Source organism: Camellia sinensis, chromosome 11 (genome assembly GCF_055761805.1).
Source record: "Camellia sinensis isolate YWXY chromosome 11, ASM5576180v1, whole genome shotgun sequence".
NCBI classification, from domain to species: Eukaryota; Viridiplantae; Streptophyta; class Magnoliopsida; order Ericales; family Theaceae; genus Camellia; species Camellia sinensis.
Window position 1 is genome coordinate 150,455,142 of NC_138971.1, and position 72,089 is coordinate 150,527,230.

The window sequence follows — 72,089 nt, forward strand, 5'->3', positions numbered from 1 at the left end:
CTAGAAACCCACCAGCTATTGGACGAGGATTCTCACATCAGAAGGAGCAATCTGACGAAGAAGCACTAGATGACAATTCCTTGGAAGCAGCTGTAATGCAGAGGATGTGTCCCAGGTGCAGACTGAGTCATAAATGGTTGAGGGGGCTTCCAATTGATGGAAAGCAATACTACAGAGATGTTCAAAGACATTCTAAGCCAACCAATGCTTACAACAAAAGGCCGTATCCAGGTAGTGATAGGCAGCGACCATCAATGGTTGAACCTGCAGTGGACAGAATGCATGCTAAAGGCAAGAGGTCCTTGTATGAGTCTAGACCACCTAACTATTACAAAGTAGAAAGCAACCATTCTGAAAAAAGGTTGGGGAAGAGTTCAGGTTACGGGATTAAAGCCAGGGATTGGCCTCCTAGACTAACCTCACGCAGAACTGAAAGTGGCCACTTTCATCAAAGGCCAGAAACAGACTCGAGACATGAAGTCAGGAACAAGCATTTACCTTCACAGCCAGTTTCGAAGGCGGTTTCGAAGGTAGAAAGAAACAGTTCCACATCTGGATCAGTAGGTTCGTGGGTGCCTGGAGTCCCGGATTGGTTTGTAATGCAAAACAAACCTAGGGAGGTGCTTGCTTATGGAGATACTGTAAACCAAGGCAGGATGATCAAGCCTCCTATGGTGGCTCCGAATAACTGGGTGCTGCTTAAACACCCAAAGACGAGGGAATCAGACATGGTCCCAGTCATCTCAAGATCACAGAGGAGAAAAATTCAACGCAGGTACACCCAGTACCAAAAAGATCTGAAGGAAGGTGGAGAAAATTCTTCACCAGTCAAAACGGAAGGAAGGAAGAACCCAAAGTCAGACCATGCTCCAAAGCCGGTTCCACAGAGCAAAGTGGTCTGCAGCCGAGAACAATTGGCTAAGGTTCATGCTGAACTAACAGCCAGAGAGAAGGCTAGTTTAGCTGGATTGGAGAAGACTCTGATGAAGAGTGATAGTGAGACAGAAGAAGAAAAGAAAGAAATGATGGAAGAAGAGATGTTCGAAGCCTTCATGGCTGAACAAACGTTTCTGACTGAAGAGCCAGTTGAGAAAGATCCTTCGAAGGGATCAGTTAGCAATGAAATACCAGAATGCATCATGCAGGATGTTTCTGAGGAAGTCAACCAAAGTGACCAAGAGGGGAAACAGGTACAGCCAGCCATCCAATTTGGCTCGTTTCCCCCAGTATCAGTGAACATGGTACACATACTACCACAGGAATTTCAAGCTGGAGATGAGAATCAAGAGGGGCAGGAAGCTGATCCAGTTCAGATCTCTAGTGAAGACTCACAAGCAAGTATGGTGCAAGATAATCTCGAAATGGTTACCCCGATGGAAGATGAATATGAGAGCGAAGAAGTGGTAAGCATCAACCTATCGTATCCATTCGAGTATCCCTCGAATTCCATGACACAACATGTTAAGCCTTTGTACATCAAGGCTTTCTTCGATGGGATACAACTGAATCGAGTCCTGATAGACAATGGAGCAGCAGTAAACTTGTTGCCAAAATCTTCTTTGAAGAAAATAGGGAAAAGGAATCCCAGGTTGATCCCAACCAGTACAACCATCGCTGGTTTTGCTGGAGATAAGCAAATGGCTCAGGGGATTCTACCCATTAATTTAAGTGTGGGAACCAGGGATTGCATGACAGCATTCTTCGTAATCGACAGTAATGCTAAATACAATGGTTTACTTGGAAGGGACTGGATCCACACTAACAAATGTGTGCCTTCTTCCTTGCGTCAGAAAATCATGATGGCTTTAGGCAATGGAGAGACAGAGGAAATCGATGCAGATCCTCAACCCTTCATAGCCTGTGCAGACTTTGCGGAGGCTAAATTGTATATTGAGGGAGTGACACCGCTCAGTATACTGATGAAAGATGACGATTCAGCCGAAGTGACGGCTGATGAGGAAGTGGCATACTTGAAGCACTTAGTCCAAGAAAGTGCTGATGAAGAGGTCGTTCTAAAGGATGACAATGATGCCTGGTTATAGGCAAAGAAGTGAAAAGCAAGAAGCCACATCCTTGGCTCTGATTAAATTCTCAACATTGGATGTAGAAACTATAGTCCAGAGAGTACAGGAGCAAGAAAGAGAGGCCATGATACTCGGCTGCAAGCAGAAACAGCAACAGGTCAGAATTTTGACCCTTGGGAAATATTGTGCATTGGACATTGAGACAAAAGTCCAGGAAATACAGGAGGAGGACGCCTTATGGACAGATTTTGTCTATGAGGAGGAGGGCAAGGATGTTGAACTAAAGAACCTAGGAGCAGAACAAAGCAAGAGGGCTACTTCGAAGGTTGAAGGAATCAAGGAAGAAGCTTTGGTAAGTCCTCAGGCACAAGACCCTTTAGAAGAAGTAAATCTAGGGGAAGGTTCTGTACAACGGCCCACTTATATAAGTGCTTGTTTGAATGCTCTGGACAGAAACCAGCTATTGGTTGTTCTGAAGAAATACAAAGATTGCTTTGCATGGTCTTATAATGAACTACCAGGATTGGATAGGTCATTAGTGAAACATAGGCTCCCCATGAAGCCTGATTTCAAGCCTTACAAGCAGAAACCAAGGAGGATGAGTCCAGAAGTAATTCAGAAGGTCAAGGAAGAGATCCTTAGACTCCTCAAGGCAGGTTTTATTAGAACAGCCAGGTATGTCGAGTGGCTATCTAATATTGTGCCTGTAGTCAAGAAGAATGGCAAAATGAGGGTATGTATCGATTTCAGAAATTTAAATCTGGCAACTCCCAAAGATGAGTACCCTATGCCTATAGTGGACTTGCTGGTAGACAGTTCAGCAGGTCACCAAGTCTTGTCAATGATGGATGGGCATTCTGGCTATAACCAAATCTGCATTGCAGAGGAAGATATCCACAAGACAGCATTCAGATGTCCTGGGAATATTGGCACCTTTGAATGGGTTAAAATGCCATTTGGTCTAAAGAATGCTGGAGCTACATATCAAAGAGCCATGAACACTATCTTTCATGATCTTATTGGAGGATATTTGGAATGTTATATTGATGACATTGTGGTTAAATCCCAATCCATGGAAGAGCACCTGTTTCACTTAGAATCAGCTTTTGAAAGGATGAGGAAGTTCAAGTTAAAGCTCAATCCTCTTAAATGTGCTTTTGGTGTATCATCTGGAAATTTCTTGGGCTATGTTGTTCACAAGAAAGGAATACAGATTGATCAGAATAAAGCCAAAGCAATCATTGAAGCCAAACCCCCATCAAGTAAGAAAGAATTACAAAGGTTCCTTGGGCAGGTTAACTTTCTTCGAAGGTTCATTTCTAACACTGCAGGGAAAACTAAAGTATTTTCTTCCTTGTTAAGGCTGAAAGATGAAGAGGAATTTGTGTGGACAGCAGAGCATCAAATTGCTTTCGAAGGTATCAAGGCCTACTTGGCTAACCCTCCAGTGCTGATGCCACCAAAGGGGAACAAGCCCTTGAAGTTGTACATAGCTGCAGCAGAGGATTCATTGGGAGCTTTCTTAGCCCAAACAATGAAGAAGGCAAGGAGCAAGCTATTTATTACCTTAGTAGGTTTTTAAATTCTTGTGAATGTAAATATTCAGCTGTTGAAAAGCTGTGTCTTGCTTTGTATTTTGCTGCAATAAAATTAAGATATTATCTTTTGCCTACAACTGTCTTGGTAATTGCAACCACAGATTTGGTTAAATATATGTTATCTAGACCAATGTTGAGGGGAAGAATTGGCAAATGGATACTTGCCTTATCAGAATTTCATCTAGAATATGTCCCTCAAAGGGCAGTAAAAGGGCAGGTTTTAGCCAATTTCTTGGCAGATCATCCATCTCAAACAGAGAGCCAGGAGATAATGGAACTTGGTATGGCCAGTGTTGAGCCATGGCAAATGTGGTTCGATGGGTCGAAAGCAAATGGGTTAATTGGAATTGGTATTGTAATCAAGTCTCCACAGGGGACAGAAACTACCCATGGTTTTAGAGTGGATGAAGCTACCTGTTCCAATAACTAGGCTGAATATGAAGCCTTAATTGTGGGACTAGAGATTCTTATTGGATTACAAGTACATGCAGTTGACATATTCGGAGATTCTCAATTGGTGGTTAACCAAGTGAAAGGAATTTTCAAGTGTCAAAGCATAAGTATCTTGCCATATTATGTTGTTGCATTACATTTGCTTTCTCAGTTTCAAATAGCAAATGTAACCCATGTTCCAAGATTCTTGAACAATAGAGCCAATGATGTGGCTCAGAGAGCTTCGAACTTCAAGAGAAGGGATAATACCCAAAGGGACATAAGCCAAACAACATATCAGAGATTAATACAACCTTTGAATAAAAGAAATATGATCTTGGAAGTCAATCATAATGACTTACAAGAACAAGATTGGAGGCATCCAATAATGCAGTACTTGGCTGGTCCATCTTCGAAGGCCAGTAGAAAAGTCAAATTGCAGTCCATGCAATATATGATATATGGTAATGCTCTCTACAAAAGGGGGGGAGATGGCTTATTGTTAGAATGTCTAGGCCCGAAAGAAGCATTAACAGCCATGGCTGAGGTTCATGAAGGCATCTGTGGTGCTCATCAACCTGGTGTAAAAATGAGGTGGTTGCTTCGAAGGCATTCCTATTATTGGCCAACCATCCTTAAAGACTGCATAGAATATGCAAAGGGGTGTCAGGCATGTCAAAAGCATGGCATAATAAGGCACGCGCCCATAACTGACCTACATGCAGTAGTGAAGCCTTGGCCATTCAGAGGGTGGGCCATGGATATGATGGGAAAAATACACCCACCTTCTTCGAAACATTATTGTTTCATTCTAGTGGCCACTGACTACTTCACTAAATGGGTCGAAGCTAAGCCATACAAGGCTGTAGACCAAACAGAGGTTATTGGTTTTATTAAAGATTTGATCCATAGATTTGGCATCCCGCAAACCATAACAGTTGATAATGGAACTGTGTTTGATGGGAAGATGGTGAAGGCTTTTGTGGCAGAATTTGGAATTAGTCTTGTTAATTCCACACCCTATTATGCACAAGCTAATGGTCAAGCTGAGTCATCCAATAAGTCCTTGAAAAAAGGAATACAAAAGGTTGTGGATGACAATCCCAGGGATTGGCATAACCTATTATTGGATGTTCTGTGGGCATATAGAACCTCACCGAGGTCAAGCACAAGAGTCACTCCCTATGCCTTGGTGTATGGACATGATGCAGTCTTACCAGTAGAGATTAATGTTAAATCTTTGAGAATAAGATGTCAAGATCAATTGAATCCTGAACAATACCATCAAAGTATGTGCTTAGAATTAGAAGGCATAGATGAAGTCAGAATTTTGGCATTAAATAGCATTCTTTTCCAAAAGAAGAAAGCAGCCAAGAATTATAATAAGAAAGTCAAACACATTGGCTTTGATGAAGGTGATTTGGTATGGAAGACAATACTCCCAATTGGGATTAAAAGCCATAAGTTTGGCAAATGGTCACCTAACTGGGAAGGACCATATCAAATTCATAGGGTTCTGCCTTTTGGAGCATACCATTTAAGAAATTTGAATGGTTATGTACATCCCAAAAAGATTAATGGTAGATATTTAAAACCTTATTTTCCAACCATTTGGGAAACACAAGGGATAGAGTAAACACCATATGCAAAAACACAAGCTTGCTCAAATGATATACAAAATATTGTGCTTTCATAAAGAATCAAGTACATTGTGCCACAAATTGGCCCAAAAATCATTACAATGCTTTAATTGTTTTTGTACAATAGCTTTCCTATTGCTAAGGGAAGGAAATAATTAGATAGCCACAGCCATGTCTTCTTTTCGATTAGCCAGCCCTTGATTGGTGATGTGCAGTTTCTTATCAGTTCGAACCAAGGCTTGGTTTACTGCGGCTAACTCCTCTTCAAGCTGAGCTTTCTTCTCCAGAAGTTGGACTTGAAAGTGGGAGGCAAAAGAGTGTTGTTCTTTCAGAGTTGATACTTCAGTATGCACTTGAGAAACAAAACTCTGGTCCTTAGCCAGCTTCTCATCCGCAGTCTTAGCAGCATGGCAAATGCTGAGATAAAAATCAATAGTAGCTGCAGCCTGAGATAGATGACTTGAGACACTCATGGCAGACTGCTCAGCGATGTTACAGCATTGAAGGAACCCATTCCTGATGATAGGCCTTTGTAAAGCCTCGAAGGGGATCCTTGAAAAAGAAGTCAACAGTTGCAAGCATGTGTCCAAATCTACTGAAGGTGCAAAAGGCTTGTTGCTGGAGGAAGGAGAACTCTTGAAGATTTCCAGTAGGGAGTCAGCCAAGGCTAATGGCTCAGCTTCAGCAGTAGAGGTGGGAGAGGTAGAAGGTATGTCAACGAGACTAGCTAGTCTTCCTTCAAAGATGTCTACCTCGTCCCTTGACATGAAGGGCATAGAGAGTGTTGTGGTGGAAGACGCAAAGGGCTGCATGGGGATAGGAGAAACGGATGGAGCATCTTTGGCAGCCTCTATGGTCTTGGCCACCAGCAAATCAAGTGAAGAGGGGCTGGAAGTGGGCATTGGTGATGAGCCATAAATTGAAGAGCTACCATTGTCCTCTATGGAAGAATCAACTGCCACTGGGAATGGAGCAGCAGTTGAAGTTTCTGTAAAGGACGGAAAAAGAGCAAGGCTCGAAGGAAAAGTAGACTGAGGTAGGTCACGAGCCAAAAAAGGGAGGTATGGCTTTAATCCAAGAAAAGGAGATGCAGGAATACTGGGACTTAAGGAAGGTACGTCAAATATAGGCTTTGGAAGTGGAAGTACGATTCGAACAACCCTGACATTCTGCATTTGATCAACCTCAACCGAAATTGAGGAAGGCCTTATTGGAAAGGTGAGTGCAGTAGTTGTCGCTGCAAAAGGAAGAAATGCAGAACAATGTTAAACTTCAATACCACAAGCTGACAAAGTAAAAACAGCAGAGGTATGAAAGAAATTACTTGTTCCAGAGGCACTGGTACTGATGGGAGAACTGCGGAGAGAATAGTGTCCAGCAGTCCGTTGTTTTCTGGCTAGTTCCCTTTGCAATGCATCAGCAGCAGCAGCTCTCTCTCTTAAAATTTGTTGTTGCCGTCTTTTCTCAGCCCTTTCAAAGACGACTATGGCTTTGGAATGTTCTTGTTCCACGGCCTTGGCGGCTGCCTCATGAAGAGGATCTTCAATCAAGGCAGTAGTTGAAGCAGTCATTTTCCTTCTCTTTCCTATGGCTTGGGCAATTGTCTCAGAATCAGAATCCTCATCAAAGTGGGAAGGGAAGATATCAAACTCAGAAGAAGTGACAGTAATCTTTCTTCTCTTTTTTCTTTGAATTGGCATTGTCTGCTCCGCAATTGTTTCCTCAGCTCCTTCAGCCTGAGGTTCGGATTCCTTAAAAATAACCTCCTCCTCTACTTCCCTAGTGGTTGTCTCTTCTTGGGGCAAATCCATCGCCCTTTTTCTCCTCATCAAGGGTGACTCATGCTCTTGATCTTTTGCATCTTCTTTTTCTTCTTCTTGCACCTTAATTGTTTTCTTCTCAGGCTCAAGCAGTCTCTGCTTCTTTTGTTTCTGATCACCTTCAACTAAATAAACTTCCATATTACTCACCCACCAACTCTGATATCTCTTCAAAAAGGTGCCTTGAGGTATGAAAGGGATGTACTCAAAAGTGGCCAGGTCATCCATAAACTTGAAGGTTGCCTCTTCTAGCCTTGACTTTCGAACCTTCAAATCTCTCTTGGTCAGAGTTAGATTGGTGTTGCTGCAGAGAGGTATTGGAACTCCTTGTGTGAGGCCAAATTGTCTAGCAAATTGAGCAGGACAATAAGGCTCAGCTATGCATTTATAGGCTCTGGGGTTGGTGGTCCCAATAAACAATTCTCTAGGGATCAGTAGGGAAGCCCACATATCTTTGTGAATAGGCAAGGCACAGAGCCTGTCACTGAGGAAGTGGCTCAACCAGGCTGGACCTATGCTAGCTTCGAAGGGACGGAAACGGTGATCAGGTAGAGCAGCTGGTAGTTGATGAAAGAAGGAGAAATAAAAGGCAAAAGTAGCTGGATAAAGTGAAGCATTGGCTAGTTTTATGCCATGAGTAAGAGAGTGTAACCCAGAAAATTTAAGACATTTGGATTGAAGTTCAGTAAAATAGGCAAAGAGCCAAAGCTGAAGGATCCAAAATGGTCCCCCTTGATTAACATCTAAGGGTTTCTCACAAAAGAGGGAACAAACTCTATATACATGACCCAGAATGTATGGGGCTAAGGCTACTCTTTTCTGCAAAACCAAGGCTTTGGCAAGAGGGGCAAATTCAGGCATGATTCTTTGGGAGGAGGTGCAGAAAAGAAATTTGCAAAGCCAATATAATAAAAAGGAAAAGAATTCCCTATCAGTTACTGGACCCACTCTTTTGTTCTCGGCTCTAACAAAATCACTGTAAGATGAATTAAGAGAGGGGAGGGAGAAAGGGACTGCTAAGTCAGGAAAATCTGGTGTGATGGGGGTACCAATGGGGGATACTCCTAATAGATGGAAAATATCAAGAACAGTGGGGGCCATCATCCCACATCTGAATTGAAAGAAATTGAAGACGGGGTTCCAAAAGCACAAAGCAGTAGGAACTAGGAAAGGGTCCTCTGAGATAGTTACCCTAGATAGTCGAAGGGCATCGAGGAGGCAGAGCTCTTGGAGATCCAGTGTCTTAGCAGGAATGATCCGATCATACCATTCTTGCCATTCCGGTCTTATCGTGGGCCAGCATCGATGAGGACGATTGCTTTTCCAGTTCTTCCAGTCAAGGCCACCTTCATAAAGGAGACGTTGGTCCACCAGACGCGGATAAAAGGTTGGGAGCTCAGTAAGGACTTCCTTGAAAATTGGTCCGAGCACGTAGTCCTGCTGCTCATGATGGCGAGGGACGAAGATACGCCCATCGATAACACTTTTCTCTCCAGCCTTGTACTTCTCACATTCTGCGTCAATAAGCCTCTTCAAAGCTAAAGATGAGCCTACGCGCTCTGGGGCTGGCACTTTTTGCGAAGAAGAAGCCATTGATGATACACTCTTCAGAAGATGAAGACCGAAGCAAAGAGGAACCAGTAGAGAGAAGGGTTTGTAAAAGGCAAGAGATTTCGGAACACGAAACGAGAGGGTTTTAAAATCTTTGTGTCCGAAATTATACCCCGTGAGTCGTTAAGTACTAAAAGTATGAATGCGAGGAATCTCTTCCAATATTGATAGTTTTGGAGGGAAGAGTTTATTCCGGGATTGGGGCCAGCTTCGAAATGAAATATATGGCTTCAAAGACAAGATGTTGGCGCCAAAAAATCAAATAACAACGGCTTCGAAATACATAAGCCGGCTTCGAAGCCCATTATATGTGTAAAGGTGCTAAATTGCTTGATTATTGGTCTATTTCAAAGGGTTTAAAGACCTGTTTAGGGATTATGAATCAAAGTAACGACCTTCGGAGCAAACCCTAGTATTCTCTAAGTATGAGAAACACTGTTCAAAGCATCAAAACCAATTGTTGGTTTTTTATACATATTACTCTTCGAAAGAAAAAAATGGTCAATTTGAAATTGATTGATTATATTAACCATGACCATATGTTGGTCGTAATTGGCTTTGAGGGGTAATATTGTTAAAATTTAAAGCATTAATTCCAGACGATATCGGCCAGAATTGTCAATTTTACTCCACAAATTGGAATAAGACATGTTGGTTCTTTTAGTATTTCATTAAACAATTGACTCGAAGGATGAGATTGTTCAATTCGAAGTTATGAGTTAGCTTTTAGAGATGAAAGGAAACAGAGTCAAACAGTGTTAAGTACAGAAAGACTTTGTTTATATTAAAGCCAAGATGATTACATTAAGTAACCCTATCTGGGTACAAATTCAAGCTCATAAAAATAAGGAATAGAATAAATAACAAGGTCATGAAATTTTGTCCAGCAATGGTCAATAAATTTCTGTTCTTTCTTTATCATTTCTTCTATCTCTTCTAAAGTTGATTGCATAAGGTGATGAGCTCTCACTTCATAATAGAGTTCTTCAGCCTTTGTTTCGAAAGCCTCTTCCCTCGATTTTTGTTCCAATTCATCTATAACCAAATCATCCCAGTACGCAGAATCTTTATTCTTGAAGTCATCGAACTTTTCGATAAAATTCTCTGCTTCATACTGGGCATGAATTCGGAGAGATAAAAGTTGATCCAGATTTTGGATGGTGATCTTAGAATTCCGATGCCAGTAGAGGAGCACTGGGAGTTGGTCCAAAAACAAATGAAGCTCTGCTTGGGCAAGAGGGTTGAGGACATGACCCCTAGTCAGGACATCACAAGCCCATTGAAAGTTCTTAAGAGGAATGTCATCCTCAAGAACATTGAAAGGCAGGTGGGAGAAAGCCGCGAGCAAAAGTTGAGCTTGCTTTCGCTCGGCTGGAGAAGGGGGTGACGGAGGTTGGTAAGGTGGAAAAACTTTGTCCATTGGAAGGGCAAGTCTTAGTTTCTCTGTCCAGGAAAGAATGGGAGAAGGAGAAGGAGAAGATGATCCTGCTTCGGAAGATGGGAAGAGAGTAGATGGCTCTGCTTCAGAAGACAAAGGGAAGGGAGTAGATGTCTCTATCTCAGAAGATGCAGAAGAGGGTGTGGATGCCTCTATCATGGGAGATGGCACGGGAGCAGAAGGAACAAAGGCATTAATGTAATCAAGCCAATCAGAAGAACAAATCTTCGCCTTCTTGGCTAAGAATGAAGGGGTGTACCCTTGTGCTTCTTCTGGACGCTGGGCAGGGTGCATTATCTTTGTAGGCATGGAAGAAGTATACCAAGCCACAAGCAGAGTCTCTTCCAAGCTACGTCGAAGGTCAATGGGCACATAAGGGTAGACCACTGAGCTTCGAGCGTAGGAGGGAAACTCCAAGGGGTCAGTGAACTCAACAAAATGGTGATTGATTCGCTCCCTTAAATCATAAGTCTCAGGAGTTGACTAGCTTGTCCAGCCAGAAGCCCCAGAGGGTGAAGAGGTTACAGCTTCATCCCATGCAGAGGTCTGTGAAGAAGAGTTTCCTAAGTCCATATTTGCAACTTGTCGAAGCAAAGGCTTGAGAGTAGTTCGGTCAAAATACAAAGGGAGCTTAGGGGAAGAACTCCTTGTATCTGTAAGTTTGTAAACCGAGGGATTAAAGGCAATGTGTTCGTAGTCCAAAGGTTTATAATCTGCAAAAGCCTCCATTACCTGAATAGAGAAGGGCGGGTAAAGGTGGCTAATGAATGCGTGGAGGTTCTTTCGAGGGGGAACAACATCACTCAAAGGCTCTTCATATGCTTGATCAGAAGAAAGGGAAGTTGATGCAGCCATAGCCTGTTCGAATACTAAGGTATTGGGATGTTCGACGAGTTAATGCAAATGATCACCAAATGGATGACGGTTGTGTTTCCAGAATTTGGACTCCATACACGTTCTAGAGGCGCGGGAAAACTGTAATCCACTAATATCGCCAAGTATTGGGTATATTAGTGCGGGGGGTAATGTTGGCTACATATTTTGTAAAAGCCAGTTACAGTTCGACACGTGGCAGAGTAAGGGTAATAAAGGAAGGTTATTCAAGCCTTCAATCCTGATCGTACACGTGGCAATAAATATTGGTTCTCACATGATCTGAGTAACACTAGATCAATAACGGGATGCAAGATGACATAGCTTCAACAGTTACTCATATTCAAATTCAAGTACAAGAGGGAAGTTCAACTGCCAGTAATGGCCTAATGGAGCTACTTGTAAGGAAGCATGATCAGCAATCATGGAGGAGCAGTTCGACGGTTCGAAGTGCAGTTCGAAGGTCATCACTGACGAGTATAAATAGCAGGGCAGCCCCCAGAAAGAAAAGGACTCAGATCATACAAATTAGTCATTTACTTCATATATTTTCTTTTCCAGTCTTTTACATTTCCAGTCTTTAAATACCTGTTCTTTAAATACCTGCACTTTAAATACCCGCATTGCACTTCGATTCATAGGAGTAGCTTCAAGTAGATTCAAGTAGATTGCTGTTGTAAACCTCTCCGAGGCTGAGTTCGGACCATTGTAAGTGTTCATTTTTATGAAATACTTCAATTGTTCTTCATATTACTGTTATTTCTCTTAATTTCTCCTAAGTCAAGCCACCAGTAAAAGTCCTCTTCATTGAGGCTGAAAAAAACTAAAACACAATCGTCTGATAATTGGTTGGCAATCACAATTTCTGTAAGGACTGATTGATCCTTGCTGGCACGCTCACATTTACAAAAATACCCTTCGAAAAGCCAAAAAGCCAACAATATCATAGGAATAAATAAATATATAGAAATATGGAAACCTAACAAATATAGAAAGTAATATATTCTAAATATACTTTAATAGTCTCCTCAACTTAAGTAGGTAAACTAACTTGAGTTTAGAAGAACAAAACAAAATAAAATAAATGAGAGCTTGTTGCTAGGGCAAACGATAAGGGTCTGCTATGGGCAATTAAGAAGAGTTTGCCGCTAGGGTAAATAATAAAAGCCTGCTATGGCCGATTAAGAAGAGTTTGTTGCTAGGGCAAACAAAAAGGGCTTACTAGGGGCGATATTAAACGGCATATTGTCACAACCCAACCCACATCCCATGGGATTAGAGAAGTGACCGGCCAGTAATCTGAGATTACCAAAGGCTTGCTTAACAGTAATGCAATAATTAGGGCTGGCGAAAGTGTATAATTAATAAAGTATAATATCCAATGAGCTGTGAAAACTTAAATGAACAAACGAGCCCTTATATATGTATATATACACATAAGTCCAAACATTAAACTTATGTTCACGTAGATCCACGTCAAGCTTGTGTATAACACATTAACAAAACTTAGGGATTAATCCCAATAACAAAACCAGTCTTAAAATAAAAACATTCATACACTTGATCAAAATTCAAAAGGGTGTATTCAAAACCACCCATGAAACCTTGAAGCTTGACCATTTGGAACCTTGCAATGAGACACGAAAGTTGGCTTGACAAAAAGTAGAATTCAGGTCGACGCCACTAAGGCCAAGTTTGGCATATTGCAAAAAAGTCAAAAAGTTACTTAAAAAGTTAAAAAGTTAACACTATTAACCAAAAGTCAACAATTACGGCTGCACAACTCCCAATCCTAATTTTTCCCTACAAATCAATTTTTACAATTTTTTATTACACATTTTTCTATAAAAAGTTAAAAAGTTAACCCAAACATCCATATTTTCTTCCTCAATTTTTTAGTCCAAAAAGACAAAAAGTGCACTCATTTAGGACACCCCAAACAACCCCTAAGTCCGATCTTGCACTTGATCACCTATATACATATATAAATGGTGAGTTAGAGCCTAGTGAATAACAACTTTGTAAAGGGGTTATAATATAACTTTGAGAGCTTCAACTCAAACTTAAATGTAGAAATTCCTTTGAAATCATGAGAGGCCATGCAAGAAAACAAGTTTGTGATTATGATTTTCATGAACTTATGCCATACATGTTCAAATCTTGAACTAATTTCTTTAATTCCTCTCTTTTATGTTCTTATAGGTTCTCACTCTAAACTTGACCTTAAAACCCTTAAACAATCATGAATCCATTCAATTTAAGCTTCAATCTTTCAAGATGATGAGTGTCTAAGCCTTAATTTCATGAGATTAGTAAGAAATTCTTACCTTAAAGGATTGATCTATGAAGATTTGCTTGTTTCATCTTTTCCCCTTCTTCTTCTAGAGCTCTCTAGAGTTTCCTCTCTCTCTCTCTCTCTCTCTCTCTCTCTCTCTCTCTCTACAAGGTCCACTAAGTCTCTTTCTTCTCATACTTCATTTGATGAGTAGTTTAAGAAAGGTAATTCATCTCTAAGTCCCTAAGCTTGACTAATTACAAGGTTAAATTATATCCAATTCACTTAATCATAACCTAAATGAATATAAACTAAACTAAACTTAATTATACCAATATGGATTAGGCTCTAATTACCTATCCAAACATTTAATTTTATCCAATATAAATTTTCTGATACAGATAGGTTCAATTCATATCCTAACCATATCTGTTCACAATACTACATTTCGTTTCATACATGGCACATAATAGCACATAAACACATAATTAATGTAAATCAAAGAATTAGCATGACTAATTAAGGAGGTTGTTGTTATACATATTCACTGTGAGAGGAGGCTACTAGGGGCAATTGATGTGATGGGCTTTGGGAGGCGCTTGAACATTAACAGATGTTGAACTAGCAGATGTGGCACACATGTAACTTATAACGTGGTTGTAGACACCCCATTTTTGACCGACCTTAAGACTCAGACATCACCGATTGAGCGCTCGGTGACGTTGCATATCGTGCTCGTTCAGAAGTTTCAGAGTCGCGGCCGTGAGCCCTGCCTCCGGACTTCCGAACCCTCTTCTGTGCCTTGCCTCGGTTTGCGAACCAGACTCGGTTTTCTCTGTTTCTTTTCCCGAGGGAAGGGAGAGGTCCCGTAGACTATCTCTCAGTGGCCGTGGGCTACATTTTGCGGCCGCAGGCCGTTTTGCCCACTTCGGAGTCCGGTTTCCGGCTTTTCGGGACCGTTGGCCGTGTGCCTCGGTTCGGGACCGCCTAACCATCTCCGTTTGCTCTAAATTTTGGCACACATCTTATTTTCTCCCTTTTGAGGGACACTGGGGTCAGAGAAACCCACTTCGTGGCCGAACGCCACTTTTGGTGCTTGGCAGCCCATTTTCGGGACCCCGAACTGCGTGTTTTGGCCCCCGAGCATTCGTTTTACATCGATTTTCGTTCATTTTTGGCAGGTACCTCTGTTTTACCATCAGGAAGGTCACTGGAGGGTGGGAGGCCAGCAATTATCTTGGCAACCAGTTATATTCCATTTTCGCCCTCCGACACCCGTTTTCCTCACTTCCGAGCCAATGTTGAACACCTTGGAGCCACTTTCTTCAACCCCAAACCACATATTTGTGATGCACACACATGGAGGACCCTAAAAGTTCATGGCCGGCCACTATTTCCATTTGACCCTTTTGAACCCTTCATAGAAATGGCTTGTTCTCTCTCCTGTTTTAGAGTTTCCAAATTTGAACCACAGGGTTGAGATGAGAGGACCTGGGAGGCCACCTTTTTGTGGTGGCCGGCCACTATTCCAACTTGGCCTTTTTGACCCCTAGCCGGCCGGCTAGGGTAGGTGGCCGGCCGGCCACCTGAAGTCCCAAAACTTGGCCGGTCATGTTCCTCACACAGCACACTTTACAGCTGTATAGCTGTTTCCCCCAGAAAATATCCCAATCCGGGGGATATTTTGTGGGGGAAAACTTGCCTACTTTTCCTCCACCTTTTGCCTCCCTTTGCTCCCTCTTTTTTGTCCATATAACCAGCAAGTGGCATTGGTGATAGAGGTTAGAAAAATTGGTCTTCAAGCTTGGTAGACAAAATCACCCTCCATCTCTCTTATTTCCTTGAAGAACCTCCAAGTCCTACACCACCACTTCTTCTACACCACCAACCCCCACACTTCCATCTTCCATTCCAGAAGTTTGAAGGTGTTCTCCAAGGCCTAAGGAGCCACAAAATCAAGCCAAGAAGCAACAAAAGACTTGTCTTCAAGGGTGAGTACCATTTCCCCCTTTTTGAGCTTATTTTTGCAACATTTCTTAGCCATATATGCTTATTGTTTTGAGCTCCGGCCCTAACTGAAAGTGGCCTTATTTTGAGCTCATTTTCTTGTTTCATTAAGGGCTCAACCCTGTTTGAGCCCCCCATCTTGCACTTGCTTCAATATCTTCCTTGAATGCTATTTTCTTGCATGCTTTGGAAACCCATTATGCTTCCATTTTTGGGCATTTTACAGAACTAAAAATAGTCTTATTTTGAGCCCCTCTTCAACATTGAAGAAGGGCTCATCAGTGTTTGGGACTTCCATGTGCCACTTCATGTTATATCCCCTCTTTGATCCCCATTTTTGCATGCTTTGGCAGCCTATCATGCTTCTGTTTTTGGTCATTTTACAGTACTGAAAATAATCTTATTTTGGCCCATTCTACATGTTTTATTAAGGGTCTTTGCTTGTTTGGTGAATTTTTTATATACCTCATGTTATAGCCTCTTTTGAGCCTCATTTTGCATTGCATTTCTAGCATGTTTGTATACTGTTTTGGGTTTTTTACAGTTCTTTAAATATGCATATTTTTGGTCCCTCTTCAATGTTGTAGAAGGGAATTTTTCAGTTTGGGCTTTGCATATATCACTTGCCTCTTTGGCCACCTTTTGGCCCTTTTTCTTGCATAAGAGCTTAGGCATATCTATGTTTGTTTTTGGGGTTTTTACAGTTCTGAAAAAGATCATGTTTTGGGGCCCTCTTCAACTTTGTTGAAGGGCCCTAACCTGTTTGGGATCAGCAACTGTGGGTTGCTTCTTTACCTCATGTTTAGGGCCATTTTTGCATGCCATTGTTGCCCTATCTTTGCTTGCTGTTTGGCCATGATTTGTACTGTAAAAATGCTTATTTTGAGGCTGCCTTGCTTCTGTATTTTCATTCCATGTACCAATTATGCATGCTTTGTATAGCTGTAGTTCATTCTATGCGCCTAATTTGCATTTCGGGAGAGATTCCATGCATCGGGTGTGTTTTCGCCTCATTTCGGGGCTGTTTTCCCCCACTTTTCATTGCTGAAAATCCATTAGCATGTTTGCATATGCCATTTCCATGCCATTGCATTGCATATACCATTGTCTCGGTTTGCGTACTCGTGTGCACGCATTTCGAGGCACTTCATTTTCATCTATCGGCCTCTTATGTGAGTGTGGCTGAGGCTCTCTCATGTTAGTATAAGTCCATGTTGCATTCTATATGCCATTTCCATGCCATTGCATTGCATTGCATATACCATTGCCTCGGTTTGCGTGCCCGTGTGCACGCATTTCGAGGCACTTCATTTTCATCTATCGGCCTCTTATGTGAGTGTGGCTGAGGCTCTCTCATGTTATTATAAGTCCATGTTGCATTCTATATGCCATTTCCATGCCATTGCATTGCATATACCATTGCCTCGGTTTGCGTGCCCGTGTGCACGCATTTCGAGGCACTTCATTTTCATCTATCGGCCTCTTATGTGAGTGTGGCTGAGGCTCTCTCATGTTAGTATAAGTCCATGTTGCATTCTATATGCCATTTCCATGCCATTGCATTGCGTATGCCATTGCCTCGGTTTGCGTGCCCGTGTGCACGCATTTCGAGGCACTTCATTTTCATCTATCGGCCTCTTATGTGAGTGTGGCTGAGGCTCTCTCATGTTAGTATAAGTCCATGTTGCATTCTATATGCCATTTCCATGCCATTGCCTCGGTTTGCGTGCCCGTGTGCACGCATTTCGAGGCACTTCATTTTCATCTATCGACCTCTTATGTGAGTGTGGCTGAGGCTCTCTCATGTTAGTATAAGTCCATGTTGCATTCTATATGCCATTTCCATGCCATTGCATTGCATATACCATTGCCTCGGTTTGCGTGCCCGTGTGCACGCATTTCGAGGCACTTCATTTTCATCTATCGACCTCTTATGTGAGTGTGGCTGAGGCTCTCTCATGTTAGTGTAAGCCCATATCACATTTCCATGTCATTTACATTGCGTATGTCATTGTCTCGATTTGCGTGCCCGTGTGCACGCATTTCGAGGCACCTCTTTTTTACAGCATAGCGCATACTAGGCTGTATCTTATTTGCATTCATGCATATCATGCATATTGCATCGTGTTCGGGATAGGAGTTAGCCCGGGCGCGGGAAACGAGGTGCATTTCGTACTCCGAGTGACGGAATGTGTCTCAATTCTCCAGTCACCGACACTCCGGATCATCCATGATGGAGTTAGGTCTTGTTGTGTTTTCATGTGCATTCATCCCATATTAAATTGTGCAATTCGACTCCTCGGCCATCATGCATCGATATGCGTGATTAGTGGCACGAGGATCGAGGCATGCATATATTTGTGAAAATACATTGCCATGTCTCTTTCCTGCTCTCTGTTGCAGCAAAATCAGGAATCAGCAGTCTTCCGGGGCTCGGCGCGCTTTCCAAGAATAAACTGCTAAACAGAGGCTAATTGGGGCATCCCGGTAGATTTCCGCGCAAGACAACTCGGACATGCATCATCCATCAGAAGCAAGGCAGTCCTTGGCTTGCATGCCAGTTTTATTTATTTTCTTAGTTGATTTGTTAATTAATTAGGAATTTGTATATTATTTGGACTGTAATATTTGGACTGTAATATTCTTTTATTCGGAACTGTATTATTTATTCGGACCCTCTGCACGAGGGCACAACTGTAATAAGTGTGCGTGTGTGTGTTGTATGCCTTCCAACCCCACGTCTTTCTCCCTTTTATTTACCTGCTTATGATGGTTAGATTAGGGCATATTTCAATTAGCATACAGTATGATAGCATGTTTGCATTCATTCATCTGTTTTGCATGCACCGGGCTCGGCGCATCATACTAACTGCATTTGTATGTCAATTCCAAGTTGAATACATGTTAGCTGTAGCATTCCATATGCCATGTTTAGAATAGCCGAGCCTGCTATAGTTGCATTTTTGCATGTGTTGCATTAGGCATTTTTGTATACTTAGGATCATGCATGATTTCTAATGTAGTTTCTATTTTGGCTTGGAGTACTCGGTAAGTTCTATGCTTTAGCATCCTTGCATGCGTGTGAGTGACTGCCATGAATAGCATGCTTACCATGAGGCTAATTGCTTATGTGATATAACTGCCTGAGTGCCTGTGGGTGAAGGTTGGGTTATCTGGATTGGAACAATTCATTCACTGTGTGTTTTAAGCCCACTAGATAGTGGCAAAACCATCTTTTCTAAGCCCACCTGAGGGTGGCAAAATCTGCATTTTAAGCGTACCTGCGGGTAGCACCATCAAACCATTTTCAAATAAACAAGCATGAAATGTTTTGTTCCAATTCGGGCGACCCAGTCTATACTTATATGCTGTGTGCATCACATAGTAACCTAGGCTAATAACCGGAATAAGAACACACAAAGTTTTCAAAAATAGATATCATGGTTAGTAGAGGCCGGTCTCTGACCGGGCGAGCGGGGGTGCTCACGAAGTGACCTTCCCCAATCGTACCCAAGTTCCCGAGCCGAGGTAACTTTGGTGATGACGGACACGTGGCCTTAGGCAAACGAGTCAGGGTTTCCTAAATTTCCCATTAAAAAACATTTAGGTGGCGACTCTGTATCTCGCAAAGCAGTCCATGTTTGGCACTTCTTTCAAAAATCTGTTTTTTCTCAAAACGATTTGCCGGATTTGGACTCTTTGGTTCAGACTTAGAACCGTGACAAATTTGAGAGTCCTGAGCTGTAGTGACTCCAAAATGAACGGAACGGGAGCTCGTTCCTCCCGGGGGCGTTCGGGGACGTCTACAGTGGTGTTGAATGGTGATGGTGCCAAAGGGGCTTATGATATGGTGCGCCAGGAGACAACTTAGGCCTCGTTTGGGAACAAGCTAATTTAGTAACTTTTTGGCTATTTGGCTAAAATATGAGCTAAAAAAAACTAGTATGTTTGGAATGACTTTTTGGTTTTTTACGAAAAGATGTGCAAAAAGTAGAGAGAAAAGAGAATCTTTGACTTTTTGGTATGGGTTGTTGACTTTTTGACTAATTTAGTAACTTTTTGACTTTTTGGCTAAAATGAAGGGTTCCCAAACGAGGCCTTAGATGGTGCGCTAAGGGATGACTCGGATGGTTCACATGGTGTATCACTATACTTACCATGATATAAGTATATTACCCTTCTCCCCCATCAAACTCAAATAGGTTTTGGGATAGAAACCTATTTGAGATAGAAACCTATTTGAGGTTGAAAGAAAGAGAACTGAGAGAAAGTGCGGAAGCACAAAAAGATAAAATAAATAAATAATTGGATTTTGATTAGATTGAAGAAGCGAAAGATTAAGATTTGACGCCCGCAGTAGAGGTGGTGGTTGATTGGTTGTTGGAGATTGGGATTAACACATGATTGGGATTAACACATGTATGTGTTAAAACTTTAGCGAGCAACGAAGGCAAAGTTACCAATTGGTCGTCCGCCAGTGAACCAAAAAAACAGGCCGGATCTTATAGCTTTGATTCCATGTTAAGATAATCATATGGAGAGAGAGAGAGAGAGAGAGATAAAAGAATCTCTATATATTGAATAATGTTGAATATTATTGTGTATACAAGAGGTGGTCTCTATATAGGACTTATATGGAGTTCTAATAAAACAATTATAAGAATAAAGAAACCTATAGGAATATGGAAACCTAACAAATATGGAACTCAACAAACCATAAGAATAAAGAAACCGTTTCGTTTTTGAATGAGCATTCTGAAGAATCTGCAATTAAAAGTTATAGAAAAAGAAGATTCTTCACTTTTTTTCTGTCTTAGTATTCATTCTTTAGTTCATTTCTCAAAAAACTTCAATTGGAGCACGCAATATATAGGCCAATTTGGCAATTTTTTGTTCAATTTCTCGTGGAGTAAAATTCTCATCTATACGAGTGAAGAAAATGGCCCCCTGACCTCAGATTTCCATGTAAAGAACATACCGAACATAAATATCCTCTTTAACTTTTATTCTGATGGACTAAATATCTGTTATAAGAAATCAAAGGAAGAAAGATGGTTTTTTTTAAGAAATCTCTAACGTAAGAACATGGAAACCTAACAAACATGAAAAGTAATATATTCTAGATACACTTTAACAAGTCAAGTCACATGTTTCACAACTCATATTTTATTTTATATATATAAGCACTTGTATATATTTGAGTATATTTTATTATTATTCAATACATATTTTAACTACATCATCAAATTACCTATCCATTCTTAAAATGTATATCCAGTGGGCTCTCAAAATTTGCAAGCTAAAGTATGTTGTATGACTACAATTAATAAAAATGATATTCAATATTGGGTGTCCGGTGCTTGTTAATAAAAATGATAGTCAATAAGTATGTTGTATGTAATCCAATTATATAATTAAAATATAGAAAAATAATAATTGTCGAACTCCTCTTTAATGTTATGTAAAGTATCATATTAGATGACCGAATGTACGTAGTCATGCATTGAGACTCATCGGTCCCAAATATAGTATCAAAATTTGATTATCCTATTATTAATTTTTTTAAAATAGTAAAATCTATTGCCTTATATTTTGTTTGGTATTTGGAATTGGTAGGAAAATGAAAATGGGAAGGAAACCCACTTTGCGTCATATTTGTATCGCTCTTCAAAAAATAATATTGATACACAAACAAAAACAAAAAAAAATAGAATGGCTAGATAAAAAGATGTGGCTTGTTATGATTCTTTTATTTAAAAACAAAATATCGATTATCATTATTATAATTTACAAATATTGCTACATCAAAGTAAATTTTGTATAAAATTCTTGATGATTTAATAATAATTTTTTTCTATTGATAAGTTAAAAGGGGAGAGATGGTGTTAGCACTAAAAATTAATCAAATAATTTGCTTCTACACATTCTTAAGACTTGTTTGGAAATTGATTTTTTAATTTTTTACAAAAAAAACATATGAAATAAGTAAAAAGAATAATGTGATAATTTATATTGTGTTTTTAACTATTATAGTCTAAGCAAGAAAAAACCATTGAGTGTGCGACTGTTTGGCAAATTAAACGTATCTTATTAATGAATAAAATGTTAATCAACAGGGTTTTAATCAGCTGGCCTATTAGCTCAGCTGGTTAGAGCGTCGTGCTAATAACGCGAAGGTCGCAGGTTCGAGACCTGCATGGGCCAAATATTTTTTAATAAAGCTTTGTTTGCTTGAAAATGTGAATGCCTTTTTTTCACCATTTTCCGGGCCAAAAAAGTCTGGGAGACTTGCATGGGCCAAACAGTTTTGTTTGGTTGAAAAACCAAACATGTTATTTGGTTTCATTTTCCGGAATATGTTATTTAATTTTAAAAAATAATAATAATTTCACAAAAAAAATAATAATAAGATATTTTCAAATTTTAAAAATATTTTTTTTTTTTTTCTTTCACCAAATTAAATTTTAATTTTAAAAAAAATATTCTAAAAAGCAAATCAAATAGAGCATTTTGTTTCTTTGTTATATTTAGATTATGAATGTGGATTCAACAAAAAAACAAACACAAAGATTTAAGATTGTGCATAAATTCATAATCTAAATACAATACAATGCTTATCTTTTTCAAGACTAAATTTGAATTTTTGACTATATTAGCATAGTCAAAATCTCAAATTCATCCTTAAGAAAGAGAAGCAATCAGCTTGCTTGTTTTCTCTTTTCAGAAAATACTTTTCAAAAAATTTTACTTTCTTATTTTCAATTTTCTTTTGTTTTACTGAATTTTTTTAATATTTTAAGCAATTTTTTTACTTTTTAGACACACCTAACATAAATATACCTAAAAAGTAAAAAAATTATAAAAAAAATCTTTTAAAAATTCACTAAATACCAAAAATACAAAAAAAAAAAAAAAAAACAAAAATTCAATACATTTTTTGTATTTCTATGTATTGATTAATTTTTTAAAATATGTATTTTACAAATTTTTTACTTTTTAAATACATCTAACTAAGGTACATCTAAAAAAATTTTTAAAAAATATTTAAAATTTAAAAAATATTCACTAAAAACAAAAGAATACGAAAACCAAAAAACTCAATTTTCCAAAAAATTAATCCAGAAAACTCAAACCAAACACACTAAATAGCATTTTTTAAATTATAAATTCTAAAAACTTGAGCTCATATTCACAATTACTCTCATAGTTATTGACCCCCCAAAAAAATCTCCAAACTTGCACAGCCAAAAAAATTCCCACTAATTTGTAATTTTTTTGCCCCATTTACCCCTCATTAATTTTTTGCTCGTTTTGAAACAAATAGCAGCTCCCAAGTGCAATGAATGAATATCTATCTACATATAAATTATTATGTATTTTTCATAAATTTTCATCCAGTCTTATTAACACAGTATTGAGAAAGCTATTCATGTATTAATAGGATTTAATAGAAATTTCATGAAAAGTTTGGACTCAAAAAGATAAATTATCATTCTTTTCCTCCTAAGGCTGATTTTGAGACAAATGTTGTGGTTGATATGAGCTTGTGCACATACTGCATAATAGAATTCAACACAGAAAGCACAAGAAATCGAACTAAAGATAAAAGGGGGAAAAAGAAAAACAAAAAGCAATAGAAATAGCTTCAAAACTTAAGGTATGTTTTTAACTCGTACACAAAGTTTGAAACTCCCGGTCATTGAGAAAAAATTCCAAAAGTAAATAAAAATTCTTATGTGGTGAAGTTAATAACCTAACAAGAAAGGCAACCAACAGGCTGTAAGTATTTCAGTGAACAATATTCCTACAGTCCTAGGGCCTCAGACTTCATCCAAGGAAGTTCATAATCACCAAATGGAGCACCAAATTGCAGAGAACAAAGTCTGCAAAAGCACGTTCTGGTGGCAAATCCTGCAAATTTAATGACGAAATGTCATATACGAAAAAAAAGAATATTAGCGTAGTCAAAAACTTTTCTTTCTTGTTCATCCACCACACCGAAAAACTTTGCTCCAGTTGTAGCTTAGCATCACTCACACGACAGAGATTGTGCGCGGTAGGCCTTCTATCCATGCATACATTTGCTAGCACCTTAGCAGAAGTAATCTTGGAGCATCATATTAGCGCATTGACACGGTGCTCTCAAACCAATAAGAGCAGTAGTCACATGATGGGTGAAGCTGACCTAATCCACCTTGGTCGGCTGAGTCCATCTCCTTCTGTGCGGCCTCATTGGTCAAGAGCACCATGTGTACATGCTACCGAATAATTTTCCACAAAACACACAGGAAGAAAAAATAAATTGGGAATTGTGATATTGTTTGTGTTGGAGATTCATGTCGTATGATTTCATTTATTTCATCCTTCTTCCATATGGGCAAGTTCGTAGTAACACTTAGGAAAGGAATACATGAGGGAGGATTCCCCAAGGGAAAGCTTACCTTGAATTCCTTGTTTTCTTTGTTCACTTGGATACGGAGACAAACTGTGGTCAAAGAAAGAAACAATCAGTCTCAATAGCCCAAGATGTAAGAGAAAAATCTCCACCCAAAAATTAAATACAGTATTAATTCTGCTTACCAGCAAGAACTGCTGTCCCTACACAAGAAAGAACTCCCGAGAGAAAAGAGTTGAATGGGAAGGATCCAACAATAGCCATGTAAACTACCTGCTCATCAGCAAAATAAATATGTCAAACATGAAGTACATAACCAAGTCCTCACACCCAAAACAAAACAAAACAAAATTCCCACACACACAAACCACAAACAAAAAAAACAAAAAAAAAGGGAAAAGAAAAGGAGTTACTTTTCTAGTCTAGTCACAACAGGAAGTACAGTGGGAAATGAGTAAAAGGAGGTGGCCTACCTGATTTATAAGAATTTAAAATTTCTTCAACGTGTATTTTATTGCATCTCTATGTCTGCATACGCAAGATACCTTCTAACATTTCAATTATTATCATGCACTTCACCTGTTGATTATCGTGATGCAACTGATGTTCCCACAAAACCACTATGGTTACACGAATATAATTGCTCACTGGGGCAGAAGGGGAAACCTAGGAGACGATAGTAATATCTAACAAATAAATTTTGTTTATCTCAAGGAATCAGCATAATTTTCAGAATACGAGAATGAAGAATTTGGTCAGCTGTTTGCAAGGTAACTCGTTGGAATCACTACAAGAACCCTTATTCATGGCATCAGAAAATATCTTCGTCCCTGGTTGGAGAGGACTTGGAGAAGCAGCAGCACAACTCCAAGATATGAAACCATGAAGGATCGACATTTGGGCAGGCAGTAAGCAGAGGCAAGGCATCCCATAGAGAGAATCTACTAAGAATAATATGATGGTATACTAACAAAGAAGCCAAGAACTTCACCATTTATCATATGTCAGACGTGCTTAAGTTTGAAAACGATCAAGAGAAGACATCCAACAAACTTCAACTTTGAGTAAAATCCAAAACTAAATTCCAGAGAATCAGTACAAAAAACTGAATCCCAAAAAATCATTTAGTCAAAAGTGTTCAGTTAACTGATCATAAAAACAAATCAGATGGCTGGGCCATCAAGTAAAATTTACTAAAAATCATGTTAACTTCTTAGAAACTCCCAAACGAGGTCCTCAAATTTGACATTATTGAGAGAAGCCTGCAACAATTAAATTCATATGATTTGTAACCACTTTCTAGGCAAGGTCCAACACTCCAAATAGATGCAACAATATAGTTCCAATCACGATTCATAGTATGAGTAAAATGTCACGAATGAGCTATGTTACATGGACTCGGGTGCGGGTGTCTATCTAAAGGTCAGACACATCAAATCTCTAAATAAAGGATACGTGGACTCGGCTAAAATGTACCCAAAAATTAGATACAGGTACGTGGATACGGCAAAAAGTATTGACAAAAATTAGCAGAGGTCTAATCCTACTATGTTTTTTTCTTTTTTTATACTATTTTTTTAGGTGCTAAATCTGAAATTTTTATTTTTATTTTGCTGCAGAATTTTGGCTTGGACAGGCTGAAATTAGTTGGATCTGAGTTTAATAATATGAAGAGTGAAAAGTTAGCCCAATTAATATTGTAACTATAAAGTATTGTGGCCCAAACAGTGATAAAGTTTGGGCAGGCCTGTTATCATTCTTTTAAAAGTGTGGACTGGCCCATTATGATTATTCTTTTTAGTTGTTGATTAAAACAAAAGCTAAATCAAAAGTAAAAGAAAAAGAAGATAAGAGAAGAATCTGCCACGTAAGAAGAGATAAGATTTTGACTGGAGAAGTCCTCTCTCTCCTTCGGCAAGGAATCCTCTCTCTCTTTCTCTCTTCGGTGATTGAAAGACTACGACCAACGTGAATCAGCATCTATTGCACCTGAATCTTCCCCAATCTCTGTTTTTCTTCGTCGATCTACCCAATCACTGGTTCACCTTCCTTGATCCGCAGTATCCTTTTGCAAAGTGCTGTGTCCGAGCCAAATTCCGCATCCGTGTCGGTGTCACGTCGTGTCGTGTCGACACCGGTATTGGCCGGAAAACGATGGGTCCGTGTAACGTAGCAAATGAGTATCAATCCATAAGTATCAAGCCTTAAGTCATAATTTAGCACTAATAAGTTTTGCAATTCAAACATAAAGTGGAAGCAAAATTAAAAAGTGCAAGAAGATATCAGGGCAATACTGGCCATCGTACAGATGATAGATACAAAAAGACTACACAGGCCTTGCAAGAAATAAAATAATCTAAATCCTATACAAATTCCCAAAAATAAAATAAAAATAAATAAATTTCCAAACAAACTAGTGTAGGATTAACCTTCCCTGCAGTCCAACAATAAAGTACATCCAGAAAATACTCTTTAATCTGGGAACCAAAAGCTCCACGCCTTCATAATCAAACTTTTTCTAGAACAAGCATCTTATTCCCCGTTGTTGAACTTTTATGAGGTTCATATGAGATAACGAGATGTTGATGTCGTTTCTAGAAGGGATACTAGACCCTCTCTATACTTTACACAAAAAGCAATAACCCATGTGGATGATGATAGAGGGAAGCTAGCAACTTTATTAGCAACAATTTGAGTCGACAACCAAAAAGGAGAGTGCTTTGACATTACTGCTCTGTATCCAGTGTCAATAGGCAGGCAGTTCCAAAATTTAACCAAAATCTGCTAAAAACATGGAGGAAATAATTTGGATTTTCATGAATAATGGATTGCTAAAGAACTCTTTTTCAGAACATATTCAAGTATCTCGAGCAGCAAGTATACCTGATCTGATAAAAGAGTGTTTGAAATGAATTTGGGCTGTATTATATGCGGTTCGTATGACTCTTAAAAATTCCTGGATACTTTGGTAATGTGACACCGTTTGAATTTCTCTTCTCATGCACATGACAACTATCAATAAACATTTAATTTTGGAAAGTATGGAGAGTGCATTTAGAATGGCTACTCCAGAATTCTCTTGCCAACTGATATTGTATCACCTTCTTCATCTTCAAGTTCTTCTAAAGATGCATTAAGCCAAAACTATACTTTCATATAATGACCAAGGCTTATTTACCATGTCTTTAAGACAACCATCTGGTACTGCTAACAAGGGAGAGGTTTAACAGCAAACAAGACCCTACCTTCTTAAACCTCTCTGATGAGGATTTCCATTCCCTGCCATGTTTCTCTCTCAACTTTCTGTATCTAAAACTCACTCTCCATACATAATAAAAAATGGGGGAAAAAAAAGAAAGATGAAGTCCTTGCTCCTAGCAATGCTTATTACTCAGGCACTCCGGCTTCAAATTAAGATTTGGACAAGACATCAACAATCAGCCCCATGCCACCCATCAACATCCTGTCAAGATGTGGAAAGAAAAAACTACTCGAGTAATGAAATATGGAAGGTTTGTATGATTTGGAAAATCTAGTCCAAGAAAAACAAGTAAAAGCTTCAACCGAGATTGGAATTACTTTGCCAGACAGATAAAATGCAGATAATTTTTTTCTATTAAATAAATAAATAAAAATTCTCACCACAAAGTTGTGTAGCTTCATGCTTAAACTGGGTGATGAAACTGGGAAGCTCTTAGTTACCCTAACAGGTTGTGTAGTATATACCTAAAAAGTGTCTATAATAAATATAGGAAACCTTTGCCAGTGGGTAAGTCGTGGCAACCGACAAAATCCAGATGACGATTGTTATTTAATATGATATAATACATTAGTTTTTGGTAAAAAATAATGAACCAAGAAGCACAGCATGATAATTTTGGTATCATTTATCGGATCAAACTGTTGATAAAATGAGACATCATCAAAATCCATTTGAATTATAAATAAGGTTCGAAAATGTGGAATTCTCTCCAAAGTCAGCTGGAAATTTAGAAGTCAAATCAGGTCAGAATCAAGCCAGACAATAGTTGTCCATCCATTTACAAATGAAAACAAAAATTCTCATAATTTGCCCCAGCAAATTTTGCGAGTGAATCTCTTCTCTGCTCATACACTTCCCTAATCCAAGTTATCCAGCTAACAACAAAAACAATTATCAGAACAAAAGTAAGAAATATCAAACTATAGCACAACCAAACCTAATCAAATAACTCAAAAATTGAATCTTCAGGAACTGAAACGGCCAATTGGATCAAGCTTTCGCAAACACTAATATCACAACTATACATACACAAATAACAAGTGGAAATCTTTAAAATTCGTCGATAAGTACCTGAATCAGAGCAGTGAAGACCGCAAACATCACGTACAGATCGATGATCTGCAATAAAATAGTAAGTTCTTTAGGGATTTGATTGTAAAGTACATTCCAACAATCAATAGAGTCTAAATTGGTTCATGAAGATAGACCTTGAGGTTTGTGGGAGTGGCTGCATAAGCAGAACGGAGCGAGTGGAACAGTGCTTGAGCGTCCTTCGTCGTCGACGATTTCACCATTTTCGACCCCTCTCTCTCTCTCTCTCCCCTTTCTTCTGTTTCTTTCTCTTCTGTATCAACGCAAAACCCTGGCGGAGCTGAGTAAACTAGGGAAATTCTAATACACCATTATTTTTTGATAGATTTTACATTGACCTCTCGAGTTTTGAAAAAATACAATTAAGGCCTTATTTAAAAAGTTAGTTATTTGACTTTTTTTTTTATTATTATTTTAACTTGATTAAAATAATTATTTTTGCAAGTTGGTTAGATTTCTTTTGTAATTTGATTTAATAATTGTGAGAGAAAAAAAGTGAAATAATTATGAGTTTGATGTAATATTTGGGTTGTTTTGAAAAATCGGTTAAAAGTTTTTTTTTTTTTTAAAAAAAACGTGTACAAAAATATAGAGATGGCTTGACCCAAAATATGTTGACTTTTAGCCAAGTTTTCAAATTGACCATTTATCTTATTGATTATTTTAACTTATTGTTTGGAGAGTGGCTATTTTAGCTAAAAAGTCAAAAAGTTACTAAAAGTTGTCACATCATTTCTCTACTTTTCTACATGTCTTTTCGTAAAAAGTAAAAAAATTACTAAAATAGCCTGTTCTCAAACGAGGTTAGTAAACTATTTTAACCTAACCATTTTTCCAAACACCTTCTAAATTTCACAAGTTTGTTGTAATTACATTGAGCTCGTTTCAGTTTGAGAATGACAGGGAATGGCTACTATTATCCATATTTCTCTATATTTCATTTTGTGGGCTCCATTGGCCCTGTTTGGTAAGATTTATTTTCAGTTTATTTCAGCTTTTAGCTTAATTTAAGCTATTTTGATGTGTTTGATTCAGCTTAACAATACAGCTTATAGCTTTTTGTAAGTCAAAAATCAACTTATTCTTTGAGTGGGGGAGGAGAAGCTTAATTTATAAGTCAAAAATCAGCTTATGTTCACAGCTTTAAGTTAGAAACTGTAAGGCTATAAGTTATAATCACTTTCCCACAGCTCTACCAAACAGGGCCATTATATGCTTGCAACGATAATATAAACCGTTCATTTCGTATATCCAACAATAAATATGAGTTGTATAGAAAATCATTTTCAACAGGCATTACTATACATATGAAATAATTACACTTTGTGTTTTTAAAATTGACAATAGTTATGAGTTTAAACTTAAACAATTTATTTTATAAAATCAAAATGAGATTTGTTTACATATTTATTGATATCTAACAAAACTAAATAAGTGTATTTTTTGACTTTTTATGAAATATGGGTTGGATTTTGGTTGGGTTTGAAGCGATGTGTTAGAGAGGTGATGTGACTTAAATAAGATGATGTGACTTAAATAGGATAGTGACTTTTTGACTTTTTTGAAACTTGCCAAACCAGTCCTAATTCTTTGCATATATGTCTTCACTGTGATATTTATGATATAAATAGTTTGGAACATTGTTGTGGGCTTATAGTGGAGCCTACACAATGAAATATTGAGTATAGAGAATAATGTTACTATAGCTCAAACTTTAGACTCGTTTTTTGAATTCAGTAATGTAGTAGTCTATTAAAATATCTAAGACAACTCTCCATTTCATATATTTTATAATCACTAACCAATCATCTCTCTTACCAGGGGTGAAATCGGTCCAGTTCGATCAATTATTGAGCAAAATGGTCGCCGAACCAAATCCCTCGATTTTGTATATGAACGCACTGACATCGACCAAGAAAATCTTTCAACCGTCCCGAACCATTGTATATCGGTATTGTTAGTTTCAGTTCAGTTTATTCGGGAATGGTGTAAATATTTATTTTGCTCTATTTTTCTTGATTTTCTCATAAACCAAACAGAGGATAAAATATTTGAAGACCCAAAATGTCACTTTCCATGGCAGAATTATGAGCATGGAAAAAATGAGAACTCAAAATCGTAGAATTTTGAACAAAAAAATAAAAGCTCTAGAGAAAGATGTAAAGTAATAGAAGTAAAGAGAAATTACTACCCACGGAAAATAATCAATTCACTTTCCAGATCTGGTAAAGAGGATGAGGATCTCTGTCATACAACACATACATAGATTGATAGATGTCAGATTTGGATGAGAGTGTTAAATCGAAGAAATCAATGAGTCAAAGCTTTATGGACTTTGACGATGATTACAAAAAGCCATTGGAGAGAAACAGAGAGAGATAAGCAATAAGGGGCTTAGCTGTTGTGTGAGGGATGGTTGATGGGGGATATATATGTTACACATGTGGATGACTCAAAATACTTCTAGGGTATGTGTAGATGGCTGGGATGTAAAGTAACGAACGGTCCGGTTCAGTGGGTTTTGATCTATCATATAAGAAAATCACAAGCGAACCGAGTAAAAAAATCTTTTTTAATAAAATCAAAACCGTATCAATTGTTCTAAGGGAATAAACAGATGGATAACTATTTTTTTCGGCCTGTTTTTTCGATCTGTTCAGTTGAGTCGGTTAAACTTTCATCCCTATCTTTTACACAACATTAGATCTTAAAAATGGATTTCAAAAGTGGACTTCTATATCATTTTTTTACAAAAAAAAAAATTAATTTACATAACACTTGATCATCTTCTCATAAAAAATGTATACATTGTAATGTATATTTTATCTTTGTATTTGCATACCATCTACAATAAATTCAGTCTCATTAATCTTATTAAAGGTAAGTCCGTGTAATTATAAAAAATATGAAATTAACTGTATTTTATCCAAACAAGTTAGTGTAATTTTCCATTTCTCTTAATTTCATTCATAAATTATAATTTTCATATATTTTAATCTAAAGTTTGTAATACTTTGTTTATGTATATATCAATTGGAGATGATTATAAATAAAAGTATTTAAAAAACTGAATAATTTAAACTATACAACAAAATATTTAGCTTTATTATAATTTTGAACTAATTGCACCTCGCAATCAATTTATTTGGTTTTTGTTTGTATGTTTTAAGTTGTCTAAATTATTTTTATCCATCAAATTCTAATTTAACAATTACTAATTTATTGAATTAGACTACATGGACATAAATTCACAATCTCATGATCTAAATAAAATAAATCAATAGTTTAGAGATGTTTAAAAAAATTTGTGATAATTTAAAGGATAAAAATGAAGTTAACTATTTTTATTTGTGATGATACAGCGTGCTCCAGATGGAACGGGTCAGATTGATCTACGCTTCCCAAACCGTTGCCCGAGTGTTGAGCCCACTGAGAAACTTGCACAAGAGTTCAACGGAAAATAGGGAGTCCCCCATTGAACCCTCCGATGAGCAAGTTAGAGAAGTGAGATATCATTGGTTCTTGGTGTAACGTTGGGTTCCAGGAAAGTTGGGCTTTAGTATTTGAATCATGGATTGGCCCATAAGTGGTGGGCCAAAAGCTCCTACAGGCCCACCTACGCCAGTAGTCCCCCATTCCTAAGTGCAGTTTCAGTCCAACGAAGGGAATAAAGAAGAAGACAGGGGTGGTGAGAGGTCGACGGAGAGAGGATCGACTGGGAGGTGGGCCAACCGCGAGAGGTGACCGAGTGGGAAGAACGACTGCTGGGGGTGACCGAATGGGAAGGCCGACCGCGAGGAGGGCCGACCGCGAAGGGTGACCGAGTGGAGGGGCCGACCGCAAGGAGGGCCGACCGTGAAGGGTGGCCGAGTGGATGGACTGACCGCAAGGGGAGCCGACCGCGAAGGGTAACTAAGTAAGAAGGGAAAATGGCGGTGCGTAGGACTCGAGGAACAGTGGGGTACGTGGTGATGTGAAGTGGAATAGACAGGGAAGGGGAAGAAAGTAGTGGATTGTGGGGGCCGAGTATTGGGAGTCGTAGAGATTCTGGATAGTCGAACTTGGAGAGTCGAAATATATAGCACTCGGCGTCGTCTCGCACGCTTGAATCCAATCCTACTCGGCCAAATAGCCGGTTAGGCAAGGGGCCGAGTGAAAAGCAGTTTGTTATAAAACATGCCGAATAGCGAAATGAAAATAGACCTAATCCCGAGGCCCAAGAAAGAAAAGATATAAATAGAAAAGTATCAGCCAGAAAGAGGTACGTGAGAACCATGACACTTAACTTAAAATACAAGTAATTCAGAGAGTAGAGATTGACTTGCCCGTCGGAGTGCTAATTCTGGCACCCCCAACCGGAGTGTTAATTCTTTTTCAGGTGGCTAGCTAAGGATTACAAGCGTCCCCCAGGATCAGAAGAGTATTTCCAAACCACTTCTCCACAATTGGCGCCGTCTATGGGAATACTGTAACAACTCTCATACTGTTTACCAATTAATGACTGATTATGACTGATAATTGGACTGATTAAAGTACTGAACTGACTGACTGGAATCTGGAATTAATTGATTGAGTCTATCTGTTTAATTGTGCATCTATCTGTTTGATTGATTATTTGATCTGTTCGTGTTTTACGTTTAAACTACTAATTGAAGGCCTTGTCGGCGGCCGAACCGGAAATTGATTGATGTTTTAGGATCCTCATAATTAATGTGATTTTATGGTATAATTATCTGAAAACTGATTAGGTATGATTAAATTAGATTAATGGTGTTAAATTACATGAACTGGACTTATTACCAAATTGCCACCCTTAGTGGCCCACTCAATATAACACATTAGAGCCCTTGCATGCTTGAATCATGAATCAAAACATTTCATTAGTTCCTTCTCCTTGTTCAACCGGCCTTAGAGAGAGAGAGGAAGGGAGAGAGTTGAATTGTTCTAGTGAATTGGCTTGAATTGCTTGGAATTGAAGTGCAAATTGTCAAATTGGACACCTAAACCTTGAACACAAGACTAAGGTAGGACATTCATCTTCTTGTTGTTGTCATAGACTTGATTCTTGCATGATTCATGCATCATTTGTAGAGTTAAGCCATGTTTTAGTTCATATATGTAGGATTAGAACATAATTCATGTATGCATGTTTGAATTGATGAGTTTTGAGTTGAATCCATGGTGAAATGGAACATGCATGTTCATAATTTTGTAATGGTCCATGTTTTCAACTTGTTTTTGGATCAATTGGCTCCTTAGAGCATCAGATTGGAACTTCCAAATGATTTGAATTCATGCATGTTTGCGTGTTCATATTGTTCATGAAATTGGTTTGAAATTGAGTTTGAATTAAACACCCTTGGGCCTTGATTTCTCAAAATTGAGCTTTGTACTAGGATATTCTATGTGTTTATAAATGTTTTCCAGAAAATGGGCCCAAGAGGATTGGTTTTGATGCATTTGAATGTGAGTTTGAGCTTGGAGGTGCAATATGGAATTCCCAGATTCTGCACTTCCGCTCGAGCGGAGGAAGTGCCGCTCGAGCGTGGAATCCGAGCATCCAGTATCTCTGCACTATTTTACAGTACGCTCGAGCGGAGGATTGGGCGCTCGAGTGGAGTCATGTCTCAAGCTCGAGCGGGCATCGAGTGGAGATTTCACCCATCCAGTACTTTTACAGTACGCTCGAGCGGGAAAGTTGACGCTCGAGCGTGTACCTTTGTTACATGACCGCTCGAGCGGGGAAACCTGCGCTCGAGTGGGACTCTGTTTTTCTAAAAATCTTGAAACAGTCTTCTGATCACATCTTTGCATCCTCATTCCATTCTAAGCATTCTTAGGCCTAGTTTAAGACATCTTGTTGAGGATAGATGTAGAACACACCGAGGCATTAGGGGTTAAATTATGTTATCTCCCAACTGTGTAGCTTAGTGTGTGTTCAATCTGTTAACTGTGTAGGGTTGGCGACTGGGGAGGCGCGCTCTAGCATACTGTAGCCCAAACTCTGTGAGTAACAACTGTGTAAAGATATGTTCAAAATGATTATCTTCTGAACAATTGAACTGTACTGCTTTCTGAACTGTTACTGTTAATTGAATGAATGTATGTCCTCTATTCTGAACTGTATTGTGGCATCCTTAGCAACTACTGTTACTGACTGTTACTATTACAGAGATCTCTGTCGGTTTCCTCGTGGAACCACTACTGTTTACTGATTGATGGCCATCATTACTATTCGGTCTTTAAGACCTACTGTTTACTGCTATGCTAATGGATGTACCACATATGATTGAATAACTGTTCTGACTGAAAGACTGAAGTATTGTTTAATGAACTGATTTCATTACTGTAAGGACATTTCATTCTTAACCTCCTTACATATTATGTTATTCACTGGGCTTTAGCTTACTGTTTATATATATATGTAGGTGCTCAGCCACCAAATCGGAGCTAGGAGCGCGGGTTAGACTCCAGTTTTGTCAAGCCAGCCTTTGTGCCTCACTGCGAGGTTCCGAGTTGCCATGCTATGGCTTTGGGGTGTCTTGTTTTTCCCCCGTCTGTCTCCGTACTGTTTGGTTTACTGTATAGACTGTCAGCTACTAACTGTATTGTTATCAAGGGATTTGGTCCCTGTACTGTGTGACTGTAAATTTTGTATAGACTGTACTGTTTGTATATGTGAATGCTTGAAAAATCTTTTTGGCATACAGACTGTCACAGCTCAATGGACGTTATTTATTTACTGTTTTGGCTTCCGCCAGGCCCTGTACTCTGTTTTACTATACTACTGTTCTGCAGGCCTTCGGTAATCTCGGATTACTGGCCGGTTACGGTGCTAAACCCATAGGGCCGAGTTTGGGTCGTGACAAATACTCAAATACATCCATAGCGGGCGTAACAAAAGACCCTCCGATAGTCACTGACGAAACCACACAAAGAGACAACCTCACTCCAACAAACTTGTTTGGACCGGAGCCTATCGCTGCAAGACGTGCCTTAAACTTCGCCTCACCCTTGACTTCGGAGCATGAAACAATGCAGGCGATCATGGAACAAGCAAAGCAAAATGAACAAAGGTTGGAGAACATGATCGCTGAGAACAAACGTCTCCGTCAAGATTTGGCCTTGGAAGTGGCGAAGTCCAAACAAGCTATACGCCTAGATCCGGAATGACCTCCGAAGAAAACACTGATAGCGACCGCCTAGATTTGGCCTTGGAGGTGGTCGACGACCTCGAGCCCCACAAGACGATACTGATAGCGACTCCGACTCATTATCCCGGAGCCCAAGAAGAAGGGGCGACCTGAAACTACCAGTTCTTCTGAAGAGAGTCCCCGTATAAGGCATAAGCGAAGAAGAAATAGTTCAGATGAAAATCAGCACGATCCCTTTGTATGACGGATTGCAAAGGCAGTGCTACCCAAGAAATTCAAAGCACCGTCATTCACCTTGTACGACGGTAAATCAAACCCCACCAATCACATCTGCCATTACAAGCAAGCCATGACGCTGCATGCAGATGATGAGGCTCTCATGTGCAGGATATTTCTGAGCAATTTGGGACCACTAGCTGTCAGGTGGTATTATAAACTGGAGCCAGCTTCGATGAAGAGCTTCTACCAACTCCAAAAATCCTTCAAGGCAAGGTTTATCACTAATGAGGTCCAGCCAAAGCAAGTCGATTCCCTTTAGGCAATACAGATTCAACTAGGGGAAACCCTTCGTGCCTATTCGGCGAGGTATTGGGAATGTTTCAATCTGGTAGACGATGCTTGCAATGACTCCATGGCCATTACTGCCTTCAAGATGGGGCTGCATCCCGACAGTGCCCTCCGCAGCTCTTTGACCAGACGGCCACCTAAAACAGTTTGGTCGTTGATGAAGAAAGTTGAAGAATACTGTAAGGTGAAAGATGATGCCTTGCGGGTTAAAGCCGAAAATGTGACTAACAAGACGCCTCCTACTGAAATTGCTCAGCCATTAAATTCTGTAGCACCTCAGAGCCCTGAACCACGGCATCAGGCGAAACGAGATAAAAGACGAGATTATCGCCGATCAAGTGACCAATGCTCCCACCGAGCGAATAAACAACTACAAATTGACAGCAGGCGCACAAGGCGCGCCGACAAGAAATATACTGAGTTATCAGAACCGATCAGCATAGTCATGTCCAAAATCCAACATATTCCGTTCTTCAAGTGGCCGTCAAAGATGGTGGGACCTCCCGACACTCGAAGACGGGATAAGCGGTGCGAGTATCACAAGGATCATGGCCATGAAACTGAGAGTTGTTATGCATTGAAGGATCACCTGGAGGAATTGGTACAGGATGGTCGGCTACAACAGTACCTCCAAAAGGACAACTCAACCAAAGCAATAGCCTTGAGACAGGATTCCCCTCCACTCGGTGTGATCCACATGATATACAACCTGCCAATTTCATCTGCGGTGCATACGATTCAGTTGAATCCCGACCCTCAAAATCAACTCACTCTGGCTAAACGGCCCCATGAAGCTGCAAGCATTTCTTTTGATAATTCAGATATGGCCGGAGTGACACTTTCTCACATCGATCCCTTGGTAATTGAGTTACGCGTAAACTGATTCACCGTTAAGCGCATACTCATTGATCTGGAGAGCACATCAGAGGTTATGTATTACAAGACATTCACCAAACTCGGCTTCTCAGAATCGGATCTCTCTCTAGCTCCTTATCCATTATTCGGCTTGAACGCCAATCCAGAATACCCATTAGGGAAAATCACACTACCAGTCCGAGCGGGCTCCCGAACAGTGGATGTGGAATTCTTGGTCATCAAGCTACCATTGCCGTATAATCTCATCATAGGGCAATCCTGGTCGCATGTTATGCAGGCCGTGCCAAGCACCTATCATCAGCTGTGATGTTTCCCCACAGAACACGGCATTGAGCAAATCCGTGGCTCTCAGAAATCAACACAAGCATGTTATCTCCTTGCTCAAAAGACGCCGAAGGAGTTGCAAGTGAACTCTATTGAGGTAACAGATCGCGAGAGCCTCGACAACGTTGGGTGACTCCCAAATGAAAAGGCCACGGAAGACCTAGATCGAGTTGAAATCAACAGCAACCTAGACAAGTTCTTCATGGTCGGCGCCTCCCTAAATCAAGCCAACAGACAGCAGCTAATTTCCTTCCTGCTCGGCAACCTTGATGTATTTGCGTGGACTCCATATGAGATGCCGGGTGTAGATCCGTCTGTTTCGTAACACCGTTTAAATGTTGACCCTAAATGCAAGCCGATCATTCAGAAAAGTTGGCAATCAGCCGCAGAGCACACTGCCGCAGTTGTTGAAGAGGTTGACCAGTTGCTTGACGCCGGGGCAATCAGGGAAGTGACCTACCCTACATGGCTCTCTAATACTGTGGTTGTGAAGAAGAAGAATGGGACCTGGCAAGTATGCGTTGATTTCACGAACCTAAACAAAGCCTGCCCCAAAGATTGTTTTCCTCTCCCAATGATAGACCAACTAGTAGATGCTACAGCACGTCATCAGCGCATGAGCTTCCTCGATGCCTACAGAGGCTACCATCAAATTGCCTTGCATCCGGAGGACCAAGACAAGACTGCATTCCTCACCCCAAGAGGAACCTATTGGTACAAGGTTATGCCTTTTGGGCTGAAGAATACAGGGGCAACTTACCAGATACTAGTCACCATCATGTTCAAAGAGCAACTCGGCCACACTATGGAAGTATACATTGACGACATGGTGGTCAAATCCAAGGAAGAGCAGAATCATATAGCTGATTTGGAGGAGACATTCGGCATTCTACATAAATACAAAATGAAGCTGAATGCCTCCAAATGTGCGTTTGGGATCGGCTCTGGGAAGTTCTTGGGTTACATTGTCAACCACCGAGGAATCGAGGTCAACCCGAGGCAAATCACAGCAATCTTGCAACTCGGCTCCCCTCGTTTGGTAAAAGAGGTTCAAAAGTTGATGGGGATGGCCACCGCACTCAACAGATTCATCAGTCGGTCTACAGATCGCTGCCGGCACTTCTTCCATACACTACGGCGGGGCAAGTCTTTCGAATGGTCCACCGAGTGCAAAGTTGCTTTCAACGATCTCAAAACCTACCTTCGATCAGTTCCCCTCTTGACAACACCCTCGGCAGACGACCCGCTCATCTTGTATCTGGTAGTTTCTGACCGCGCCGTCAGCGCCGTACTAATTAAGGAAGAGCTGGGGGAGCAGTGGCCAGTGTATTATGTGAGCAAAGCAATGGTCGATGCCGAAATACGCTACCTGCCGCTGGAGACACTCATCATAGCCTTAGTCATGGCAGCAAGAAAACTGATGCATTACTTCTAGGGGCACAGCATCGGGGTGCTAACAAATTACTCCATCCGATCAGTACTACGCAGTACGGAAGCATCAAGACGCGTTTCAAAGTGGGCTCTTGAACTCGGCCAGTACGACATTCAGTTTCTACCTAGAACCTCAGTCAAGGGGCAGGTGCTTGCTGACTTTGTAGCTGAATTTACCGGGGGTGTTGCCAATTTCAAGTCTAATGAAATTCGACCTAAGCCGAACTGGAGAATCTATGTAGGAGACATCTGGCAGTTGTACTGTGATGGGTCATCCAATCAGCAGGGCAGTGGAGCCAGAGTAGTAATCATGGCTCCTGATGGCGCAATAATTAAGTAGGCCGTCAAACTCGATTTCGAAGTGTCAAATAACGAAGCCGAATACGAAGCCCTTCTAACCGGTTTGCGAAATGCACATCTTCTGGGTGCTCAGTGTTTGCTTGTATTTTGCGATTCAAAACTGGTGATCAATCAGCTGAAGGGGGAGTACACGGCAAGAAATGACAGTATGGCGGCTTACATGAAAACGGCTAACTCCTTGCTAGCAAAATTTGACCATCATGAATTGAATCAGATAACACGTGATCAGAACACGCATGCAAACGCCCTAGCTTGCCTAGCCTCCACCATTAACTCAGAGATCAAACGGACCATCGAGGTGGGTTTTATCCTGGAGCCAAGCATTGGTCTTTCGGAGGAAGTCCAGGTCAATATCATAGAATCGGGAACAAGTTGGATGGATCCCATCGCCGCATTCCTGTCTTCCGAACAGCTCCCAGAGGACAAGAAAGAAGCGCACAAGCTACGAAACAAAGCCCTGCGTTACTACTTAGATCCGCAAGGAAAGCTTTACAAAAAGTCCCTTTCTGGCCCATACCTAGAATGCGTGCATCCAGACAAAGTTGAAGAGCTTCTGTCTGAGATACATGAAGGTAGTTGCGGCGCACATTCTGGCGGGCCCTCTTTGGCCCATCGAGCTATAACACAGGGGTATTATTGGCTGACAATGAGATTTGATGCCGAATGCTATGTGAAAAAATGTGAACAGTGCCAGAAGTTTTTCCCGTTAACCCATCTACCTGCTGAAGAGTTAAGCTCTATCACCAGTCCCTGGTCGTTTGCCCAGTGGGGGCTCGATATCGTAGGACTATTGCTGAGGGCCCTGGGCAACAAGCGATACTTGATTGTCGCCACAGACTACTTCACAAAATGGGTCGAAGCGGAGGCATTAACGCACATTCGAGATGCTAATGTCAAGCGCTTTGTGTAGAGAAATATCATAACATGATTCGGCATTCCAAGAGCTCTTATCTCAGACAATGGCATCCAGTTTGATTGTGGTGTCTACCAGGAGCTGTGCAGCAAGTATGGTATCCGGCCTTACTTTTCCACGCCGGCTTACCCCCAGAGCAATGGTCAAGCAGAAGTCTCTAACAAATCCATCTTGGACGGCATCAAGAAGAGGCTGGAGAAAGCTAAGGACAAATGGGTCGAAGAATTACCAAGTGTATTGTGGGCACATCGAACTACGCCAAGACGATCCACTCGAGAAACGCCATTTGCTTTATGTTTTGGAACTCAGGCAATCATAACCTTGGAGATCGGCCACCCAACCCTGAAATCGCAAGTTTTTGATATGGGCCGAAACGACATGATGCTAGCTTTGGATTTGATTCTGATCGAAGAACGAAGAGACCGCGCCCTTGCCTCTATGGCATGATACCAGCAACAGCTTGCCATGTCGTACAATCAACGTGTTCAGCTGTGCCGTTATACACCAGGAGAGTTAGTCCTGAAGAAAGTACTTTCGGCGGCCAAGAAACTGACTGATGGAAAATTGGGCCCCAACTGGGACGGCCCCTATCAGGTCAATTTGATCGCAGGGGTAGAGGCATATCGACTTAAAGACATGTCTGGAAGGAGCCTCCCACGGCCTTGGAATTCAACGCACTTACGAAAATTCTATCATTAAACCCGACTTGTAGGGAATGATACTAGTTCTGAATGGTTTAACGTGTACGTGCACCACTTTTGTAATGCAAAGATCCTTGTTTACTCACTGCCAAATCCAGTTCAAAAGTGTTCCGAATAAAACCTCCGAATTCGGAGCGCCCTTCGTGGATATCACGATTGGCCAAACAAAGTCTCCGGATTCGGAGCCCCATCGACGCATGACGTCTTTGGGCCGATAAAGCCTCCAGATTCAAAGCGCCCTTCGTGGATATCACGATTGGCCAAACAAAGTCTCCGAATTTGGAGCCCCATCGGCGAATGACATCTTTGGGCCGATAAAGCCTCCAGATTCGGAGCGCCCTTCGCGGATATCACGATTAGCCCAACAAAGTCTCCGAATTGGGAGCCCCATCGGCGCATGACGTCTTTGGGCCGATAAAGCCTTCGGATTCGGAGCGCCCTTCATGGATATCACGATTGGCCAGTCTCCAAATTCGGGGCCCCATCGACGCATGACGTCTTTGGGCTGATAAAGCCTCCGGATTCAGAGCGCCATTCGTGGATATCACGATTGGCCAAACAAAGTCTCTGAATTTGGAGCCCCGTCAGCGCATGACGTCTTTGGGTCAATAAAGCCTTCGGATTCGAAGTGCTCTTCGTGGATATCACGATTGGCTAAACAAAGTCTTCGAATTTGGAGCCCCATCGGCCCATGACATCTTTGGACCGCTAAAGCCTCCGGATTCGGAGCGCCCTTCGTGGATATCACGATTGGCCAGTCTCCGAATTTGGGACCCCATTGGCGCATGACGTCTTTGGGCCGATAAAGCCTCCAGATTCAGAGCGCCCTTCATAGATATCACGATTGGCCAAACAAAGTCTCCAAATTCGGAGCCCCTTCAGCGCATAACGTTTTTGGGCCGATAAAGCCTCCGGATTCGGAGCGCCCTTCGTGGATATCACGATTGGCCAAACAAAGTCTCCAAATTCAGAGTCCCCTCGGTGCATAATGTCTTTGGGCCGATAAAGCCTTCAGATTCGGAGTGCCCTTCGTAGATATCACGATTGGCCAAACAAAGTCTCCGAATTCGAAGCCCCCTCGGCGCATGACATCTTTGGGCCAATAAAACCTCCGGATTCGGAGCGTCCTTCGTGGATATCACGATTGGCCAAACAAAGTCTCTGAATTCAGAGCCCCATCGGCGCATGACGTCTTTGGGCCAATAAAGCCTCCAGATTAGGAGCGCCCTCCATGGATATCACGATTAGCCAAACAAAGTCTCCGAATTCGGAGCCCCATCGGCGCATGACGTCTTTGGGCCGATAAAGCCTCCGGATTCAGAGCACTCTTCGTGGATATTACGATTGGCCAAACAAAGTCTCCGAATTCAGAGCCCCATCGACGCATGACGTCTTTGGGCCGATAAAGCCTTCGGATTCAGAGTGCCCTTCGTGGATATCACGATTGGCCAAACAAAGTCTCCGAATTTGAAGCCCCCTTGCCGCATGACATCTTTGGGCCGATAAAGCCTTCAGATTCGGAGGGCCCTTCGTGGATATCACGATTGGCCCGATAGTCTCCGGATTCAGAGCCCCCTCGGCGCATGACGTCTTTGGGTCGATAAAGCCTCCTAATTCGGAGCGCCCTTCGTGGATCACGATTGGCCAAATAGTCTCTGAATTCGGAGCCCCATCGGCGCATGACACCTTTGGGCCAAAAAAGCTTCCGGATTTAGGGCCAGGGTCGTGCATAACACATATGTTGAATAAATATTTAATGAAGAACGCTCTGCTATGACGAGTTGGCTAAAACTATTTGCACATTAAGGCATATATACGTTTGAAATGAACTCCAGACGGTCAGTGTCTATCCAATCATCCAAAACACATTTATTCAAACATCTATACAATAAAGCATAAAACATGCAAACATATGTGTGCCAAACAAAAATTATAAAGAAACACGAACATTGAAAACAAAACATTTTATTCAATCAGCCAATGATTACATAGTTTTTAACGCAATCTGCGTTTTGAGCATCACAATAAGTATTTTTATCCGGCGTCTCCCTCATCGTCACTCATTTCAACTTCAAAAGCAGAAAAGGGAAAATGATCATGCTGGTACAGCGGCAACGCCGAATCAACACCCTTTGCTCGGAGAGTCTTAGTGGCCTGAAGTGCCTCGATCCAACCGTGCCTAAATCCCCGATTCTCGCATCGGCAAACCTCATCCGCAAGTTTCTCTTTGGTTTTGTCAATCTTAACCTTTCGGCCCGTATGGAATCCTTGTTCGTAACCCATGGTCCTCGCATTCTCTACGGCGAACATGCTTGCCGTATCTCGGTCGGTGATGGCATGACTCAACACCCTCTCCTCCACGATCGGGTTGGATTGACCCACCGCATGCGGCTCGGTGGTTTGAGCCTTCCTAAGCTCCCTGAGCTCACGCTCGGCCTTCTCTACGCGAGCCTCCAAACTGCGGATAATCTGGTCCTTCTTCTCTATTTCTCGTCGTATGGCACGCAAATGCATGTCGACTTCATAAGCGGTGTACAGCCCCTTCACCGCCCCATGGATACCTTCTCGAAATACTTCGAAATCTTGTCGTCCAACCATCGATTGCTGGACTTCCGATGGAAAGATCTATTGAGCAAACTCGATCGCCACTCCCGAATCCTTGATGATGGAATCCGCCTCCGTCATTGGTTTATTCCCCATGAAAATCGCAAAACTCAATGGTCGTGGCGCCACGTCTGGCTCGTTCCTCGATCGCGATCGCGGTCGCGGGGAGCTTTCTCGTTGCTGTTTTTCTTTTCGGGGTGATCTGCTTCGACAACTTGGGGGCCAACGTTCTTCCTGTTCCTTGGACATCCTTCCTCCCGTGCGTGTAGGCTCGCCACTGCGATTCATTGTAGTGTCTAGCTCCGCTAATGTTCGTCCTTCTCCTCTGCTGTTGAAGAACAATCTGTTTAACATTTGCACTTGCCCCAAGCTAGTTTAAATCAAGTATGAATAAGAATAAATGGAATCACTGGCGCCAACTCACCCCATTTATTCTTAATGTATGCAGCGCCCCCGAGGTGACATCTTTAATGCCAAGCGCCAAAAGCCAGAGGTCGATCGTTTTATACCTCAGCCACTCCATGAACTAGTCCTAATCGGCTTATGAAGCTCATGCGCTGGCTGGGGCAAGGGCAGATTTATTAATCTGATCGGCCAAGTATCTAAACCTATGAGACCATGAAATATCCTCTCGCATAGATTGTTGGTGAGATTCAACGAAGACAGCTCCATGAACCTGCAAGAGATAAATCTAGTTGATGCCACCCAACTGGGGTTACCGGCCAGGGACACTCCGATGATGAAGTTAGAATCCATGAATGAAGAATCAAGAATAGTCAAGAATCAAGAATAGTAAAGTGTATTTGTATGCTGTGTGGAGCAGAAAAGAGATCTTACCAAATGCCTTGAGGTGCCTTTCTTTTATAGACGGGGGTGGGCCGAATAAGCCCAATAGTTGGGCCCTTGACAGGCCTTGTTTGGATTAGCCCAATAAGTTTATATTTATTTTTTTCTGGCTCCCACAATTGCCCCAAAACTTTCATTGTTTTCGGTAAAAGGAATTAAAGTTTTTATTGCCGAGTTATGCTATTCAAATAGATGTTAGGTCCTTTGACAAAAAATACATTTGATAAATGAATAACATAAATAAATGAATGGCTGGATGAATGTATGTATGTATGAATGTATGTACAAATATATGTATATAGAGGAGAGAGGTGAGCTAAAGCCTAGTGAGTGATACTATCTCTATAACGATAGGCCTATTATAATCCCCGGGTAAGGGTGTAGGCCGCGGTATTATAACCCCGAGCAAGGGTGTAATATATTGTTGAGTGCAAAGATTGCTTCCAAATATGGACTTTCGTGCCGAGCTAGAAATATTTCTATATGCCGAGCACGGAAATGATTGCCTGAACCAAATAAGACAGATTAAATAAGGTAGATATATCAGCCAAACAATGGACTACCATATTATTACCCCCGGGTGAGGGTGTAGTGTCACGACCCAAACCCGGCCCTATGGGTTTAGCACCGTAACCGGCCAGTAATCCGAGATTACCGAAGGCCTGCTTAACAGTAATACAGTAAAACAGAGTACAGGGCCTGGCGGAAGCCAATACAGTAATGAAACAATGCCCAATGAGCTGTGACAGTCTGTATGCCAAAATATGTTTTTTTCATACATTCATACGTAAACAGTACAGAACAGTATGCACAATATTTACATTCATTCAAACTAGGGACTCAACCCTACACAACAGTACGGAAAACATTCAGTCTATACAGAACAGTAAGACAGTACAGAAGGGGGAATTGTAAAACACCCCTAAGCCTTAACACGATAGGCTCGAAACCTCGCAGTGAGGCACATAGGCTGGCTTGACAAAACTGGACTCTAACCCACGCTCCTAGCTCCGGTCTGGTGGCTGAGCACCTACATATATATATAAACAGTGAGCTAAAGCCCAGTGAATAACATAATGCGTAAAGAGGTTTAGAATGAATGTCCTTACGGTAATGAAAACAGTTCAATTCAATCAGTATTTCAGTTGTTCAGTACAGTAAACAGTCATATGTGGTACATCCATTAGCATAACAGTAACAGTAGGTCTTAAAAGACCGAACAGTAATGATGGCCATCAGTCAGTAAACAGTAGTGGTTCCACGAGGGAACCGACAGAGATCTCTGTAACAGTAACAGTAAACAGTAGGTGCTAAGGATGCCACAATACAGTTCAGAATATAGGACATACATTCATTCAGTAAACAGTATCAGTTCAGTAAACAGTTCAGTTCAGTATTCAGAAGATAATCATTTTGAACATATCTTTACACAATTGTTACTCACAGAGTTCGGGCTACAGTAAGCTAGAGCGTGTCTCCCCAGTCGCCAACCCTACACAGTTAACAGATTGAACACACTAAGCTACGCAGTTGGGAAATATCATAACTTAATCCCTAATTTGCCTTGGTGTGTTCTACAACGATATCATCATCAAGATGTCTTAAACTAGGCCTAAGAATGCCTAGGATGGGATGAGGATGCAAAAATGCACATTTAAAAGCATTTTCAGAAAAACAGAGTCCCGCTCGAGCGCATGTTTCCCCGCTCGAGCGGACATGCAACAAAGGTACACGCTCGAGCGTAAACTTTTCCGCTCGAGCGTACTGTAAAAGTACTGGATGGGTGAAATCTCCGCTCGACGCCCGCTCGAGCTTGAGACATGACTCCGCTCGAGCGCCCTATCCTCCGCTCGAGCGGACTGTAAAACAGTGCAGAGAGATGCTGGTTGCTCGGATTCCACGCTCGAGCGTAACTTTCCCCGCTCGAGCGGAAGTGCGAAATCTAGAAAACCCAGATTGCACCTCCAAGCTCAAACTCAAGTTTAAATGCATCAAAACCGATCCTCTTGGGCTCATTTTCTGGAAAACATTTATAAACACATAGAATAACGTGGTTCAAAGCTCAAATTGAGAAATCAAAGCCCAAGGGTGTTTAATTCAAACCCAATTTCAAACCAATCTCAAATCATTTTCAAGAACAATCTTCAAACATGACATGCATGATCTTAAATCATTTTCAAAGCTTTAATGCTGTTTCAAAAGAGCTCAAGCCTTCAAAAACAAGATGAACTCATGGAGTATGACCAAAAGATGGACATGCATGTGAGGTATGATGAACTACCACCTCAAAACTTCAATATATGTACATGCATGCAACACTTAAGCTTCAATTCAACAACAATGAACCAATTCATGACTTAGTTCTACAATGAAGCATGAATCATGCAAGAACAACTCAAAGACACCATTAAGATGATGAATGATCTACGTTAGGTGTAGAATTAGAAGTGAGGGAGCTCAAATATGCAATCTCCTCAACAATTTCTTCAATTTCCAAACAATTCACAAGCAAAATTGAGATGAAATCAACTCCTCAAGTCTCTCTCTCTCTAAGGTCGGCTAGAACAAGAAGAAATGGCTGATGAAATGTTCTTCAAGTGTGTACATAAGGCTCAAGTGTGTGTATTGAGTGGGCCACTAAGGGTGGCAATTTGGTAATTAAGCCTAACTCTTTAATTAGCTTATTTAATCTAATTTAATCATACCTAATCACTTTTTCAATGAATGTACCATAAAATTACATTAATTATGAGGATCATAAAACACTAACCAATTTCCAGTTCGGCCGCCGATAAGGCCTTCAATTAATAGTTTAAACATAAAACACGAACAGATCAAACAAACAGTCAACAGATAAAATGCAATTCAAACAGATGTATTCACTCAATTCAGTTTCAATTTCGGGCAGTCAGTTCAATACCTTAATCAGTTCAATTCTCAGTCAGTTATCAGTCATTATCAGCTCCATTTAACAGTAACCGGTGATTATCGGTAATCAATCAGTCATTAATCAGTAAACAGTATGAGGGTTGTTACAGTCTCCCCTCCTTATAAAGAGTTTAGTCCTCTAAACTCGAGTTACCTTCATTCTGGAAGAAAACAGGGTTCAGTGGAAACAGTTCAGGATATCGTTTGGCCATGTCATCTTCCCTTTCCCAAGTGGCATACATACCACCATGGTTCTGCCAGTCGACTTTCACCAATGGGATTTCCTTGTTTCTCAGTTTCTTGATTCGTCTGTTTACAATCTGTATAGGCCGTTCCTCGTAAGTGTAGTCATCACTCAACACTACGTGGGTAGGCTCTATTATGTGGAAGGGATCCCGGAGATAATCTCTTAACATAGAAATGTGGAAAACATTATGCATGTGTTCCATTTCAGGAGGAAGCGCAACTTGATACGCCACCGGATTGATTTTCTCAATAATCTCATACGGTCCGACATATCTCGGTGCTAACTTGCCTTTGACTCCAAAACGAGTCTGGCCTTTCATTGGTGTCACTTTCACAAAAACGTGATCACCCACTTCATACTCTCTGTCCCGTCTTCTGACATCTGCATAACTTTTCTGTCTACTCTGTGCAGTTTTCAGTCTTTGCTGTATCAGTTTCACTTTCTCAGTGGTTTCATAAACAATCTCGGGCCCAAGCAAAGGCCCATCTCCAGCTTCTGCCCAGCAAATCGGAGATCTACATTTTCTGCCATACAATGCCTCGAAAGGCGCCATACCAATACTCGAATGGTAGCTATTGTTGTAGGCGAATTCAACTAATGGCAGATGACTTTCCTAGTCTCCTTGAAAATCAAGGACGCACATTCTCAGTAAATCCTCCAGAGTTTGGATGGTCCTTTCTGACTGTCCGTCTGTCTGAGGATGATAGGCACTACTCAGTCTCAGTTCAGTACCCTGTGCAGTCTGTAGGCTTTGCCAAAACCTCGATGTAAACTTCGAATCCCTGTCAGAAACAATAAACACAGGCACTCCATGCAGTCTCACAATTTCATCAATATAGATAACGGCCAATTTGTCCGCATTATAGATTGTCTTGACAGGTAAGAAGTGAGCAGATTTGGTTAGTCTATCAACAATAACCCAAATTGAATCCATACCTTTTCTGGAGCGAGGCAATCCCACAATGAAATCCATCGTGATATGCTCCCATTTCCATTCTGGTATGGGTAAGGGTTGCAGTAATCCGGCAGGTCGTTGATGTTCAGCTTTGACCTGTTGGCAATGAAGACATTTGGACACAAAGTCGGCAATCTCTTTCTTCATTCCCGGCCACCAGAGATTCTGTTTCAGATCTTGGTACATTTTCGTATTCCCCGGATGGATAGACAATTTCGAATTGTGGCCTTCTTGCAGAACTCTTCTTTTCAGTTCAGTATCATTTGGTACACACAGTCTTTCTTGAAATTTCAGTACATTATTCTCAAATTTGAATCCCGGTCTCGGCTTAGATTCTCTTTCTTCGATGATCTTTTTCAAGAAGTCATCCAGTTGCTATTTCTCTTTAATCTCCTCAATCAGCGCCGGTTGAGCAGAAATAGCAGCTAAGATTCCACCTTGTTCTCGTAAAACAATTTCGATTTCAGATTTTTCAAGGTCACAAAGCAACTCTTTCTGTCCTGTAAGCAAACAGGCTAAGTTTCCAATCGATTTCCGGCTCAATGCATCGGCAACGGTATTGGCTTTTCCCGGATGGTACAATATCTGTAGGTCATAATCTTTAATCAGTTCTAGCTATCTCCGCTGTCTCATGTTCAGTTCTTTCTGTGTGAAGAAATATTTTAAACTCTTGTGGTCGGTGTATACTTCACATGTCACCCCGTACAGATAGTGACGCCAGATTTTCAGTGCAAATACTACTGCAGCAAGTTCCAGATCATGGGTCGGGTAGTTCTTTTCATGCGGTCTCAGTTGACGGGAAGCATAGGCAATTACTTTCCCATTCTGCAATAAAACACATCCCAAACCCTTATGAGAAGCATCACTAAATACAGTATAACCATCCGTACCTGAAGGTAAGGTAAGAACCGGTGCAGTCACTAATCGAGTTTTCAACTCCTGAAAAGCAGATTCTCTTTGGTCAGTCCAGTCAAATGATGTCCCCTTCTGAGTTAACTGAGTCAATGGTAGGGCAATTTTGGAGAAATCTCTGACAAATCTTCTGTAATATCCAGCCAGTCCCAAAAAGCTTCGGACTTCAGTCACATTTGTCGGTCTAGGCCAGTTCACTACAACTTCAATTTTCTCGTTCTAAAAGCAGTTTTATCAATGTCTTCTGGTTTAACCTTCAGTTGATGATACCCCGATCTGAGATCGATTTTGGAAAACACTTGTGCACCCTGTAACTGATCAAATAAATCATCAATACACGGTAATGGGTATTTATTCTTTACAGTTACCTTATTCAGTTCACGATAGTCAATGCACAGTCTCAGTGAGCCATCTTTCTTCTTGACAAACAAAACAGGAGCACCCCATGGCGAAGTGCTAGGTCTGATGAACTTTTTGTCTAACAGTTCTTGCAATTGCACTTTCAGTTCTTTCAGTTCAGTTGGAGCCATTCGGTAAGGAGCTTTAGAAACTGGTTGTGTTCCGGGAATCACATCAACGGTAAATTCAATCTCCCTGTCAATCAAATCTCCTGGAAGATTATCTGGAAATACATCTGGGAATTCCCTGACTATAGGAATACAATTCACATCAGTTGTAACACTATCATCAGTAGACACAGTCAGCACAGAACACAGATATCCTTTACATCCCTTTCTAATTAATTTAACAGCTTTCACTGACGAAATCAAATACGGAGGAGGTACTACTCCACTCCCATTAAACACAAATTCAGGCAAACCAGGTGGATGGAAAACAACTTGCTTGGTCACACAGTCAATAGTGGCATGATATTTTTGTAACCAATCCATCCCCAATATTACATCAAAATGATCAATGTTCAATGGTAGTAAATCAATAAACAGATGCATATCCCCAACAATGATTTCACATGCGGGGTACATATAAGCACATGTCATGGACCCTCCTACGGGTGATGATACGGCTAGCAGATAGTTCATAGGTTCTAAGGGTCTATTCAATTTCCGTGAGAAAGCATGCGATACATAAGAATGTGTAGACCCCGAATCAATCAATACGTATGCATTTTGTGTACAAATAGAGAGAATACCTGACACAACGGTCTCAGTATTTTGCACGTCTCCCGGTACTAGGGCGAACACTCGGCCCTGCCTTATGGGCTCTTTCCCGGTAGCCTTGGGGTTCGGCTTTGGTGCTATAGTTGATGCTGCTCGCTTGGTGCAGCTTTACTACTGGCTTGTGGAGCAGAGGGGCAGTCTTTAACCATGTGGCCCACCTTGCCACACCTGTAGCAGGCTCCAGATATTTTGTAGCAGACCCCTTTCTGCTTCTTGCCACACTCGGAACAGGGTGGTATGAACCCACTCCCTTGGCTGGGGCTAGTTGTCAACCCCGTATTCTGTTTCTTGTTGGCTGGGTTGTGCTTGACTTTCTTAAATTTGAAACCCTGCCTCTTACCACGCCATTCCGACGTTGGTGTTTCAGTTTTCAGTGCTTCAATGTTTGACTCGGCCATTAATGCCCGGTCGAGAACACCCACAAAAGTCGGTAGTTTCAAAACATTTATTCGGTCAAGTATTGCAACATTAAGGCCACCCTCAAATTTTCTGGCCTTCTTATACTCAGTATCCACCATATGCGGTGCATATCTAGCAAGCTCGGTGAATTTCATCTCATATTCGGCAACCGACGTGGTGCCCTGTTTCAGTTGTTCGAACTCAGTTACTTTCCTATCCCTGACACACTGTGGGAAGTACTTTTCAAAGAAGGACTCCTTGAACTGAGCCCAAGTCATAACAGTATTTGTATCACGGATCAACATCCACCACCTTCTAGCTTCTTCTTGTAGGGTGAAGGTAGCTAACAATACTTTGTTTGCTTCTGAGCACGGAAATACTTCAAATAGTTTCTTTGTTTCCAGAACCCAAGCTTCAGCCTTTAGCGGTTCCAGCCCTCCCCGAAAGGATGGCGGTTTCATTTTGCTGAACTTCTGGGTCAAAGCAATTATATCCCCATCATTTACATTTGCATTAGGTTCCGGCTGTACCGGAGGAGGAGGAGGTGGGGGCTGTTGGTTCTGTTGTTGTTCAAGTCTAACAGTTATCAGTTCCATCATTCTTTCCATTCTTTCCATTCTTGCCTCAGTAGATGAGGATTCAGGTTCATTTGCATTGTCCATTTTCACTATAAGCAGTTACAACAGTTTTAAACATAAGCAGTCATTTGTTTAACAGTTTACCACATTAGCATGTATTCAGTCATAACATAACCACACACTTATCATGCTCATGAGATGCCCTAATAACTTTTCTAGGACACCCTATAGCTCATTTGGACACGTGTGTGCGGTATAACTCGTGGTAAGTATCGCTCTGATACCACTCTGTCACGACCCAAACCCGGCCCTATGGGTTTAGCACCGTAACCGGCCAGTAATCCGAGATTACCGAAGGCCTGCTTAACAGTAATACAGTAAAACAGAGTACAGGGCCTGGCGAAAGCCAATACAGTAATGAAACAATGCCCAATGAGCTGTGACAGTCTGTATGCCAAAATATGTTTTTTTCATACATTCATACGTAAACAGTACAGAACAGTATGCACAATATTTACATTCATTCAAACTAGGGACTCAACCCTACACAACAGTACGGAAAACATTCAGTCTATACAGAACAGTAAGACAGTACAGAAGGGGGAATTGTAAAACACCCCTAAGCCTTAACACGATAGGCTCGGAACCTCGCAGTGAGGCACATAGGCTGGCTTGACAAAACTGGACTCTAACCCACGCTCCTAACTCCGGTCTGGTGGCTGAGCACCTACATATATATATAAACAGTGAGCTAAAGCCCAGTGAATAACATAATGCGTAAAGAGGTTTAGAATGAATGTCCTTACGGTAATGAAAACAGTTCAATTCAATCAGTATTTCAGTTGTTCAGTACAGTAAACAGTCATATGTGGTACATCCATTAGCATAACAGTAACAGTAGGTCTTAAAAGACCGAACAGTAATGATGGCCATCAGTCAGTAAACAGTAGTGGTTCCACGAGGGAACCGACAGAGATCTCTGTAACAGTAACAGTAAACAGTAGGTGCTAAGGATGCCACAATACAGTTCAGAATATAGGACATACATTCATTCAGTAAACAGTATCAGTTCAGTAAACAGTTCAGTTCAGTATTCAGAAGATAATCATTTTGAACATATCTTTACACAATTGTTACTCACAGAGTTCGGGCTACAGTAAGCTAGAGCGTGTCTCCCCAGTCGCCAACCCTACACAGTTAACAGATTGAACACACTAAGCTACGCAGTTGGGAAATATCATAACTTAATCCCTAATTTGCCTTGGTGTGTTCTACAACGATATCATCATCAAGATGTCTTAAACTAGGCCTAAGAATGCCTAGGATGGGATGAGGATGCAAAAATGCACATTTAAAAGCATTTTCAGAAAAACAGAGTCCCGCTCGAGCGCATGTTTCCCCGCTCGAGCGGACATGCAACAAAGGTACACGCTCGAGCGTAAACTTTTCCGCTCGAGCGTACTGTAAAAGTACTGGATGGGTGAAATCTCCGCTCGACGCCCGCTCGAGCTTGAGACATGACTCCGCTCGAGCGCCCTATCCTCCGCTCGAGCGGACTGTAAAACAGTGCAGAGAGATGCTGGTTGCTCGGATTCCACGCTCGAGCGTAACTTTCCCCGCTCGAGCGGAAGTGCGAAATCTAGAAAACCCAGATTGCACCTCCAAGCTCAAACTCAAGTTTAAATGCATCAAAACCGATCCTCTTGGGCTCATTTTCTGGAAAACATTTATAAACACATAGAATAACGTGGTTCAAAGCTCAAATTGAGAAATCAAAGCCCAAGGGTGTTTAATTCAAACCCAATTTCAAACCAATCTCAAATCATTTTCAAGAACAATCTTCAAACATGACATGCATGATCTTAAATCATTTTCAAAGCTTTAATGCTGTTTCAAAAGAGCTCAAGCCTTCAAAAACAAGATGAACTCATGGAGTATGACCAAAAGATGGACATGCATGTGAGGTATGATGAACTACCACCTCAAAACTTCAATATATGTACATGCATGCAACACTTAAGCTTCAATTCAACAACAATGAACCAATTCATGACTTAGTTCTACAATGAAGCATGAATCATGCAAGAACAACTCAAAGACACCATTAAGATGATGAATGATCTACGTTAGGTGTAGAATTAGAAGTGAGGGAGCTCAAATATGCAATCTCCTCAACAATTTCTTCAATTTCCAAACAATTCACAAGCAAAATTGAGATGAAATCAACTCCTCAAGTCTCTCTCTCTCTAAGGTCGGCTAGAACAAGAAGAAATGGCTGATGAAATGTTCTTCAAGTGTGTACATAAGGCTCAAGTGTGTGTATTGAGTGGGCCACTAAGGGTGGCAATTTGGTAATTAAGCCTAACTCTTTAATTAGCTTATTTAATCTAATTTAATCATACCTAATCACTTTTTCAATGAATGTACCATAAAATTACATTAATTATGAGGATCATAAAACACTAACCAATTTCCAGTTCGGCCGCCGATAAGGCCTTCAATTAATAGTTTAAACATAAAACACGAACAGATCAAACAAACAGTCAACAGATAAAATGCAATTCAAACAGATGTATTCACTCAATTTAGTTTCAATTTCGGGCAGTCAGTTCAGTACCTTAATCAGTTCAATTCTCAGTCAGTTATCAGTCATTATCAGTTCCGTTTAACAGTAACCGGTGATTATCGGTAATCAATCAGTCATTAATCAGTAAACAGTATGAGGGTTGTTACATGTATGCCACAGTATTCTAACCTCCGGGCGTAGGTGTAGGCCATGGTATTCTAACCCCCGGGCATGGGTATAGGCCGCAGTATTATAACCCCGGGCAAGGGTGTAGGCTGCGGTAGTATAACCCCCGGGCATGGGTGTAGGCCTTTGCTGATGGCACTCCGTGTCGAATGCGAAGATTACACTGTACTCAGAGACTTTACTGATTTTAGGTGGCTACCAAGTGCCAATATGGCAAGGACTTTGAATAATGCATCCTGTGTCAGTGATGGCCAGTACCGAATGAGGTAGACGTGTTAATCACAAAGAATATTTCTCCACTTGTAAGGAATGGCCAAATAGATATTAGGCCAACTATTTAATTACCGAATAAATTTTGGGCCAATTAGCATTGCTCGATTTGCATTTAGTCCAATGTAGACTTGCCCCAGTGCTTTCGAATGACAGGCGTTAGTCGAAAGGAATGCAGCTTAGACTTGCCCCATTGCCCTATGTGGTGGGGTAGATTCGACTTTAGTAAAATGACGGCGTGCAAAAATATGCGAACTGCCAATTGCTAAATGCGAATGGCCGACTGCCAAGTGTGTAATGTATTGCCCCAAAACTGGCGCTTGTTTGGAGCGGTGTGAAAATGAGCTGGAGTTTGGAACTTAAGTAAATTTCGTTGCAATGTTTATACCAAGTTGGCCGAGTATGCATGCACAAGAGAGGTACCGAGATGATGATCGGCTAATAAATGGCCAAGGTAACACGGGTAACACAATGAATGATCAAGGAAGACGGAGGATTATATCCTCGCCCCAAGATCCTGTTGCTAAAATTGCATGACGGTCAGTTGAACTACCAAGTGGCCGAATTAAAAGCACCAAGTGAGTGTAACAGTTGTTCAGTGAGTTCGGCGATAAGCATTTAAGCCGATTAAATTGTACCATTGTCATGGAATTTGTTAGAAAATTGCTTCCATTTTTGTGAATGTGTAACATTGGATCGCCGTTGCCCCATTGCTTGGGAATGACGTTAGGTATTCAGAAGAAATTCAGATTAGACGGTGGCCAACATTGCCGAGAAGTAAGCCGAGAACAAAGTATAGTTACCCTATTCCTTTCGAATAACATGGGACTGTTGCTTACGAATGACAATGGTTATTCAGAAGAAATTCGGAATAGATGCGGGTTGTTATAGTAGCGGGAAGACGCCAAAATTGTTGAATGCGACATTGATCAAATGCCAGGCTTGGCGGCAAAAAGTATTGTTTGAGCTGCGATATGTGGCATTGCATATAAAATCTACAAATTTTGGGTATGGAATTTGCATAATCAGACCATACGGATGTGTTCAGAATGCTCCAAATAGTTGGAAATGACTATAGGATCGCTGTAATCGGACTCCTGATGGCGTAGTTGTAGCCAAAATAATTTTAATGACTCAAATCGATGTAGATTGGTGTTGTGCAATCCACTGGATAATTGCTCTTATATTGCAAAAAATAAAAGAAAATTAGTGTGGCTGGCAAGAGTTGAACTTGCGCTCTTGTAATAAAAAATTAGCACTTAACCACTCTGCCATGACATGCCTTGTGTCCATATTTTGTGCATTATATATATTTGAACTTAATTATTTGGTTATTACAAGATGTAACTTAGGTGTAATCCACCAAATAATTTCTTACGTTTTGCCAACTCCCGGGTCGTCTTCTTCGGCAATATATGTGATTTTTTTGCCAAATTTCAATTGGCTCATACGACTTCATTTTAGCTCCGATTTTGACGTGATTTTTTGTGTTGGACTCGTCTTGATGAGTACTTTACATTGGTGTAATCAAAACTTGATTTCGACAATGTTGAAAATTGCAGGTTTTGAAAATATGGGCTTTTGCGCAACTATCGGCAAGCATCGGTTGCTTTTTTTATTCCTCTAGTTAGTGGCTTTGGACTCCTTGAGTCGACGTGAATCCTCTGGTATTGTTAGATGTGGATTTCGATAAGTCGCGGTGCTAGTTTTATGCCGAGAGCATAGAGCCAAACAAGTTGTCCATGCTAGATAAAATGCAAAGTTGATATTAATTTGCTCCTGATAATATGTTAAGTAAGTTGCCGAACAAGCCGAATAAGTTGATAACATGCAGAGGTAATGCAAATAAAACAATTAAGTCGTCGAAACTTTGTTGATAATATGCCGATGAGTGATACTATGCAAAGTGAATGAAAATAAAAGTTGCCGAATAAGCCGATAAGTTGCCGACTTGTTCATTGGGCCGGTGGATGTAAGTTGGTTCATTGGTGGTTGCCAAATAGTGTGTGTTGGCTGTGTCGAGCTAGGCTAGTACGTTTGGGTTTCCGAAAGCTGGATCAGTAATTCATCTTTGATTGTGCCGAACATATTTCCTTATATTATTTGGTCTTCGACTTTATTTTGGCAACGCGGTCAGTCGGCTATTTGCTATTGCCGAATGATTTAATTGGAGTGGCATCACCAAATTGTGGAGGTAGAGGAACAGACGAGTTGATAGGCCAATGGCAACGCCGAGTAAGGCGGGTTCCCAAACTGCTTAAGTGGCCGAGAAGTGCCTATGTAATAACTCTTGATCGGATTGGAACTCAGCGAGGGAATGGTTGAACGGCTACGCGAATTTAACAAGGTGGTGGCCGAAGAACTTATGCTTGGCCGAGTGATGTGATGTGGGAAATGGGAATTTTTGAATAATGTTGACTAAGCAACTTGATAAAGTTGTCGAATTGATATATATATAATGTGTTGACTAAGCAATTTTTGAATTTTTGAATAATGGTGACTACGCAATTTATATATATATATATATAATCCCCAATAGTGTTCTCTGCAAACTGATATATATAAAATTCATAATCATGGTCTTGGCAAAAAGATAAGGGTTATAAGGGAAACAATGTTTTTGGCAAACTTCTAATATCATTATATATATAATTTATTTTAATAGCTGAATTGATTGTACCACTAGAGTGCTCCATGGAAAGGTAGGTGATAAAAGTTAGTTCCCAATTTTTAGAGAGAGAAAGTAAAGACCCAAGTTTGGAATCCATAGAAATTGTTAGTATAGATATATATATATATATGTATATTCCAAGAAAAGATGAAATTTCATCAATCAACATGAACAGTGTGAAGTGCACTTGCATAAGTTGGTAAAGTGTCGACTAACAACTTTAACAGATTCAACAAGAAAATTTCATCACTCAGCTTTAATATGCCGAAAAAGATGCTCTCTTCAAGAAAAGTGAAACCCATTTGTAGAGAGATAAAAAGGAGATACAAAAGATTCACAGTGAACAAAAAGCTCTATTTTGTAAGCATAAACATATGTATATCCAATCCAAGAACCAATCTTAAAATAATTTTCAGAGGGCAAATAAATCAAATTTGTTGTTAAATTTGTACTTACAAGAACATGTTTGTTGTGTTCTTCATTGATCTCATTCAGTCGTTCCCACAGACGATGCTAATTGTGAGACCATGAAATATCCTCTCACGTGGATTGTTGGTGAGATTCAACGAAGACAGCTCCATGAACCTGCAAGAGATAAATCTAGTTGATGCCACCCAACTGGGGTTACCGGCCGGGGACACTCCGATGATGAAGTTAGAATCTATGAATGAAGAATCAAGAATAGTAAAGTGTATTTGTATGCTGTGTGGAGTAGAGAAGGGATCTTCCCAAATGCCTTGAGGTGCCTTTTTTTTATAGACGGGAGTGGGCCGAATAAGCCCAATAGTTGGGCCCTTGACAGGCCTTGTTTGGATTAGCCCAATAAGTTAATATATTTTTTTTTCTGGCTCTCACAAAACCAAATGTCGATCGTTTTATGCCTCAGCCACTCTATGAACTAGTCTTAATCAGCTTATGAAGCTCATGCACTGGCTGGGGCAAAGGCAGATTTATTAATCTGATCGGCCAAGTATCTAAACCCAATGTCGATCGTTTTATGCCTCAGCCACTCCATGAACTAGTCATAATTGGCTTATGAAGCTCATGCACTGGCTGGGGCAAGGCCAGATTTATTAATCTGATCAGCCAAGTATCTAAACCCAATGCCGATTGTTTTATGTCTCAGCCACCCCATGAACTAGTCCTAATCGGCTTATGAAGCTCATGCACTGGCTGGGGCAAGGGCATATTTATTAATCTAATCGGCCAAGTACCTAAACCCAATGCCGATCGAATTATGATACTTGGTACTGAAAGCAAAATGCAGCCATTTTACAATTGAATGCAATACCATTCATCAATAACAAAATTTAGCACAAATAATAGCAAGGCAAAAAGGAAATTTTCATTAGTAAATTGGGCACCAATTGTAGCAATTTTACATACGAAAATTACTAAACAAAAAGCTACAAGTTCATATGAAAATGCCTAGTAAAAAAACTACGACTGTAGCAATACATGAAAATTACTAAACGAAAAGTTGTGAAAGTACATTTGAAATCCTAAAACAAAAATAACTGTCACCTAAATTAGTCTTTGAAGTCAGACTCCAGCGGCTCAACATCAGCTTGCTCGTATGGAATCGGCATAGCCAATGTCACATCAGCAGCAGCAAGGGCTTTGAGCTAGCCGTGTTTGAATCCCCGATTTTCAAATTTGGGGACTTCGTCTACGTATTCGGCGAAAGCAGCAGTTTTCCCAGCCTTGAATGCTGTGGAAGCCTCCAGGTCGGCTGCTTCCTTCACCTTCTTTATTTCTTCCAACTCAGCCTCCAGTTTGGAGATCGCCTCCTGGGCCAATTTAAACGCGTCGTCGCTTGCGTCCGCCCTCTTCTCGGCGGCCGATCTCAGTTGATCAACGTTACGGGCTCTCTCCATCTCAGCCTCGACCCGCGCGCCTTCTATCTCCGCCCTTAAAGCCTCGAACGCGGCCCTACTCCTTTAGCCCTCAACTTTCGTTTGTAAACGGCCAAGTTGTTCGACAGCGTCATGATGGCGACGGCCCATCTCAGCTATCCTTCCGATGGTCTGCAAAACAGGAAGTTAAGACCAAAACAGTATTTGCATAAAATGAAAAGACAAAGTCAAGATATATACCAAAAGAGCCGATTGCGCGGCCAACGCTATTGCAACCAGATCCGGCTCCGCCCGAAAAGCCGTCTTGTCTGCAAACAGTGAAACGGACGTAACCATGCTTAGTGCGACCGTTGGATCTTTAATTACCGAGGCATCGGAGGGTATTGGCATGTTTTTTATCTTCGGTTGAATAACAAAAGGTACAATCACATCTGATTTCTCCAAACGAGGTCGTTTGTCGGTGCGGTCTTTTTCTGAGCCGGTCTCGACCTCGGCAGGGCGCTTCTCTGCCTTTTTCTCAGCCTCTTGACCAGCCTGCACAACCAACTCGACCTTGGCACTTTGATTTTTTGCCGTTCCCTCCTCAATAATAGGCAAGGAGGGCTGAGATTCGCCAACAAGCAAGGAGGGCTGAGATTCGGCAGCTCGAATGGCCTCTGTTCTTCGCCGCGCAGCCATCCTTTCTGCGTTCGCCTTCTTGGCAAGTTGGGTGAGGATTAACCCAGCCATATCTTTGGGGTACTGTAGACACCCCATTTTTGACCGTCCTCAAGACTTGGACGTCACCGTTTGAACACTCGGTGATCATCCTTGTTTGTGTTCGTCTTGAGTTCCCGGAGGTCTCGGCTATGCGCCTTACCTCAGGATCTCTCGACTCGATTGTTTTGTGTTTGGGTTTGCACCAAACACTTGTGTTTTTGCTTTGGAGGATAGGGAATGGCTTGTTGGCCATCCCCACACTCCATCGGCCATGGCTTGAGGCCACCGACTGTGTTTTGTTGCCATCGGCCAAATGTTTGGCCGACCGGCACTCTAGATGGTCGACCGGCCATCTATTTTGGTCAAATTGCATTTTTGGCTGGCTGACCACTGTTCATCTACTTTTGCAGATATTTTTATGCCAGCTGTGCTAGCTGGCATACACTTTGCTCCCCACCATATACGTGTATGGAGGGATCTCCCTCTTGGTTAGCTTGTATGGAAAGCTTTACAAGAGGGATTGTCTATAAGAGGGAGCCTCTTCTTCCGTTATTAAGGTTGACAAATTTTTCGGAGCTTTGAGTTTTAGGGTTAGGGTTTATTCATACTCTACCTCTATATCTCTCCCTCTCTTAAGTGTTTAGTGTGTGTTTGTTCTTACTATTGCATACAAACACCTACCATTACACCTTTCCTTAGTTGCTGAGGCATTAGAAGGTTGATCTTGGACTTTTTGAGCTGGTTTTGATCCAAGAAGAGGCCTGGTCTTGTAATCTTGGAAGTGTTCTTCAAGGGTGAGTGTTCTTGCCCTTTATTCCCTATTTTTGCATAGCTTTTTTGACTATCTTGCAACTGTTTTTAGACTTTGCATATAACATATAAAAGTTCTATTTTTACCTACTTAAAATAGTTGTTTAAGGTTGCTTTGAGCTTTGGGGTTGTTTGACCCCTCTTAGGCCTTGTTTGGCCCTATTTTTATGCTATTTTGGTGAGCTCCGAGACCACTTTGTTTGGGCCTCCTCACCATTGAAATATTGAGGGATTTTAGTGGTGAGGATGGTGGTTTAAGGTCCTAAGAAGGAGAGGGCACTCCCTCTCCTTGTTGTCCTTGAAAAGGGCCATTTTAGCCTCATTAGTGAGCACCTTGTTTAAGTGTATGGTGGCCATGCCTTAACTATTTTTTATGACTATGTTGCCATGATATAGCATTGTCATGAGTTGGCTTAGGCACACCATGCTTGCTTAGCATACATGTATTGTAATGCCATGAATTGCCTTAACATGCCTTGTGCTTTGAGCCTTGTTTCTAGCATGTTTTTGGCTTAGTTTTGTGAAGCTTTTATGCTTGTTTTAGCATGATAAAGGTCTGTTTTTGGCCATTTGAGTCGTCCATGCTTTGCTTTGTATAGCTACCATGCAAACTCTCTTGTATGTCTTGAGCATTGACCCTTCTAGCATGCCATCTTTGCATCATTTCAGTGGTTTGGCACTACTTATAGCACCATTTCAGTCCTCATGGTATGCTTGTATGCTTGCATTTGATGTCCCTTCAATGCCTTACATGGTTGTCATCTTATGCTCCATGTGTGGCCTCTTTTGTATGCTTGAATGTTCGGACCACTTATATGCCATCTAGGTGTGTCCTTAGCTTTGTTTAGGTCTGCCTCGGACCTATTTTTAAGTCCTTTTAGCTTTGTGGGGCTTGTTTGACTTAGCCATGGTTTAAGCCCCTTAGGCTTTCCTTGAATCTTGGACCATTGTTGCATGTTTAGCTTGTCTTGTTTACCTGGTTTGGCACCTTTATAACATGATTTTCAGAGCTTTCTGTGCATGCTATGTGTCCATGTTTATCCTCTTTTAAGTGTGCTTAAAAGTTGTCTCCATATGCTTAAGTGTATAGGCCTTAACATGTGCATGTTTGTGTGTGTTTTGCCTCTCATTCCTTAGTGTGTTGGCCACTGTTTTGGGCCTAGTGTAGGGCTGCCCAAATTGGTATAAGTCCATTGTTTGCATGTTGTTGCATGCTCACCTTGTGTGTTGTCATATACTTAGCCTATTGCATGTGTTGTATGCTTCAATCGCTTTGCATTTGGCACGCATTCTCTTGGCTAAGTTGCCTAACATGTTGTCCATGTTGCGCCTTGCATGCTTGTATGGTTAAGCTTGCATAGTTATTCCATGTCTTGCATACTTATTTGCTTAGGTTATGTGCCTATTGCATGCTTACTTGTTTGCATCTCATGTTGCACACTTAGCTCACATGTCTAGGTTGCATATCATTGCATGCATCTTTCACCTCTTGATCAAGCCATGATAGAGGTTGAAAGCCCCTTTGTATGTTTCTATGCATTGCATTTCATTTGAAATCAAAATGCACGACTTGGTTCCTTGGGCCATCACGCATTAAAATGCGCGATTGGTGGTCCAAGAATCAAAGAACATACCCCTTTGAGTCACAAACATGATAAGGGATGCGTTGGTGCACACACTTGCTTGAAATGCATTGACATGCCTTGTTTTGCCCTCTGCTGCTGTCAAAACAGTTTCTGCATGAAGCTTTGGCCGGCCGGCCATCCATACTGCCGACCAACCAATTATTGATGGCCGAGAGCTCAACAAATGGTCGATGACCATCCGGACATGGTTGGTGGGGTTTCCACTGATCGGTGGTGATCCACAGTGTCTATAGAGCATACCTTGGGAGCCGTGCAATTTTTAGAAGAACAGAGCAGGGAAAATAGAGGCAAACTTGTGCATGACAGTGGACTTCGAGCGGAGACGAGCACGCACTGCATCGGGCCCTCTCCCCGAGGCTGTTTACTGCTTTATCAGATTAGTTAATTTGCTTAACTAGTTTAATTGGTCTGTAATATTTCATTAGCTTGTAGGTTAGTTAAATCTGTATTATTCTTTCGGTCCCTCCGAGTGAGGGCAAATTTGTAATAAGTGTGGGTGCGTGTGTGCATGTCATCCAACCCCTACTTCTTTCTCCCTTTTACTTACCTGTTTTGATGGTTAGTACTAGGGCATATTTAATTTAGCATCCTTATGCTATGCATGCGTGCATCATTCATCGGTATTGCATGCATCGGGCTCGGCACATCATGCTAACTGCATAGTATTTCAAATCTAACTTGAATACGTGCATCAAATGGTTGCATTTCGCATGCCATCCTAGGATTAACCGAGCCTATCCTGGTTGCATTCGGTATGCGTTACATTAGGCACTTAACATGGACTTGGATCATACATTGATTGCTAACGAGTTCTTTGTTTTGGCTTGGAGTACACTGTAAGTATTTTGTGCTTTAGCATCTCGCACGAGTGTGAATGTTAACATGACAGCATGCTTACCATGCGGCTAGATGCTTATGTGATATGAACTGCCTGAATGGCTGTGGGTGAAGGTTAGATTGCTTGAGTTGGAACAACTCATCAAAATCCGTGTTTTAGCCTACTCACGAGTAGCAAATCTCAAAACATTTTCCAAACAAACGGATATGCGATGCTTTGTTCCGAATTAGGCGATCTAGTCTATACTTGTTTTGCTGCGCGCATCACACAGTAATTCTAGCTAATTAACCAGAATAAGAACAAATAACGTTTTCAAAATTGGATATCATGATTAGTAGAGGCCGATCTTCGGATCGGGCGAGAGGGGGTGCTCATAGCTGACCTTCTCTAATCGTACCCAAGTTCCCGAGCCGAGGCAACTCTGGTGATGACAGACACGTGGCCTTAGGCAAACGAGTCAGGGTTTCCTAAATTCCCCCATTAAAAAATATTTAGGTGGCGACTCTGTATCTGGCAAAGCAGTCCATGTTTGGCACTTCTTTATAAAAATCTGTTTTCCAAAACGATTTTCCAGATTTGGACTCTTTGGTTCAGATTAAGAATCGTGACAATTTGAGAGTCCGAACTGTAGTGAGCCCAAAATGAACAGAACGGGACTCATCCTCCCCGGGCGCTCGGGGACGTCTATAGGTACGTGCCGGGAAGGTCCTCTAGACCGTGAAAAATGTCAAGTAGAAGGTCCTCTCGGCCCGAAGTGGACGGAGGGTCGGCTGAATTGAGGCCGGCTTCTTCAAACGCTAACTTCAAAGCCTCGTCGACTTCGGTTTTCGACTGATCTAACTTGGCGACCTCAGCTACTTCCGGTCGCTCCAAATCTGACCCTTCGAAACTGACATGCCTCAAATTTTTGAAATCAGTCAAGATAAGAACGGTAAGAAACTTCTCACCCTTCAGAATTGGGATGTTTTCTGCCGCCGAAAAGGTCGTATAAGTCAGCTCATAGTGAAGTAGAACGTGGGCTGCCCTTTCCTGTTTTTGGAGACTCGGTCGGCCGAAATATTTGAGCGCAACCTTGATTTCTGAAAAAACAGCGTCGTCGGTTGAGGTCAGGGCTTTCTTCAAATCGTTTCCTGCACAAGTAAAATCATGAGTTCTTGAAAATGAAGCTTTATAAATATAACAAAAAAAATAAATAAAAGAAGCTCTACGACCACCTGGTTCACCCCTCCGTCTAGGAATAGGATCGAGGCGATCTTTGCCTTCACCAAATTCCCTGTTTCCTTGGACGGTGACCATAACATCGTCGACTCACTTCCCAAAACTGGAAAGCATAGTCACTAGTTGATGGTCGGTGTCCCTAGCCCTAAGGAAATAACGCCCGTGCCGACCAGAAGACTTGGCCAAGGCGTAACAGTGCTGAATAGAGGGAATGCCAAGGTTAAGCCTAAGGCGACGGTTTAGTGCGATAATCCCCATTACAATTCTAAAGAAGTTGACATTGGGTTGGGAAAAGATTAAGCCCCAATGGCAGAGCACAGCCCTAAGGAATGGGTGAAGGGGGAAGCGGACTCCACCCTCTGCGATTGATAGAAGAGGGAAGATGATCGTGGTTTCATCAGCCCTCTCCATATCGAGGGTGTTGTCTGTCACAAGTGACAGACGAACGTCATTAGGAATGGAGAAATGGCGTCAGAAGCCAGAAACTCGATCCGAAGAGAGGAGATCTTTTAAATGTTTTGCCATTTCCCCCAGCCTATAGGAATATGCTAAGCCAGAAACAAAGCAAGAAAAAAGATTTAGAGCAGAGAGGGAGAGAACTTACAAGAGGCGAAGAAGATAGTGAAAAAAAGGAAATTGTAGAGGTAATTCGGAAGGCAGTCCAGCGACGAGCGTCTAAAAGTGTGTATGTATTTGAAAAGACGTCAAAATTTTAAATCACAATAAATAGATGTGTATGAAGGGGCGAAAAGTTGAAATGATAACCGAGAAGCGTGTGTTCAGACATTTCCATTGGAATGAGGTCAGCCGCCGAATTTCGACTCTAATTTTTCGAGTTCGAAGCCAAACACTCCAGCCAACTGTCGTTAATGGAGTGCTCGGGGGGCAATTGTGGGGGCCGAGTATTGGTAGTCGTAGAAATTCCGGATAGTCGAACTTGGAGAGTCGAAATATATAGCACTCGGTGTCCTCTCGCACGCTCGAATCCAATCCTACTCGGCCAAATAACCGGTTAAGCAAAGGGCCGAGTAAAAAGTGGTTTGCTATAAAACATGCCGAATAACGAAGTGAAAATGGACCTAATCCCGAGGCCCAAGAAAGAAAAGATATAAATAGAAGAGCATCAGCCAGAAAAAGGTACGTGAGAACCATGACACTTAAGTTAAAATACAAGTAATTCAGAGAGTAGAGATTGACTTGCCCGTCGGAGTGCTAATTCCGGCACCCCGACCGGAGTGTTAATTCTTTTTCAGATGGCTAGCTGAGGATTACGAGCGTCCCCCAGGATCAGAAGAGTATTTCCAAACCACTTCTCCACATAGATCGTGGGCGTACACGTGGCATAATCCTTTAATAGGAGAGGTGACGCGTTAGTAAGAAGTGACAGGACAGGGTAAAAGGCAGAGGCGGGAGTTTTTCGAAAGTTTTCAAACTGGCAAAATTTAATCTTAGCCCTTGGAATATAGGCAAACCGTGGGCATTTGGAGTTATTTGCTTTACCTACCTTATCGCCAAAAACCAACACATCCTTTAAGTGAACTCATTTGTCTCGTGTGACACACCTCTGCAACACTTTGCAAACTTCTTTGTGCCAGCATCCGAAGCAATACGTAGACACGTAGGAGAAATGGCCCGGGAGGAAGTGCCAACCGCAAGGCTTGACTCGTTGGTTGATGATGACGCGGGGGAATTGGTGGAACAGTATTGGGTGGAGCGAAGGAAGGGGAGGGGAGCTGCTCAAGCGGTGCGGGCTCATCCGACGACGATGATTGCGGCCGCGAGGCCTATTAGCTAAGTGGAGCCGGACCACTGGTACACCAAACTAGACAGATCCACGTTTACGACGGAGGAGTTGGATGGGGTACGGATGAAGTACTAAATTCCCGCGGAAATAGGGTTGAGGCTACCCACGTCTAAGGAGAGGGCGTCAGATGTGCCATCGGACGAGTTCAGCCTATACGAGGAGGCGCTGTGGGGGGTCTGAGGCTACCACTCCCCCAAATTGTGGTGGACGTACTTAACAGGTTAGAAGTGGTGCCAGGGCAGTTGATGCCGAATGCCTGGAAGATATCAATGGCTTGTACGAGCGCCTGGGCGCAGGCGACCGGAGGGGTAGCCATGACGGTGGAGGAATTATTCTCCTGCTACAAGGCCTCCAATCAACAGGAGACGTGGGTGACCTTGTAGGCTGTGACGGGGCGGGGTCTAGTGGCGGGCTTGCCGTCCTCAGTGAAGGGGTGGAGACCAAGATGGTTTTTTGTGTCAACGAACGGTGGGAGGGGAGTTCGCACAACATGGAAGGGGATGTGGCAGCCGAAGACTGGGTGAAAAATGTAAAGGAGTGAAGGGAGGAGAATGGGGTGAGGTGGGATGAGCTGGTCCTTCATTTAACCTTGTTTGCCCTGAAATTGAGACCGTAGCTGTCAGAAGAAGATCCGACGAAGGAAGAATTGGAGGTGCGGAGGAAGGCGGAGAAGGAAAAGAGGAGATTGTTTGCCAGAGCAGATAAATATAAGGAGACATAATTGGGGCCTACCCCTAAGCTAGTGATGAGGGAGGAGGTCCGACCGCTTCCCAAGCCGCTGGGCGACAAAGATTTAACTGGCTTTGCCCCATTGCCACCCCCAATAAACCCGTTGAAGGAGACCGGTAAACAGGAGGTGGAGGCGGTTTTGAAGAAGTCAAGGAAGATAATGGGGGGTGTAAAGCGGGGAAAAGACGCCCCTGCCTTGAAAAAGATGAAGGTTTGGGGGAGGCTGCCCCTATGGTGGAGAAGATAAATGAGAGAATGGTGGAGGCAGCTGCAGAAGGGGAGACTGCCCAAGTGCCGAAGGAGGACAAGGGGCCGAGCGCCCAAGTACTGGGCGAGCACTTGGACCCAAGTGTCCAGATGGTGACAACAGTGGTACCTACCCCAGAAATAACCCCCAGTCCCAGTGAAGGGAAGACTGGGATCAATAAACCAACGACGAGTGTCGCGCTGGCGACCGAGTTGTACCACGCGTGTACGCTAGCAGGTCGCTCAGTAGAAGGGGAGGAAACCAGGGTCGCAGCCGACTGCCTTATTGGAGTGGTGGAGGATGCAGCCGTACAGTCCATGGCGCGACTGGCAGAAGCCGACCTCCTAAGGGGGTTTTGCTCAGCCCAGATAGAGGCAGCGACCTTGGCGACTGTCTTGATGAACAAAGCAGCGTGCTCGAAGATAGAGGTGGAGCCGCTGAGGACCCAGCTAGAAGAGTCAAAATTATAGCTGCACAACCTAAGGGTTGAGACAGTAGGGTGGAGGAAGGCCGTTCGAAGTGCGTACGCGAAGGGGTTGGAGTATGCGCAAAGAGTGAAGAACATGGAGGTGTTGGCGCTGGCGTAGAGCTACTCGGCGGAACGAGCCAGTGCCGAGCTCCTCGCAACCAAGTCAGAGTTGGAAGTGGCGCGCCACAAGGCAATATCGCTTAAGTTCGAGTTGGCGGGAGAGAAGAGGAAACTAGAGGAAGTCCAGCAAGCTTGCACCACCGCCAATGAGAGATTGGAGGAGGCTATGACCAATAACGAAGATCTAGGGGATCAGGCAGTGAAGGACAAAGAAGACGCCGATAGTCGAATTGTGGCATTGGAGAAGGCCTTGGCCGAAGAGAGGGCGAAATTGGCATATGAAAGGGCGACATACCCTGACCTGTGCATAGCGGCCATAGAGCAATTCAAGAGGTCCGCCGACTTCCAGATGGCCATAGATGCCGCTATTGCCAGCAGCCTGGCTAAGGAGGGGAGCAGGGGGGCCGGGTCGTCAGGAGCGGCCGCTGGGGGTAGAAGCGAAGAGGAAGTTATCCAGAGCTTCTAGCGGTCGGACTTCTACAAGCATGAAATGAGCGATTTCTGGGACAGCAGCTGGATGACCTTCAAGCATAAGGCGCAGGAGCTGTTCCCAGATGTCGATTTCAGCTTGGTGAAGGTAGGTGAAGACGACGTCGCCCAGACCCCCCTAGATGAAGGTATTGAGGAGGAGGACCTTGCCTCCAGTGAGGAGGAGTGAACTGTGCAACTGAGTGTAAAACTTTACTTTTGTCATTTTGTTTTGTGTTTTTTTTTTTTTTTTTTGGTTTTATTTCTGTAGCAAATTGTATGTAACCGTAAGTTTGTAAATAAAATAACGAGTTTTCCTTTGTATTATTGTTGTCCTTATTTTTTTTGGAGTTGTAAATTTGGAAAAATGGGAAAAGCTAAGTCGAATTCAAAGAAAAATAGGTGTGAAAGCAAGACTTGTGCATGGATTGTGAAGCTTTCTTGTAGATTGTGATGTAAAAAGTTTAGAAATGGACAGCCAGCCTAACTTGTGAGAAAACCATAATGAAAAAAACGTTAAAAATGGGCATACATGAAAATGTTAAGAATGTTAAGAATGAAAGATTGGCTTGGACGACTATGGACTTGGATTTTAACTAAATTAAGAATGTAAAATGAGAAATGTAAAACCCGGATTTTAACTAAGTATGGCAACCACGCTATAACATTAAATTACGAAAATGGCCCAGCCGAATTCTTCATTCGTGTTCTAACTAAGACTGGGAAGGATTTACCATGTTGAAGCTTTAATTGACTCAGTCTGGCCGAGCTCTTCATGCTCAGTCTGGCAGAGGTTGAAACTAACTCAGTCTAGTTGAGCTCTTCGTGCCCAGTCTGGCTGAGGCTTAATTAACTCAGCCTGGCTAAGCTCGTCGTGCTCAGTCTGGCTGAGGCTTAATTAACTCAGTCTAGCTGAGCTCTTCGTGCTCAGTCTGGCTAAGGCTTTAATTAACTCAGTCTAGTTGAGCTCTTCGTGCTCAGTCCGGCTGAGGCTTCGTGCTCAATTTGGCTGAGGCTTTACTTAACTCAGTCTGGCTAAGCTCTTCGTGCTTAGTCTGGCTGAGGCTTTAATTAACTCAGTCTGGTTGAGCTCTTCGTGCTCAGTCTGGCTGAGGCTTTAATTAACTCAGTTTAACAAGTCGTTATTGAAACACAACACAGATAATGGAGATATAAAATCATTGTCATTTAAGGCGTAGCCTATTGATCACAAATTTACACCATGTATGAAAAGGACAAAAACAACCAAGTGTGTAGATTGTCAAAAAGAACATACAGCAATTGATCAATACAAAAATAGGACATGGCACTTTACTGAAAATAACGCTTCAAGTCCTTGACGTTCCACGGGCGGGGGAGGTCTCGGCCTTCCATATCCTGGAGTCGGTAAGTGCCCGGGCGACGTCTGGTCTTAACAACGTAAGGTCCTTTCCACTTGGCTGCCAACTTGCCCTCAGTAGGATTTTTGGTTGTAAGAGTTGCTTCGTGCAAAACTAGGTCCCCAACTGCGAACTCCCTCGGTCGGACTTTGCGGTTGTAGTGTGTTCTCATTTTCTGTTAATATGAGGCCTGTCTGATAGCAGTGGTCTCTCGGAGCTCTTCAATCAGGTCTAAGTCAGCCCGACGCAATTCTTCAGTTAATTCTGGATTTAGGTGCAAAACCCTCGGGGTTGGCAAGCCGATTTCCACTGGGATGACCGCCTCAGCGCCGTATGTTAAGCGAAAGGGGGTCTCCCTAGTGGGGGTTTGGGCGATATTGCGATAGGCCCAGAGTACGTTTGGTAATTCCTCAGCCCAGAGTCCCTTAGCGGCTTCCAACTTCGTTTTGATGATCTTCAAGAGAGAACGGTTGGTAACCTCAATTTGCCCATTGGCTTAGGAATGACCTGGGGAAGAGAAACATAGCTGAATGTGAAGCTCTGCACATAATTTCCTGAACTTGGCATTGTCGAATTGCTTGCCGTTGTCTGAGACGATGGCTTGAGGGATTCCAAATCGGCATACGATCAACTGCCAGATGAATCTGGTTGTGTTCCGTTCGGTGATTGTGGCGAGGGGTTCCGCTTCCACCATTTAGTGAAGTAATCAATGGTGACGATAGCAAACTTGGTTTGGCCCTTATCGGTGGGCAATGGGCCAACTAAGTTGATCCCCCATTTAGCGAATGGGTAGGGACTACAAAGTGTGATCAGTTCTGTAGGAGGAGCATGGGGGATGTTGGCAAAACGCTGGCATTTATCACACTTAAGCACGAATTCAGTGACATCTTGGTTGAGAGTAGGCCAGAAGTAACCGGTGCAAAGTATTTTATGGGCTAGTGACCTGGCACCCGAATGATTACCACGTACACCCTCGTGGACTTCCCTCATCACGTAGGTCGCTTGAGCAGGATTGAGGCATCTGAGGTATGGTCGTAAAAATCCACGTTTATACAAGAGGCCACTGATGAGGATGTAATTAGACGACTGGGCCCTGACTTTGATGACCTGCTGTTTGTCGTCTAGCAACTCCCCACTTGTCAAAAATAGAAGGATGTCCGCTACCTATGGGATAGGTTCATTTTGGAGGAAGTGGACCTCCTGCTAGTTTGGCGAGATAGCCGGGTGGGCCAGGTATTCAAGGCGGACGCCACGGTTGAGGTCTGACTGCTCGGCCGAAGCTAATTGAGCCATGTCATCTGCCTTGGAGTTTTCTGACCGAGAGATGTGTTTGATGTGGAAAGTGTTGAAAAGGCGAAGAAGGGGGAGTGCAATATCCTTGTAAGTTCGCATTGTGTCTTCCTTTGCATCGAATTCCCCCATAATTTGTCCGACGATCAGTTGAGAAATCTGAACACCTGGATATGGTTTACACCAATGTCTCTGGCTAGGCGAAGACCTGCTATCAAGGCCTCATATTCGGCCTCGTTATTGCTTGCGTCGAATAAGAAACGAAGAGCACACTTAAAATAACCACCCTCAGGGGCGGTGAGGATGAGACCAGCTCTACTGCCTTTTTTGCGGGATGATCCATCAACATTGAGGGCCCAAGAGTGGGGATCTTCTGCCTCGGAGTTGAGTTGCTTGGGCAGGGGGGCCGTGTTTGGAGTAGGATTGGTGAATTCCAAGATAAAATCGGCGACAGCCTGTCCCTTAATCACTGTTCGAGATCGGTAGGAAATTTCAAATCGGCTGAGCTCGACAGACCATTACATAAGTCTGCCGGACAACTTTGGTTGTTGCATTATCTTCTTCAAAGGTTGGTCAGTGAAGACCACTATGGAGTGAGCTCGGAAGTAAGGTCGGAGCCGTCTTGAGGCTATGACCAAGGTCAGGGCCATTTTTTCCAGCAATAGGTAGTTTTGTTCTGCTCCCCTGAGAGCCCGGTTAATGTAATAAATCGGACGCTGGACTGAGCCGTCCTCCCTGATGAGGGCCGCACTGACTGCGGTGTTCGACACATCTAAGTAGAGAAAAAGGGGCTCACCCGTGAGCGCCTAAGAGAGTAGGGAGGGTTGGCCATGCACTGCTTCAATTGTTAAAAGGCCTCTTCGGATTCGGTCGTCCACTGAAAAGCCTGCCGAAAAACTTTAAAAAATGGAAGGCACTTGTCTATTGCGCGGGAAATAAAACGATTGAGGGCGGCGACTCTCCCTATAAGCCTTTGAACCTCTTTAACCATCCTGGTTGACTGCATTTCTATCAAGGCCTTGATCTTTTCGGGGTTGGCTTCGATACCCCATTAACTGACCATAAAACCCAAGAATTTCCCAGATCCAACGCCGAAGGCGCATTTCTCCGGATTCAGCTTCATTTAAGACTTATGTAGGGTGTCAAAGGTCCCCTGTAAGTCTGCCAGATGATCAGAGGAGAGCTTGCTCTTGACAATCATGTCATCGACGTACACTTCTATGTTCCGACCTATCTGGTGATGAAAAACGGCATTGACTAACCGTTAGTAAGTTGCTCCGGCATTTTTCAACCCAAATGGCATGACACGATAGTGGTAGGTTCCCCGGTCAGTGATGAAGGAGGTGTGTTCCTGGTCAGACGAGTGCATTAGAATTTGATTGT

The 72,089-nt window shown here is 41.9% G+C and overlaps 1 protein-coding gene and 1 non-coding gene across 5 annotated transcripts; one reads left to right on the top strand and one right to left on the bottom strand.

Annotated features, from left to right (window-relative positions):
* The first annotated feature begins 21,848 nt into the window (after window positions 1–21,848).
* TRNAI-AAU (transfer RNA isoleucine (anticodon AAU)) lies at window positions 21,849–21,922 on the top strand. The gene has a single exon. It is a non-coding gene; the product is annotated as a tRNA-Ile (tRNA).
* A 1,408-nt stretch (window positions 21,923–23,330) lies between these two features.
* On the bottom strand, window positions 23,331–28,831 carry LOC114270294 (dolichyl-diphosphooligosaccharide--protein glycosyltransferase subunit DAD1). 4 transcript variants are annotated; one of them, XR_014344790.1, is made up of 6 exons: window positions 28,584–28,823; window positions 28,447–28,494; window positions 24,299–24,386; window positions 24,160–24,203; window positions 23,756–23,976; window positions 23,331–23,629 (listed from the first exon to the last, which is right to left on the bottom strand). XR_014344790.1 is itself a non-coding variant. In XM_028211755.2 (5 exons), the coding sequence occupies exons 1-5, from the start codon at window positions 28,668–28,670 to the stop codon at window positions 23,546–23,548; spliced, it is 351 nt and encodes a 116-aa protein (XP_028067556.1). In that variant the 5' UTR covers window positions 28,671–28,831; the 3' UTR covers window positions 23,331–23,545. The 4 variants fall into 4 exon arrangements, 3 of the variants coding, with proteins under 3 accessions (XP_028067556.1, XP_082751997.1, XP_082751996.1); XM_028211755.2 differs by lacking the exon at window positions 23,756–23,976 and having other exon boundaries at window positions 28,584–28,831; XM_082895871.1 differs by lacking the exon at window positions 23,331–23,629 and having other exon boundaries at window positions 23,703–23,976.
* Window positions 28,832–72,089: the final 43,258 nt, after the last annotated feature.

Bases quoted from the DNA above. Each gene is read 5' to 3' on its own strand.
- LOC114270294 (XM_082895870.1), bottom strand. From the start codon at position 28,670: ATGGTGAAATCGTCGACGACGAAGGACGCTCAAGCACTGTTCCACTCG. The intron at 28,495-28,583 runs GTCTATCTTCAT...ATTTTATTGCAG, and splicing joins CCACTCCCACAAACCTCAAG to ATCATCGATCTGTACGTGAT. The intron at 24,387-28,446 runs GTACTTATCGAC...GCTGATGAGCAG, and splicing joins TCTTCACTGCTCTGATTCAG to GTAGTTTACATGGCTATTGT.